The sequence below is a fragment of the Microtus oregoni genome, unplaced genomic scaffold (assembly GCF_018167655.1).
Source record: "Microtus oregoni isolate MIOR12 unplaced genomic scaffold, Mior012 000025F_ref0000491, whole genome shotgun sequence".
In the NCBI taxonomy this organism is placed as follows: domain Eukaryota; kingdom Metazoa; phylum Chordata; class Mammalia; order Rodentia; family Cricetidae; genus Microtus; species Microtus oregoni.
Genome location: NW_024543084.1, coordinates 8,958,449 through 9,021,923, shown reverse-complemented (window position 1 = coordinate 9,021,923; position 63,475 = coordinate 8,958,449). Strand labels below are relative to the sequence as shown.

The following is a 63,475-nucleotide window of genomic DNA, read 5'->3' as shown; positions in this document are numbered from 1 at the left end:
ACAAAATATTGTATACATAATAAATAAAATCTTTAAAAAAAAAATAGAGATGCATACAGGGTCCAAAGCAGTGGGCCCAGAATCTAAGCACTCCAGCTCCAAACACACCCCTGAAAGAGGTTGTTAGCACAATGTGCACCTTCCCCAGTCCACAGCAGCTGTGTGGCCCCACCCTCATCTAAGCCTTTCTCAGCCCCAGGAGACAAACAGAGCAGGCAATGGCCCAAAGCCATCCGTGGAGATGGTTGTAAAATCTGTGGCCTTGATAGAGAGCAAATAGCACACAGAGCTAGCCCACTGCTCGGGAGGGTGGCGCCAGGCTTGTGGGGTGCAAGTGTGCAAAATCCCGCTGATGGTAGACCTTCCCCATCCCCTGGGCAGGGGTGTATGGCCCCATGCCCACTTCCTTCCTATTGAGCCAAGCACATTCTGGAACAGGGCTGGGCCATGGCAGAAACAGACCTGAAGCCTTTCCTGATAATACCTATAAGACCCCCCTTCTAGTCTCAGGGAATACCACATGTAGAGCCTGGGGGTACTATTCAGCATTCAGTTGTGCATCTGATCTCCCAGATCAAACTCTACAAGGGAGACAAGGTCTCTTTTATCCAAAATTGTGTCCCAGATATATCCAAGATGGCACGCTTCACGGGGAACATGACAGACATCTGTCCTACTGTGTGACTGGTCAGCCAGTAACTGCAGGATGGTAGATGGGTAAATGAATGGGTTGGTAGGTGGATAGGTGCATGAATGGATAGCCAGGATCTCAGACGATCACTCAGGAAGGAGAGAGTGAGCTGAGCACCGTCATCCACCACCCCAGGCCATCCTACTGGGGATATAGTGCGATCAGCTGCCTCAGGTTCCTGCTGCGGTTCTTCCTCACTGTAATGGATGTGCTCCCTGAGCCGGGAGCTGAGGTAACCATCTCCTCAGTTAAGCTGCTTCATGTCCACTCTGTCGTCGAAATGAGAAAGGCACACCAAACGCTAGAGCAGGCTTAGCCCCCATTTCTATCAACCAAGCTCTCCTCGTAGGGAAGGGAGTCTGACCATCATGTGACATCAGGGACAGGTGTCAGAAGTGCCACCCATGTGTCCATGCTGGGTTCCAACCCACTAGAGCCTGACCTCGCTGGGATGCAGTGGCAGAGGGTGCTGAGTCCAGACGTAAGAGCAGCGTGGGTGCTTATGTTCTCATCCTAGAACCGAGTCCACGGGATACATGGCCACAGAGCTCCAAGACGGCTCTGGCTCCTGACACGGAGAATTCCCCTTTGTGGCTGCACATCCTTGAAGCTGCGGTGAGGCTGCTCTTTCCGTATTAGGAACTGAGGCTGCAGGATCTTCTCCAACACATGCACTAGCAAAAGGTCTGACCCTCCAAAGACCTGACTCTATTGCAATACCATTTGCATCCATGGTTTTCACACTTCCTTTTGTAGGAATCATGTGGAGAAAATGCCTTAAAAAGAGATAGATTCCACCATGATTTGTTAGGAAAACAGCTGCTTACAACAATATGCTACTTACCTCAGAAGTATTAAAAACAGACAAACAAAACCAAACTTTAAAGTCCTCACGCAGGCTCCGCTAGGCAGCTCTCATCTCCTGGTGGCAGCAGCCCAGTCCAGGATGTCTCCTTAAAAATATCCTTTAGCCGGGTGGTGGTGGCGCACGCCTTTAATCCCAGCACTCGGGAGGCAGAGGTAGGCGGATCTCTGTGAGTTCGAGACCAGCCTGGTCTACAAGAGCTAGTTCCAGGACAGGCTCCAAAACCACATAGAAACCCTGCCTCGAAAAAAACCGAAAAAAAAAAATATCCTTTTGTGTAAACTAAAGAATGAGGGTCTCCCGTAGCAGGTGGACTAGCCTAGCCTTTGGCCATGGATTGGACAAAGAACAGAGGAAGAAGCCCCTGAGAAGCCGAAGGAGGAGGTGACAGAACTTAGACGTAATGAGGATGGGAATCTGGAGAAGTAGGGAGGTGAAGAAAGATGGAGGAAGGAGAGAAGAAGGGTGGTCACAACAACAGCATATCTGTCACGAAGGGCCACAGCCTGGTACCACCGCCACAGACAGAACCCTGAGCAGTGTGTGTGTGTGTGTGTTGCATGGCTCTCTAACCACCTCCCTCTGAGGCACACATTTGAACAGTCACAGACCTTTAACTGCAGAGAGAGGCAGTGATCCCTCATGCAGTTGGGGGTTCATGCATTGGCCTGTATCCCCAACTTATTCCACATCAGGAGACAATACGTAAGGCCGGGCACAACGGATGGCACGCGGAAGCCACAGGAACTGCTCGGCCTCGTCTTTGTAACCTGCATATTACATTATTTTCCTCTCAAACTCAGCTACACTCAGCATTTTGGGGAGAAGGGAGGCTGCAGGCCAGCCTCTAAGTTAGTTCACAAGTCCCCTGGCCCAGCTGGAGCCCAGCTGCCCTGCTTTGTGCTGAGGCTGGAGCCAGGGCCTCAGGGCCTCACACGTGCTGTGCTAGGCATGTGCTCAGTACCGAGTTACTCCTTAACCCCTTGTAAGGTCCTCACTTCCAGAAGACCTCACCTTCGCTGACCTTAAATTTGGGTTGCTGGTGTCCCATAACCTTCACTAGTAGGTATGGAAGTACAAAAGGTGCCCTGGGGACCCCCAGTTACCAGGGTGCACCCTCTCCTATTCTGAAGCAGAAACTCAACTTCCTCTCGGAGGTGAGAGATGACTCCCTCTAGCCAAGACAGTAACCCCTCTTTCTGCTGCTCCACTCAGCGGTATGAAGACCCCAAACAGTCATATGGGGTCTTCACACCCCTGTGTACTCAGGGAAAGCTGGCTGACCAGACAGGAAACAAACTCTCATGAGTAGGTGATTGGGTGTGGGGGGGTCTTCCCACACCAGTTGGCTCCCCAACTCCTGGAATCCAGCAGTGGGGAGACAACATTTAACCATCCCCCCGCTCTATCACTGCTGTCAGGGAACCGCCCCATGTATCTCCAGGACAGCCTCTGGTAAGATGGAGGTGTCATGGCCAGAGCCCCCTGCACTTGTCTGTGCAGTCTTGGAAGATTGGAGCAATGTTGTGCAGAGTGCACGTTGTCTTGATGCCTCAGCCTGCTTGCTCCTACCCACTCCCATCCCAGTATGGAGGGCCCATGTTTGTGAGATGCAAGAGGGAAACCCTCTCCCCTTCTGTTTCTCTCAGGCTTCCAGGGGTCAGTACAGGTGAGTGTGCAGGGGCTAGGATGCAGCCAAAGTCATGCGGGGGGTCAGTGTGCAAGAGGCAGGGTGTACCAGACGGCAAGTAGTGGTCAGAGGGCAGGGGGTACTGCAAGACCGGCATGGAGGTAGGAGGTTAACACACATGGGTCAGTGTGGGTGTTGGAACATTTTTGTTTCATCTGAAATCCTCGGCTAGATGTGGGGCTTGTGCGCTGCTCCCCAGATAAGGGTGGGCTCCTTCTAGGCTTCACCTCTAGACCCTGCGACACATACAGCTGCCTAGCTCTTCCTGGGAAAACACACCCGAGTAAGCCCTGCCGAGTGGCCAGATAAGTCTCTTTACTTTGGCCTCTAAGCAGCGCCTCCCACCACCACCTGGGCCTGCTGGGCCTGGACCAGCCTGCTGGGCTTCAGGGCTGAGCCTGCGGTTTGCTGGAAGGGAAATGGGGTCAGCTGGACGAGTACCAGGCCTGTGAGTGGCCCCTCCCATTGCCACCTGGACCTGCTGGGCTCCAGGGCTGAGTCTGCAGGTTCCTGGAGGTGGAAGTGAGCAGCAAGTCAGGAGACCCGGCATGTGAGAGACCTGACCCGGCACTACAGAGCGGCCCTCCCTGAGGACGCTTCTACATTATCCCTCCCTGCTGGGTCCTAAGACCCACAGGCCCTCGGCTCTTACAGCTACCCCTTCCGGGGGATACTGCTTTTCCCAGAACTACCCTTGCCCTGCCCCCACCGCGTTCCTCTTAGAATTATCACATGTGTCCCACCCTGTGAAGCTTCCTGGGGACACCCACAGGATCAGGACACACGTACTGCTGGCACGATCTAAGGGTCCCTCTGCCCTTCTTGGTCTGTAGGGAAGGATAAAGAGTTGTAAGCCATCTCGCACCCAGGCCTCTGTGTATACGAGACGTATCTCTACCATGCTTAAAATGGGTGGCTTGGTGATCTAATCCTAGCCCTTTGGGCTGTTCATTTATGGGGTGGGAGCCAGTGGAGGAAGTAGGGAAGTAGGTCCCTAACTTAACCAATGGCAGGGACAGCCCTTCCTCCCCCTAGACTGGGCAGAGGTCCTTCATCCTTCAGCAGGTATCAGATAGGAAATGCTGGGAAGCTGAAAGTTTGGGTAGAGAAGCAGAGGAGGGGGCTCAGGCTTGGAAGAACACGGGCCCAGGCAGGCTGAAGCAGGCCAGAGAGGAAGGCTGGGAGGATGGGAGACAGGACCTGCTCATAGGATGGGCTCCCCTTCTGAGGGGGAATAGGGCAGGCAACATCAGCAGCCCCTCCTGGGAAGACAATCTAGTCCCTAGCTGAGGGTTTCTCCTTGGCCCCTTGGGTCTGTCTTCAGCTCTTGGGTTGGGGCCAGAGCCAACCCTGCCATTATCCGAGTGGGTAGGTGCAGAGTGTTAAGTCCTGGTCCCCCGGCATGCACAGTCACTGGGGACTCTCAGGATCAGACAATGTGTTCCGTCAGCTTGGCTAAGGGCTTGTCTGTGATCAGAGGGCTGGTCAGGGAGGATCTCTCTGATGCATTTCAACCCCTGCCGCCGGGTCGCCGCTGCTATGGTCTGGAGGAACTTCACATCAGATGGCTCAAAACTAAGACTGATCCTGGGCTACCAGATGAGAGGACTTCTGAGTTAGGGCCTGGCCTGGGCAAACTTGGTGCTCAGCTGGAGCCAAGTCTGGTGACCAGGGAGGATGGCCTCATGGAGGGCACTGACCTTGAGGTCCCCCAGGCTGATAGCCCCAGGGCTGCCTACCTGTGGTTTGTCACCACCGTGACTCAAACTGCTACTCAAACAACTCCTCAGGGGAACTGCCCCACTGTCTGCTACTTGTCACCCGCAGGAGAGACAACTGGGTTAAGAGACTGGGCAGGGGGTGAGGAGAGGTTGGCTTCTGGGGTCAGAGAGATGGTGCAGCCACAATCAGGGCCTAGGAAATAGGAGTGAGGAGGGGGTTGGCTTCTGGGCTCAAACAGAGGATGCAGAAAGAGCAGCAGCATCAGGGTCTAGGTGTGTGTTTCTTTCAGCGTCCATAGGAGCCTCTAGGTGAGTAAGAGGATGACCAGGTGGGGGCGCCAGAGGTGTGCGGGCTGTCGTGGGAGCTGAGATTTCAGTTGCATAATCCCATGCTAGGTCTTGGGGCTCCTCTGGAGAAGCCTGATCCGGACCCAGATCCTCCCACCTCCTGGGGCAGACCCATCAAGTGCCACTGAGACCTGGAACCTGAGCTGGGAGATGGAGCACTGGGCTATTCAGGGAGATAGTGAGGATGATCTAGAAGTGGTTGCCCTCGGGGGAGAGAGCAAAAAGAGGTACTTGGGTGCCACAAAGTCAGGTCACGGTGGGAAATTCCAGCTGCCTCAACTCTGGTTTGATGACAGCCCCTGGTTGTCATCTCAACTAGCTGTGGCCACCTGGACAGTGAGATGGGCATGAGGTTCACACCCCTTGAGGGTGGCTCGGAGGGGTGGGCCCTTCTTATGATGTGGGCCTTAAGCATGGGCCTGGGTCAGCATCAGATGGGAGATCCCCAAGCTGTGACAACTTCACCTAAGTCTTTACCACAGGAAAATGATCTGAGTCTCTTGTGGTCTCCGGTGGACCAGGAACCCACTTGTGCCTCTCCGTTTCTCCACTGGGTTTTCCAAAGACTGAAGTAAACATGTGGCCCTTCAAAGACGTGGGCTTCGACGTTCCTGACAGCTTGGTATGGATGGCCCCAAACCGCAACTAATACCCATGACAGTTGGTTGATGAGGGGCGATTGGCTGCGGAAGGCGGCACAAGGTAACACCCTGGGGCCAGATGCCATGAACTGCTGGCACTTTAGTTCACGGAGCTGAGTGTAAGCAGCAAGCTAATCGGAACATGTAGTGTGGTTTCTCTCATGGAGAGCGCCAGCGTGTCTGTAGGGACCAAACACTTTTGTGGTGGGGGGGGCAGCGGAAGGAAGTGGGAGGGAGGAATCCGCAAGACAGCCTAAGGAATCTTTAAAAAATTGTTATGCAGGGAGCTGGAGAGATGGCTCAGAGGTTAAGAGCATTGCCTGCTCTTCCAAAGGTCCTGAGTTCAATTCTCGGCAACCACATGGTGGCTCACAACTATCTGTAATGAGGTCTGGTGCCCTCTTCTGGCCTGCAGACATACACACAGACAGAATTATTGTGTACATAATAAATAAATAAATAAATAATAACTTAAAAAAATTGTTATGCATATAGATGTTTGGCTTGCATGTATATCTGTGCACTACTTGCTTGCCTGGTGTCTTCAGAGGCCAGAAAAGGGATTGGATTCCGAAACTGGAGTTGTAGTGAATCATGAGCTGCTCTGTGGGTGCTGGTGATTAGACAGAGGTCCTCCAGATGAGCAACCCGTGCTCGTCACTGCTTAGTCATCTCTCCAACCCCAAGGAATCTTTTAAAATACTATTTATTTTTTATCTTTTATTTAAGTGTCCGCAGAGGCCCTGTTAGATCTCCTGGATCTACAGCTACAGGCAGTCATGTGCCGCCTGATACGGTGCGGGGGATCAAATTCAGGTCCCCTGGAAGAGCCACAAATTCTATTAACCACTGAGTCATCTCAACCGTCCCAGCTCAAGAATTTGTTTGTTTGTTTGTTTGTTTGTTTCGAGACAGGGTTTCTCTGTAGCTTTGGAGCCTGTCCTGTAACCCACTCTGTAGACAAGGCTGGCCTCGAACTCACAGAGATCCGCCTGACTCTGCCTCCTGATAAGGAATCTTCATGAAATGGTAATCACACTCACTGTCTTAGTTGTTGCTGTGAACAGATACCATGACCACAGTAGCTCTTGTAAATGAAAACATTTAATTGGGGCTGACTTACAGGTTCAGAGGTTTGGTCCATTGTTATCATGGTGACACACAGGTAGACATGGTGCTGGAGAAGTAGCTGAGAGTTCTACATCCAGATCAGCAGGCAGCAGGAGGAGAGAGAGTGTGACACTGGGTCTGGCTTGAGCTTCTGAAACCTCAAAGTCCACCCCCTGTGACACACCTCCTCCAACAAGGCCACATCTGCTTCAACAGGCCACACCTCCAATATTGGCACTCCTTGTGAATCTACGGGGGTCATTTTCATTCAAACCACTAAGCTCACTCTCTCACTATTGTGGTGATGGTTTCCTGGATGCACACATGTATTATAACTTATCAAAAATTTAAAGAATCCTACAAAGCCCAATCCCACGAAGATGGAGTCAGGTCACAGGGACTGTGACACTGCCAGAGCAGAGGCAGTCTGAATCTCCCTGTGCTTTCGGCCACTTGCACGCCTTGTCTTTCTGCTTTCTTCCCCAATGGTGGTCATTAAGGCATTCCCTCTGGCCAATATTGAAACAATTTAAGCAACACAATGAATAAGGACGGGCAAAGTTACAGCCCAAAGAACAAATACTGACCTTGAGTCCACCCTGATATAGATAAGTTAGCATGTGGAAAAAGCAACACTGTGAAGATGCTGGCATCCAGTAAGGCTGTGCCAACCTCATTTGAAACGCAGGCTGCCCGCACCGAAGGCCTTCCAGAGGACAATGAGAAACGAGAGTGACCTTACATGGGAGGACCCAGCGTGCGTTCCTTGACTAGGTGCGACACTGCTGTAATTGTTCTGAGAAGCCACTTCACCTGTTGCTGAAAGAATTCTCACCAGGAATCGGAGTAGGGGGAGACTAAGAAGCAGCTGCCCCCTAAGGTCCCATCATTCCTGGTTCCCTCACCCCACCCCACCCCCGGGAAACCAATGAGTTTATTGGGCTTTCTGGCGGAGCCGGAGTGAGGGTTACTGACAGGAGTGTGAATCCAAAGAAGCCAAACTGGAAAGTCTGCACCCAGCATAAGAAATAGTTTCTCCTAGCTGCTCAGATGTGTTTCCCTTCCCCCAGTCTTGCCCTGCTCAGAGACCTGGGAACCATGGACAGTGAGGGAAGAATTGTATACAGCTGGTTAGGAGGAGTGGCTTGACACTTAAGTAAGGGTCTGATGACCCTCTCCATCCCCTCTTCACTGATGAAAAGCCAACTATCAACAAGGCCAGCTTTGACAATCTTCTGTGAGCCGAAGAGCTGCCAGTAGGCCCGGAGGACAGTCCTGGACAACAAGCTCGAAGGCCTACCTACTAAAGCACCACCCAGCCACGAGGAAAGCATCAACAATCCCCAGTAGAGGGACTTCTGCAAAACCCCTTACCAGCACTGCCCAGTACCATCGAGGTGAGAAAGAAGAAATAATTGGAAGAGTTGCCCCAGCTCAGAGGAGCCCAAGGATCAAGAAGCCAAACATACTGCGGGGCCTGGATCAGACATTTAAACGGGCTAGGAAATTTTGCTTTTGGTTTTTGTTTTGGATGGACTCCAGGGCCACATGCCAGCCAAGCACTCCACCAAGTGAGGTAGAATTTTGATGAAGACACGAACTTTACGTGACTCAGCATCTTGATAGTCGGCGTTGCTTGGCGCATCCTCCCTAATTGAGCCAGCGCTGCCCTGGCACTGCGCGCTATTTAACAGGCGCGAACCTAAAACTGTTTAAAATCAGAATATGTCTACGCGTTTGTATCCAGTGTCTGCATTGTGTGCGCAGACACACACGCGGTCCAAGGGCAGCCTCAGGAGCTATCCACCCGTGGTTGTGTCTGTGGGTTTGTCGTTGTTGTTTCTGTCCTGGAACTTGATAAGAAGGCTGAAGTACCCGTCTCCACCTTCCTGGCACTAGAACCGGAAGCAAATACCACTATTCCCAAGCCGGAACCTTTACTGCCTCAACTATCTTCCCAGCCCTGATATATTTATTCTTAAGTGTGTGTGTGTGTGTGTGTGTGTGTGTGTGTGTGTGTGTGTATACACTGTGTAGCCTACGCTGGCCTTGGGCTTAAGATCCTCCTGCCTCAGCCTTCTGAGGGCTGGGATTACAAGTCTGTATCAGGACTCCCAACTTGATCATTCCCCTTTAAAGACCGTCTCCAGCCAGCACATGGGTTATTGGGTGTCCATTTTCGCTTCACCAAGTCTCAGGGCTTCCTGGTCTCTGAGCATCCCACAGCAGAGTCTTCTCGCTTCGTATTCCTTTTCGTTTGACTGGCTACAGAACTTTGTATAGTTCATGTTGTCGATCTGCGTTGGGCCTTGTTTTGCCCTTTCATGATGTGCCCAGGGTTGAGTTGCCAAGGTTCCTCTCGATGCCTGTGACAGCAGGGAGGCAGACACCTCCCTGAAGCCAACTTCCAGGGCCCATTCTGGCCTTGAAACAAGGGACACCTGAGGGACCTTTTTTCCAGGTTACCCTGTGCGTGGCCACCTCTTTCCCTGGGTTTCCAGTGTAGCTTCCTGGATTACATATGGAGGTCTATGCTGAACCTGAGCCACATAAGAAAGAGATTTGTGGAATATATTGGAAGGAAGGAGAGCCAGCCCTCTCATGCCCCATCCAGCTACGTTGCTTGCTGGGTACCAGACCCCTACCGGGGGGGACAGAGCAGAAGCCTCCAGCTCGAGCCTGTGACCCAGGCTTCCTGAAACGATCCCAAGTCCCTTGAGAAAAGGTTCTGGGAAGTGAGGGGACTGGGGCATCCAGAGGCAAGGAAGAGGCCTGTACTCCAGAAAGTCAATCATGGTAGAGACAGGAAAAGGAACAGAAGTGGCCTAGGTCCTGATGAGGAGAGCAGCACCTAGGTCCCCCAGTGTGTGTCCTGTCTCTACTGTGAGCATCACTAGAAAGGACTTTGGGCCTCCAGGATCTGTGCCACCAAATTTGCATGGTCCCTAGGAAGCATCTAAGCTGGTCAGCAAGGCCTCCCGTGGTACTGCCATCTCCAGGGTGATGTTGGATTTCTAGCAACCACCTTTCTCCCAGAAAATGGTGAAGTAGTCAAGAGGAGGCTACTGTGGTCCTCAGGTGCCACCACAGCCGGAGGCTGGTGGTATCAGGGCCAGCGGAGGGCTCCACCCAAGGATGAGGTCAGGAGTGGGCGAAAAGCTGCAGAGGAGGCAGCAGCCCCGTGAATGGCCATGGCCCAGAGCGGCCCTGTGGCCTGAGTAGGTGGCCCTGGGCCAGCTCTGGCACAGCACACTCTGTCCCTCTTTGCCTAGCCCAAAGAACAGCTCAATCTGCTCCCAGGCAGGGGGTGGGAGTCGATTCAGAGCTTGTGCCCAACAGAGCAAGACAAGTGTGGGTGGATTCTGGGGCGGCCACTTATGCCGGGCACACAGTGGATCCCGACAGGTATCTGCTGTCATCTTGCCTGGATTTGAGCTCTGCACTAGTTGTCATGTGCGGCGTGGGGCACTGAGAGCGTAGGAAGTGGGCAATGGGGCAGGAAGTGCTGGGGAGGTGTTTGTGGGCTAGAGCGCTGCCTTGGAGCGAGGAGGCTCGAACCCTGAGGAAGCCAAAGGGGCATATTCTTTCCCCTCTTGGATGTAGAGATGAGCTCGCTGCTTTGAGACAGGACCAGTGCGCGCTCAGTGATAGCCTAAACCCAACCCCTCCTGAACCGGCCAGGCCACTGCTACCCAGATCTCCACTGCCTAGGATCAGCCTCCACATGGAGATCCTGTGGATAGGTCTCATCTTGCTGGGGATGATGCAGACCCAGGCCCAAGGCCCAGGAAGGCATGGGGTGCTCCCTCAAGTCCCAGGCCCCCTCTTGCTTTTCCACAAGATCTGTCTCCTGCCCAGCCTGGGGAAGGACAGGGTGACTGGGAACCCAGGCCGGGCAGGCCCAGTTCGCATGGGCAGGAGCGAGGAACGGGGAGCTGAGCCCAATGCCAACCCTACACAGACTCCACATTCTCCCGTGGCCCTTGGGACCCTCCAGGTGGGGACAGCTCTCTTTGTGCATGTGGGGTGGCCGAGGCTTTGAGAGTCAAGCGGTCTCTGCTAGATCCAGCATCGCCGGTGCAGACATAGCTTGGGACCACATCTGATGGGAGAGGGCTGGCCCTGTCTGTCACTAGTCCCACAGTTCCAGGGAGAGTGGTCTACCTCTGCTTGGTGGGTCACCTTCAGGAGGGAAGATGGGGCCCCATTCCAGATATGGGTGACAACCTCTGAGCTCAGGGACAGACACTTTGTCCTTAGTCTCACCTGAGTGAGACTAAGATCCCTGCCACGTGAGGGAAGTGTTGTAGCTGGTGGTGACATCATAGACAGGCGAGTGGGGAAGACCCCCACAGTGATGGGGACTGGTCTGCCTTCAGTGAACTCCAAATACATGCACCTGCTTTGTCCTGTGACCTGTGGTTTAGAGACAGAGTCAGCAGGGGACCGAGGAGGTCTAGGGGACAGTGAAGGCTTGAATCCAGGAAGGTGCCCTAGCCTAAGATAGGGCAGAGGGCAGGATCAGATGGCACAGTGACTTCAACTGAGGTACCAATGGGAGCTCTGGGAAGTCCAGGCTGCCATGAGGGATGACCTGTCTTGGAAAGTGTACAGAGCAGGACCCTTCTAGAAAAACCTCAAAGCCCCCTCCTTCCAAACACATCCTACACCCCCCTCAAAGTCCAGCTCCACCAAAGGACCCCTCCTCTCTCTTTTTCCATTCTCCCCAGGATCCCACCCTATGAACCACTGTCTCTGAAGGTCAGCCAGGCCAGGGCCTTGTCAGAATCTGGGTCGGTGAGTACTTCCTATGCAGAGCCCCAGGCAAGGCCCCAGGCAAAGCCCCAAGCAACCCTGAGTCAACCAACTGTTCTGGTGTCATACCGAGAGGGACTGTCAGCACCCGTTCCCTGCCACCAGCAGAGTCCCCACCCCAAAATTAGGGTCAGAAAATTATAAGGTGGACCTGGTAGAGGGCCCCAAGAGTGTTGCCATGGTCCTCCATGTAAGGACCACGGGCCCAGGGGGAGATTCCAGGCCATGCTGCTGGTTAAGGACCTGGGTAGAAGATGGTTCAGCAGAGGAGTCCTACTAGGTGAGGCATCATCCCCTTAGTGGGAAGAAGGGTCCTTCTCAAGGCCCCTAGGGAGTTGATTGGAAACAGAGGGTCCCCCCCAATGCTCGTCTTTCATCCTGACACAGGGAGGAGGAAGGAGCTGGATTCTGATCGGGGAGGGGGGGCATTAAGCCTGCAGGGACAGTGGGAATCCTCCAGGACCATGCCAGCTTTGTAGTAACAAGAGCGGCGGGGCTGCGTCCCCAGCACCCCGGCTGCCTGGCTAGCTTATGCCCGAAATAACAACACACAAACTGTATTCATTTAATCACTGCTTGGCCCATTTCTATCTAGCCTCTTCTAGGCTAAGCCTGAAACCAAGCCTAGAATAATGGGATGGGCACTGGGTACACTGGGAGGTGACCTTGAGAGTAGAGGATCCTGGGGGCGAGGGTGGGGGAGGTCCACAGTGCTGTTGGAGAAAATGCTTGTCTCATTATGAAGCCAGAGAAAGCTCAGGGATGGATGGTCCAGGCCTTCACAGGTACAACACCTGGCAGGTGGAGCCTAAGGGGAGTCTTGGGGGATGTGCGAGGGGGGTATACTAGACAAACCCGCCTCCAAGCCTGACACTGGCAACTACTCAGTAGGCTACACGGTGTGTGTTGGAGAATTGAGAAGGAGACATGGAATTGGCTCCAGAAGGGACATTATAGTAAACGTGAAGTCAAAGTCTTGGCTTCACAGCTGTGCCAGAATCAGGGTGCATGAAAATATGGGGGGCCCATGCCAGATGCTGTTGCCTGAAATATGCCTCCTGTGAAATTTCCGGGTTCCCTGGTCTAGGTTGCCCTTCTTCCTCCATCTGAAGGTACTAAACCAAGCCCAGGCTGAGTAGGAAAGGGGATTTGGAGGTCAGAGGTCATGCAAATGAGTCCTTAAGACCCCGGGCTCCCTAACCAACATTGTTCCCATAGAGGAATATGACCCAGGGTCCTGAGGAAACCGTGAGCATGGCTGGTAGAGATGTAGAGGCCATGGAAGAGGGGGAGGCAGGTGTTGAGACCCCACCCTTTGCCCTCTTGCCCTTCCTGTGCCTCCAGCTTCTCTCCCTGAACCCTACTAGCTCCTCTTAGACCCGCCTTTCTGGGATCTGTCGCTGCCCAGGTCCCACTGGCTCCAGTTTCTCTCCCATTTCCCTGCTTCTCTTTCTTCCCTCTCTCCCTTAGGCCAGAAGACCACCGCCAGGACTGGCTGGCCATGGCAGACTCAGCCCTCACCGCATCCCAGCCGCGTCCCAGCTGGACTTGTGCATCTCCTCACAGGCATTCTCTCTCATCTGCTCCCAGCACAAATAAACACCTGTCACAAAGGAATGGGCCGGCTGTCCATGATTGCTGACAGGAGAAATGTGAGCCAGGCTGGCTGGGCTCTCAGCGCTACTACCTCTGTGTACCACGGTGTGGAAAAGCTGGAGTCTCTGATTTGGGGGCTGTGATGTCCCTGTTTGGTCTTCTTCATTGACCTGTCTCCCCTTTTTGGTCTCAGAGGGACAGACAGGCTTGTACTTACACAGCACCTGACTCCAGCCTGGGGAGCAAGGACATGGTGTGATCCTAGGGTCCTCCTGGGGTGCTGAAGCCCAGATTCCAGATGGGGCTGTGAACCAAGCACAATGCCTCAGAGATGTAATCAAACGCTCATTTCTAGGTACCACTATGGCCTTGTTCAGAGGCTGTGGACCAGTTTCCTGGGTCATCTTAGATCCCAGAGTGAAAGGCAGGACCCTGCCTCAGGGCTCCACTTCGGTTAAGATCCAGGTACTCCTTTAGTTCTAGTACTCTGGAGGTAGATATCTGTGACTTCAAGGCCAGTCTGATCTACAGAGAAAGTTTCAGATCAGCTGAGGATATACAGTGAGATCCTGTCTCAAAGGGAAAAAAAAAAAAATCCAGGTCCTACGGCTGTTGTGAACCCACAGATGGGAGCCAGGAGATGCAGGAGGCCCTGCCAGCCAGCCTGGCCCAGGAGACCCAGCCTGGCTCTAACAGCATTCTCCACTCTGCCTGGCCCTACAGGGACACAGCAAGCTCCTCCACGAACACCACTGACGATACTGTAGCCTTCCTAGACTTGCCTTGTTTAGCCCATCCTCCCTCTGATCTTCAATCTCTGACTGACGTCTGCCGGCTGCTTCTGGAAGCCAGAGCAGGCCTTGGCGGTCTGTAGCACCATCCTCTCCATTACCCCAACACTGATAGTTAGAGTGTATGGGCAAGTAGCTGCTGAGACCAGGCCAGGCCCTCTGGCGGCTCAACTGCTCCCTGGGCAGCCCCTTGCAAGAGTAGAGCCGGTAGAGGTGACCGCAACAGATTCTTTGGCGGCCAGCAGCTGCCTGCCCAGATCCAATTTTCTGAGCAGCAGTTGGCCTATGCATCCTGGGGACCTTTTGGGACCTGGCTGACATGCACAAGAGACTCAAATCCAGATGCTGATCTTATCCCAACCCTCCTGCCTGCTTCTCTTTGATCCTGCTTCCCCACCCTACGGAGCTGGGAAAGTGTAGCAACCCTAGAAGTGTGGGCAGGGAGATGCAGCCATGTCCAAAATCAACAGAGGAGAACCCAACAGCTACAGAAACCAGCCAGGAGAAGAGCAGGTGGTGGCCTTGGATGGAAATTCAGAGACAGCCCGGCAAGCTGCCTGCACAGCTCCGTTAATGGGCACGGCCCTTTACATGGAGTCCCTGAGCTGGACTGTAACCTCCACACGGGCTCTAGTTTGTCACATCACAAGGTACTACACCAAGGTTAACAGAGCCCAAAATATTCTACTCAGCAGCTTCTCGGAGGCCTAGGGCAATGGCTTTCTTTATTACAGTCCTTTGAGGGGCCTTTCTGGGAAGGCCTGAGAAGGTGGGGTCTAGAGTTCCCTCTCCCCATGCTTCCAACACAGAGCGGCTATGCTCAGGCAGCAGGTGGGAGTCATGTGGCTCTGGTGAGTCCCACGCTAAAGCTGGGGACTCAGGGAGTCCCTCCACCACGCTGTCACTCAGCCAAGTCACTCAGCCAGCTCAGGTCCGACCAGGCCTTGAGGATAAGCTATCTCTGGGGAAGTCAGGAAGCTGGCCTCCCACCCAGGGTTCTGACTGCCTGCAGAGAGGCTGGGGCTCTCCCTCCGGCCTTTCCCCTCCCCCGGGCTCAGAGCTAGGCCTCACCCCCTGACCCCCAGGCCAGCAGGCCCATCTACACTTCATGTTTTGATTCAGGGGCTCACTGGTGACTCGGGGTGGCCTGGAGAAGGGGGTGGCTAGAGACCAGGTGGGGAAGGGGCTTCCAGGCCAGTCCACTTGAATCCCTCCATAGCTCAGAGTCCTCCTGCAGCCCAGTTTCTATGACACTAGGTAAGGATGAGAGGAAAGTCTGGGTCAGAGCCAGGCTGTGGAGAGGCAGCGGGTCCAAGGCCCCACCTCAACCCAACAGAGGCTCTTACTTACGGCAAACAAGTTCCCATGATCTGGTAGGCCCACATTTAACAAACTTCCCAAGATCTCCTGCGAGGTAAGAATACCTCCACTCCTTTTGCACAGATGGGGAAACTGAGGCACACTGACCTGGGAGACCGTGTCTTTGTCAGACCCAGGAAGGCCTCTGTGTCCTGTTCATTCATCTACTCCTGGCTCTGAGCCATCCAAGGAGACAGCATGTTCAGAAGGAGGGGATGCTGGGTGATCCTAAGCTCTACACTCAGTTGCCCTCAGTTCATGGGAAGTAGGATTCCCTCAATCTGATAAGAACTTAGAAGAAGGGGGCTGGAGAGCTGGCTCAGTGGTTAAGAGCACTGGCTGCTTTTCCAGAGGACTCAGGTTCAATTCCCAGCAGCTTACAGCCATCTGTAACTCCAGTTCCAGGGAATCTGATACCTTCACACCAACGCACATAGAATAAAGTTAAATAAATTATTCTTAAAATAGAACTTAGAAGAAAAGACCTCAGTGACAGGGCTGGCACCTAGTAGCATGTTGAGGCTAAAGCTGGGGGACTCGGGGACTCCTCCACGGTGCTGGCTGAGTTCTGGAACGCTGGGCATTCGTGTGCTAGGACACTAATGAAAATGAACACTATGGTCCTCAAAATTGGATGGTGAGAGCAGGGAGGACGGACCCCCAGTACATTCAAAACCCCACTAAGGTTCGTGGAAGGCTTCCTGGAGGTATGGTCAGGCTTTTCCTGAGAAGGTAGTACAGGGGGCAGGCGGTGATGTGGGCACACCCTGGGAGATGAGACCAGGAATTCACAGGTAGGAGACAGGGCCTGAAGAGGACTTGAAAGGGCCATAGGTATCCCACTCCTTGTGACTCTGGACAGACTGGGACAAGGCACTTCAGGGACTTCTTGTCCCCTTCAGAGGCGGCCCGGAAACATACCTGGTGCGACCCGGGCACAGAGCCTGGTACTGTCCCTCCTCACACACTTCCAATCCTGTTCCCCTGGGATCAGCACTGTGCCCCGGTTTCCAGAGGATCAGTCCAGCCGAGCAGTGCTGTGGATGGCTGCAGAGCAAGGGGGTCCTGGGCTGGCCCAGGAAGAGGTCTTCCCGGAAGCGGCACACAGGAGTGCTTGGTCAAAGAGAGGCCTTTACTGGCTTGGAAGTGGGGCACCTCCTACCTCACCAGGCAGGGCTGACTTTGTAGGTAGAACCGTCCCTGTGTCAACCGGAGAGCCATGGTGTCCTTCCAAGAGGCCTGTGTTATAGTTACTTTGTTATCACTAAAACCACAGTGTCTGGGCAGGAACAAGGTTTATTTTGAAGCATGGCACCAGGAATGACAGAGAGAAGAAACAGCAGGAGCAGGGACCTTCAAAGGCCCTTCTCTTGTGACCCACTTCCACCAGCTCAATCACACCTCCTGAGGGCCTACAGATCCCCAAATAGCGCCTGCCACCAGCGGAGGAATAAACCTAAAAAACATGAGCCTGATAGGGGCATTTCAGATTCAAACTATAAGAAGGTCCTACCCTTGGAAATACTTCAAGATTACTCTCCTTTGGGGGGCCTTCGTTCCATCTGCAGGACTGCCCCCCACCACCACGTACACCCAGGCATTCTACCCGAGTTCTTCATGTCCCCATCCTCAGCCCCTCTGGAGAGAACTCCCAGATCTGCTGTTGGGCCAGGCTAGGGCCTAGGGACTGTATGGTGCGGATCCTCTCTCCTTAGGCCCAGGGCAGGGACAGACCTAAGTGGGTGATATATGGTCTATCCTGGGCAAGCGCTGATGGGAGGCTGAGTGGAAAGGTGGACTCTTGGGCTCTCTGGGTGGTTCTGGGATCCACCCCACTTCTTCACCTGGGCTCTGTTGGGTCACTTCCTGGACCCTCAATGTTAGTGGGAGAGCAAGAGTCCCTCCTAGCAGAGGCCACTCGGGTAATTTTGTTTGGTTTAGTTGTTGTTTGTTTTTTTGGTTTTTTTAAGTCAGGGTTTCTCTGTGTAGCTTTGGAGCCTGTCCTGGAACTCGTTATGTAGACCAGGCTGGCCTTGAATTTACAGAGATCTGCCTGCCTCTGCCTCCGGAGTGCTGGGATTAAAGACATGGACCACCACCACCCAGCTGCCCACTCAGATGTGAATGCTAAATAATCCTGTACCTCAGAACCAAAAACTCCTGGGCCACAGGGAAGGGGATGAGGGCAGTACATGCCAGCCTTCTCTTCCACGGCCATTGGCTTCCCATCCAGAGATAAGGCCATGGAAGCCAGGAAGAAGCTAGACTGCAACCACCCTGTTCTCTCAGCAGCTTGAAGCCCACCACTCTACCCGGTCCCAACTGTTCCCTCGCCCTAAAGGAAAGGATCATCAGGAGAACCCCAACAGGCTGGCCATGGTGGAGGCTGTCCTCATGGCTGCTTCTTAAATTTGCTGCAGGGTAGATTGAGTTTCTTTACTTGGTGAGGGTTTCTCATGGCCACCTGGGCTCCTGGCCTTTCAGGACCAAAAGTTCAAGGCACAAACGGTGCTTTGTGTTCCCTGCTGAGGTCATGGGACTTGGAGGAGATGACAGGTAGGGCTTGTGAGGGGCAGGTCCCAGCCCCAGGTGGGAAGTGACTAGGTTCCCAGCAGCAGGGCAGCACCAAGGTAACCTCCAGGGCCATCCGCTGCTGAGGTATGTGGGCCTTGACAGGAGTGGGGCCAGGTCTGGGCCAGTTCTGTCTCTGGGACTAGGGTGGGGAGTAGGGGCATGCAGAGAGTCCTCTCCCGGTCGTGACCTGCCCTTTCTCCACTGAGGTGCGGGGCTCAGCTGGAACCTCTTACATAACCAGCCCTGTTGCTGATGAGGCTGCAGCCGGGGCAGCCTCCCTCCCTCACGCCAGCATCACGAGCCTCCAGTGGGCTGGCCTTGGGCCTTGGGTGGAGGCCAAGCCTGGCTCATAAATAGGGGTCTCCACAGTGCCCTCTGCTCCTTCTGCCCACGGTCTTCCTTGCTCTGCCCACGTTGCTGGCCTCGGGCCCAGACACCTGCTCCACTCCAGGCAAATGGCTGTTCTTCACATGCTGTGGATGGGGCTGGTCCTGCTGGGGCTCTTGGGATTCCCACAGACTCGAGCTGAGGGTGAGAGCCATGGCTCGGTGCAGCCCAACTTTCAAGAAGACAAGGTGAGGTTCCCCTACCCCACCCCAAGACAGCAGAACCCTCAGGTCAATGAACACTTTCCGTGACAGGCTTTGTCCCACAAAAGAATGTGATTGTTCCTCCATGCTCTCAGACGCGCTGAGGCCTGAGCCAGCTGAGGGAGAGGGGGGGCTGGCCGGTTACCTAGGCCTGAAAAGAAACCCTCCTAAGCCACATCATCCCATCCAATCTCTCCTCCGAGGACATTGGCACACGTGAGCCACATGGTGTTCGTGGTTTCCAAACACAATCCCCCTATAAGCCCAAGACACCTGGGACATGCCCAAGCACAGGTCAACACATCCGAGTCCCAGAACGACTGCGCACTGGCTAGCACTGACTGTCCAGTGAGCCCCTGGACATGCTGGGCACTGCTAGCTATGTATGCTCATGCACTGGCGCTGGCTGGGACCCTGCTGGCACTCTGCCTGGTTAGTCCATCTGACTCCTCCAGGAATATGGCCTGCTCCGATACCCACTCCACCCCCTAGGGGCTGGGATGAGGACATCAACCTCCTGGGGAAGAGGGGAGGGTCTTTGCTACCCACCTCCTCAATGGGACAATGGACCAGGCCTGTTAGAGAGGGAGCGGTGTGGATGAGCATAGTCCAGGGTAGGTATGCTACCAGGACCAGTGTAGGGGGCGAGTCGGAGGAGGAAGAACCAGAAGCCCACAGGGTCTGTTCATGAAGGGCACGGAGCGTTGCCAACCTAGGCATCCACTGGTTGCAGTTCCTGGGGCGCTGGTACAGTGCAGGGATGGCCTCCAATTCAAGCTGGTTCCGGGAGAAGAAACCGGTACTGTTTATGTGCAAGACGGTGGTAGCTCCCTCCACAGACGGCGGCCTCAACCTCACCTCTACCTTCCTCAGGTGAGAGAATGGGGTGTGGCAAGTTTCTGGGACCCCAAAGCCCCCACATCATTGTCTAGGGACATCCTGGGGCTTGTTTCCTTCCTTCAATGGTGATCTGCCCACAGGAAGAACCAGTGTGAAACCAAGATCATGGTGCTGCAGGCTTCAGCAGTTCCTGGGCAATACAACTACAACAGCCCCCGTGAGTGAGCCGCTTCCTGATCTTGGTCAATTCTGAGGTCCTTGCTGGCAGGTTGGACAACCCCCTATCTGAAAACTGTGGAGATAATGGTCACTCCACCAGGGTCAGTCATCCAAGGACAGACCTGGTTGTGAATCTGCCTTAGGCACACAGGGCGGGCGTAGGTGTTGGGGACACACAGACCTCTCTCTGGGGACCATGTCCTCCCTGAAGCCTACCCATGGTTCTCCCAGGCCCCTTTCCTGCCCAAATGGAATTTTCCAGTTCTCTGCTGCCCAAGTGGCAGCAAATCCTACCCACGCTTCAACAGTCCCTACCCATGGACCTCTCTCCAGCCCTCACCTGAGCTATGGCTCCCAGCAAGAACCCTATTTCCTTCTCCTTCTGGCTGTATTGAAACCCAGATTTTCTGAGCCTAAGTGTTTTCTGCCTTGTCCCCAAGGCTTGTAGTTTGGGGACAGTGTTCCTGGACTGTGCAGGCACGAAGCCAGAAACTGGCAGGTGGCCACCTAGGGAGGGACAAGGGAGGCAGTCAAAGAGACCGTGGGAGGACATGTCCTAGGAGCCACAGGCCTGAGACCCTTCCTACAGTGAAGCCTTCAGAGGTCACCCCTTCCATAGAGGAGGACAGAATTGTGGGAGACAAGTATCCCAACCGGAGTCTTCTCTTGGGTTCCCAGACTGGGGCAGCATCCACTCCGTCTCCGTGGTGGAAACCAACTATGATGAGTACGCGCTGCTGTTCAGCAGGGGCACCAAGGGCCCAGGCCAGGACTTCCGCATGGCCACCCTCTACAGTAGGTATCATACCCCACCAGGCCCCCACACAGGGGAGACCCCTTAGAGGCTTGGCATGAGGCCGGAGGAAGACCAAGACCTGATCCTTGGGGGAGCATACCAAACAGGTGGTCCCCATGACACAGCTGAGGGGGCAGAATGGAGGCTTTTCTGTCTCCTGAGGCTGGCCCCTTCTTTATCTACCAGGCCGAACCCAGACTGTAAAGGACAAGGTGAAGGAGAAATTCACCGCCTTTAGCAAGGCCCTGGGCCTCACAGAGGAGGACATTGTTTTCCTACCCCCACCGGGTGAGTGAGGCCAAGATGCGGGGGAGGGAATTATAGTTGGATTAGTGCTTTGATTGCCACAGGGTGAGGGGAGACAGCGCAGAGCGTGGCCTTACCCTACCACCTACTAGCCCAGGGGACTGTAAGGAAATAAACGGGTGTCAGTCTGTCCCAACATCATCACCTCTGTCTGCAGCCCCCTTTACTGGGAACCCCTTTCCTGGTGGGTACCTAGTACCTCTGTCTGCCAGTCCCCCAGATAGAGGTTTAGGGGTGTCACTGGAAAGAGCCGATGGCTAGAGACCATCCCTTGTGTTTTGAAGAACAGACTGTAGAGCCGGGATGGGATAGAGTCTGAAGTTTGGGGCCTCAGCAAAAACGAACTCTCCATAACCTTGGGGGAGGCTTCTTCGAGTCAGGGGAGAAACACAAAGCCCTGGTGACGATGGGTCTAAGCCTGACCCTGACTGCTTCCCTGGGCTTCTTTCTTGGCAGATAAATGCATTCAAGAGTAAAAACGGGTGAGAGAAGCCAGTCACTGCGCAGGCTCCACTCGGTAAGTGCTGTTCTTGTTCATTTACCGTCACAACACATAACCACAGAGCGGTGGGGACGCAGCTCTCCAAGCAGAACAAGGTCCAGGTGAGACAGAAGAAATGACAGTTCCAATACCAATGGCTAGGGTAGGGTTGATGGCCAAGGGCTCATGGGGAAAGGGTAAGGGTGTGGGAGCCTAGTTCCAAACAGAATGAGGAGGAGCTTCCTCTCTGAAGCTCATCCTACAGAAGGGGCCTCTAAGGAACCGGAATGGGCAAGATCAGGAAAGGGAATGGCCAGGGTTGAAAATACCAAGTCAGAGGGTTCTTCACTTGTGTCAAAACTGAGGTTTTGGGACCATAGACTCTGGAGGAATCCTCCAGAAGGAGGCCCTTGCCAGAAGTACAGTTTGGGCCCCATGAGGACAAGGACATGCCTGTGTCCCTGATGGATTCTGTTCTTCTGTCCAGGTGATCTGGCCCTCAGGACTCCTTTGCTCTGTCACCCTTAAGATCCCAGCCCTGGCTCCCCAAAGTGCCTTTACACCCTCCAGCCTTGTCTTGACTGAGGAATAAAGTCCAAAGCAAATCAGATCTTGTCTCTCGTCTATGTGTCCTCCAGGTCCCTGGGCTGCTCCTGGCCCCTCTTATAAATATCTTAATGTGATAACCAGCGGGGTGTCTGTTCCTGTTGCAGCTCTGATTAGGGATATTCTGGACTCAGCCCCTGCCCTGCTCAACCTCACCACCTCACCACATACCCCAACCCTTCTGGCCACAGCCCCTTTGAGCTGCCAGCCACAGGCAGGCCTGGGCTGGGGGAGGTCAGTCACTTAATAGCTAATCCCTTAGACATGTGTCCACACCTGCCCTGACAGTAGCCTTTCAAACAGGAAAAGCCTCCAGGGAGCCTCAGATCCCATGAACTCTCAAGGTGTAAGCTTAGATCCTTTGGATTGGGCAATAAAGCTGGAGGGACAAAAGGGAGCCATTTGTTTGCTAGGGACTAGATGAGCATCCGGGCTTCCCATGGATAGAGCTGGCTGAGGAGAGGCTGCCTGACCCTCTGCCTACTCTGACTCCCTGGGGTAGGGAGTGTAGAGTCAGGAGCAAGTCAATCAGTGGCCTATCCCAGTGTCCTAGGACAGGACAGCCACCTCAGGGCATCTTGGGGACACAAAAGCCACTCAGAGGAAGCCACCCTAGCTCTTCTGCCCCGAGGATCCTCCACAGTGCTGTAGGCTCTGCTGGTTAGCTTGTTCGTTGACCTCCTTGGAGTGTCCCTAGGCTGGGCTAGGTCACCTGTGGAGGTTAAAATTAATAAAAAGGAATTGTGGAGACCGAAAAATGCAGGCCTGTTTCCACCTTGTCTGACAATCTAAGAGTTTGGAGATTTGACAAGCATAGTTGCACGTCCTAGCTCAAGAGGTGATTGTTTGGTTCTTTTGAAGTTAAGATCCTAATAGGTGGTCAGGACGTGCAGATGTGGTAGTCAGGATGTGCAGATGTGGTAGTCGGGATGTGCAGATGTGATGGTCAGAATGTGCAGATGTGGTAGTCAGGACGTGCAGATGTGGTAGTCAGGATGTGCAGATGTAATGGTCGGGATGTACAGATGTGATGGTCGGGATGTGCAGATGTGGTGGTAATGATGTGCAGATGTGGTGGTAAGGATATGCAGATGTGGTGGTGGGATATGCAGATGTGGTGGTCAGGATGTGCAGATGTGGTGGTCGGGATGTGCAGATGTGGTGGTTGGGATGTGCAGATGTGGTGGTCAGGATGTGCAGATGTAGTAGTCAGGATGTGCAGATGTAGTAGTCAGGATGTGTGGATGTGATGGTCGGGATATGCAGATGTGATGGTCAGGATGTGCAGATGTGATGGTCAGGATACACAGATTTGGTAGTCAGGATGTGTGGATGTGATGGTCAGGATGTGCAGATGTGATGGTTAGGATACGCAGATGTGGTGGTCAGGATATGCAGATGTGCTCTGCTCTTTCTTTGTAACAATGCAGTTACCTAGGGAAGGGTGGTCTTCAGCGTACATGACCTAGAGTACGCGACTTGGGGCACCTCGCTACCTAGACAACAACCCTACCCATCTTTGTTCCCGCCCATCTACGCTCAAGACCTTCCTTGCCTACCCTCAGTCCGTACCCTACAGATGTTTCCTGAAGGTGTACAAAAGATGCATCAGCTGGCAGCCCAAGGAGGCCTGCACCCATGTCAGGTGAACGCTGCCTCCAACTCCGCTCAGGGCTGCAGGAGCCAGGACACTGAAGACCCAGACTGGTCACATAAGCCAGAGTTACCCTACAGATGACAATCCAGGACAGACGTGCCAGAGGCCACCCTTTGTCTGTCCAGGCCAGGGGAGGGGAGACACACAGGAGACTATTAGTAGCTGAGATGGAGAAGGGGACCTTCTCAACAGATCAGTGCGCCGGTACACTGACATAGGTGAGCCTGGAGTTTCCTCCCCAAACCCCACCCCAACCTAGGACCGCACTGGGGGTGGTCTCTGGTATGGAGCAGACAGGAAGGCATGGTCACCATAGCTCCAGGCAGTTCACCCAGCCCACGACACCCTCACCCTCACCGTCAGTCATGCTTGGGGAATAACTACACCTGCTGCTGCTTCTGCAGCCAGAGATTCAGACACCCGGGAGGCCCATTGCTGTGCTGCCTAGGGGCTGGGTCTTTCCCCAAAGAGCTCCTGGTCTCTCTCTATAGTCCCCAAGCACAGTAAATGTCTGATGAAGCTGGCGGAAGCGGCGTTTCCCAGGGGAAGGCAGAGAGTGGGTGATGAGAGACAAGGACTGACCTGAGGCTCCCAACCACATGAGCTGACTTCCTCAGGGCAGTACCTGCAGGGTTGGGTGCAGGGAAAGGGTGGAACCCTGGTTCTGTAGGAGGAAGACCCAAGCAGGCCTGAGGGTCCTTCTTGGATCCTGTAGTCTCCAGCACACAACCTAAGGGCAGTACTGTTGGCTTAGCTGCCCAGAAGCTCCTGGCCTGGGACTGCAATTACCTGTGGCAAGCCATACCCACCCTGCCGCATATGTGCCCTGGGAGCCACTGCAGACAGATTCAACCTTCAAGTATCTCAAATACAAGGCTGCTGAGATATCTCAGATGGTAACAGTATTTTCTGACTTGTCCCACGACCTGACTTTGATTCCTGGGACCCAAGGATGGAAGAAGAGAACCAACTCCCGCAAGTTGCCTCTGCCCTCCACATGCACACCATGGCACACATGCACCCACACACGATAAAATAGATAAACATGTAAAACAATGATAATAAGGACGATGATTGAGGAAGGCATCCAGTATTGACCTCTGGTCTCTGTTTACATGTGCATACATGATGTTCCATGTGTGTTCACTTGGATACATACAACACACACACAAAGGCAAGAGTACTACTGCTGTGCTTATACAGGACAATGTAGTCCTGTTTATTTAATCTTTCATGCATGTGTGAGGGCCCTGTTGTCTATCTGAGCTGAGCCTGAGGTCCTCTGGCTTCAGTCTTTCTCACTAGGTTTACTAGTGTGTACCACTGTGCCCTACAGCGCCGCTGTTCTGAAAAGACACAATTGTCCTGGAAAATTTGAGGGCTGTCTGTAATGTACATGTTCTTCAACATTTAATAAAATTAAAATTTTAAAAACAATGATTGTAAGTTTGTCAAAATGTTGATAATTCTCCCATCTGGGGATCATTACGCTACTATTTCTGCTTTTTCGTTGGTTTGAAATTTTTCAGTCCAAAAAAGAAATTCCTCTCTTTCCAGACTGTTTTTCTTTACTGGGGCTGGGGCTGACTGTGATGAGAGGTCACAGAGAAAATAAGTGTGCACACGCACACACGCACACACATGCGCGCGCACACACACTCTCACACACGCGTGCACACACATGCATACACACACACATACCCATACACACACATTCACACACTTTTGTGTGTGCACTCCAGTGGTCAGTCAACCCCTTTAACGCCCCAGTACCTTCTGGTCTCCAGGTCTTGTTCAGTGGTGAGCCCTGTCACTAATATGAAGGCTTGGGGTCTGGACAGTGGGGAAGGGCCTACTAAATTGGAAAGCCTGCTCCCATGTACACCCATGCCCACAGCGCCTGCAAGGCTTGGGCAAGGTACAGTCAGCCCACCAAAACTCCGAGTTCCCAACCTCAGAGGTGTTTACTGAGAAATGTCACCTGAGCTGGGGATGTCACTTGATTAGTGTCCTGTCTGTGGTCATTCAGCCTTGCCATAGGCCAAGAGGAGAGACAGAGGATCTCATAGGCCATGTAGCAACAGGGACAAGTCATGTCTTCCTCCAGCCAGTTTGGCTTCACGTCCATGGACTCCCAAAAGGGTCTACAGTGGGGAAAAGCAAGGTGCCCTCTGTAGCCTCTAGGACACCATACCCTTCCTCTGGGGTTAGGAGCCCTGGGTCCTGGGAGTCCAGTAGATCATTCCCTGCTGTCAGCAGTTAGTTCACTTGTCGTATACTGCACCACCCTAGTATGGCCACAAGGGGCAACCCTCAGCCGGTTCTTCAACCAGAAACAAAGTATGTCAAATTACATATAACAGTATTACAAGTTATGTAAAATTTTGCCCTTAATGTTTAAAATCCCTGGATGCCAATGGGGTCCCACCCTAACCAGAGTGTTCTTGACATGTTGGGTCTTGATATGCTGCTACTGGAGTTGGTCTCAAATTTCTTGGTTCGTAGCCGGGTGGTTGTGGCGCTCGCCTTTAATCCCAGCACTTGGGAGGCAGAGGCAGGCGGATCTCTGGGAGTTCAAAGTCAGGCTGGTCTACAGAGCTAGTTCCAGGAAAGGCTCCAAAGCTACAGAGAAACCCTGTCTTGAAAAACAAACAAAATCAAAACAAAACAAAACAAAATTCCTTGGTTCAGTGGGATAGAGAGATAGTTCAATACTTAAGAGTGGTCGTTGCTCTTCCAAAGGACCGGGGTTCAGTTCCCAGCACCCATATGATAACTCACAACTGCCTGTAATTTCAGCTTCAGTGAATCTGACATCCTCTTTTGGATTCTATCACATGTACACAGGCACACACACACACACACACACACACACACACACATATAATTTAAAAATTAAAGTACATAAAATATTCCTTGGTTCAAACAGTGACCCTGCCTCCACCCCCAGCATAGCCAGGGCCATTGCCATGCACTGTTGGCCTAGTTCACTGCCTAAGCACTGAAGACACAAAATTGGTAAACAAACAAACAAACAAAACCCACAACCACCACCACAAAACGCCAGCGGCTTCAGAGGAGACTGAGGATCAAATCACTGCCGAATTTAGCAGTTTAGGACAATAAGCTGTCTTATCTCTGGGTCTGATGCAGGCCCTCTAGTGGAAGGGGATGCAGTGTGCTGTCTCCCAGACCTGTGGCTGAACAGGGCTCTGCATGGCTCTGCCTTCTAGCTCCCTCGCTAGCACTGGCCGGCCTCATCCTTTGCTAGTCAAAGGCGTCACCAGCTGCCTTGTGTTGTGGTGAGCAATACAATACAGTTGGGAGAAATGACAGCCATCACTTCTGCCATATTCCTGTGAGCAGAAGCAAGACTTTAGGTGCAGCTTCTGGGAGGGGTCAGTTGAGGGAGGAAATGCAAGCAGACATCAGGGCTGTCCTAGAGAATCCTAAAACCACAGGAACAAGCAGGGAAGATAAGTAATGATGTGGGAGAGACGGAGAGAGACTTGGGCAGAGCTGAAATGTTCTAAGAAGAGCCTCAGGAGCACTCTTTCAAAAGATGCTATTTTAGCAAAGAGCTAAGGGTAGTTAGTATACAGTTCTGGGGACATAAACAGCCCATACAAAGGCTCTGAGACAGGAGTCTCGGCAGACTGAGCAGACTAGAAAACAGTGGGAACTGGGGTGTGTTTGGCTGACTGAACTCTTCAAATATGCTAGCACAGTTCGCAAAGTCACTAGCCGCTCTCATGGGGCTCTTGTACGGTCATGACAGCCCTCTTACACAGCTTTGGGAAGGCTTCTGTTCCCATTCCGCCATTCAGGCCTCCATCCTCTGCCCATAGCAGCTCAAACAACATCAGCTCATATCCTACAGCCCCTGGTTGTGGATTCTGACCAGCACTCTGAGGCAACCCGAGTGTTGCCCTGTTGATTATCCATCTCTTCCAACAGATCTTGTGTTGATCAAAGCATCCTCAAGGTTAAGGCGGCAGGTAGCACGGGAGAGGGGATGGGGTGGGCAGTTCAGATGATGGGAGGGTATCGCATGGAGTAGGGAGGCTTCACTGTTTGCACTGTCTACCAAACGTACTGCACTCACTCTTGCATTTTGGTTTGTTACAATTCAGCATGGAAAGAGGTGTGTTTGAGGCTGGAGAGATGGCTCAGAGGTTAAGAGCATTGCCTGGTCTTCCAAAGGTCCTGAGTTCAATTCCCAGCAACCACATGGTGGCTCACAACCATCTGTAATGGGGTCTGGCACCCTCTTCTGGCCTGCAGGCATACACACAGACAGAATATTGTATACATAATAAATAAATATTTTTTTTTAAAAAAAAGAGGCCGGGCGGTGGTGGCGCACGCCTTTAATCCCAGCACTCGGGAGGCAGAGGCAGGCGGATCTCTGTGAGTTCGAGACCAGCCTGGTCTACAAGAGCTAGTTCCAGGACAGGCTCCAAAACCACAGAGAAACCCTGTCTCGAAAAACCAAAAAAAAAAAAAAAAAGAGGTGTGTTTGTATCTAAAGTGACATGAAGGGACAAGTGGCTACCAGACCGGAGGCCTCCGGGATCAGTCCACGGGGAATGTTTAGGAAAGAGGACCAGGATTGAAGAGTGGCAGATGTGAACAGGGTCGCAAGGAGGCACAAGAAGTGAGGCCCTACCGGTCGGTGGTGTCCCACATCTTTAATACTGGCATTCGGGAGGCAGAGGCAGGCAGATCTCTGTGAGTTCAAGACCAGCCTGGTCTACAGAACGAGTTCCAGGACAGGCTCCAAAGCTACACAGAAAAACTCTGTCTCGAAAAACAAACAAACCAAACCAAAGCCCCCCAAAAAAAAGGAGCCTACTAAAGTTCTAAGTCCCGCCCTCTAGTCCGGCCCCGCTCTAAGCCCCGCCCTCCAGGTGCCTCCAGCCCGCCCCACGCTCTAAGCCCCGCCCTTTAGCTCGGGCCTGCGCGCCGGGCCTGATCTCCAGCAACACTGGCAGCCCTAGGTACCGCCCCGCCCCGCTGCCTCGTCCTTCCGTCTCCTCCCACACCAGAAGTTCCGCCCCGAGCGGACTCCGGAGCTTGCGAATCGCCGAGTCCGTATTTCTGCGCAGGCGCCCTCAGTCCACAGCTGGCTAGGTTCCTGCAGCGAAACCGCTTTGCGGCCATGGCCCCTCCGCCGCTGTCGCCGCCGCTGTGCGTTCTGCCGCCAGGCTCGGGCCCTCCCCGCTTCGTGTGCTATTGTGAGTCGGAGAACAGCGGAGACGGGGACGGCGGCGGCTTCAACCTCTAGTGAGTGGGGTCTAGGGATATGGGGTGCGGGAGCGCAGCGGGCGCCGTGTCTGACAGCCCCTCCCTCCCAGTGTGACGGACGCCGCGGAGCTCTGGAGCACTTGCTTCTCGCCTGACAGCCTGGCGACGCTCGTGCGTATCCGTGCTGGGGATGGGAGACATCTGGGAGCCTAGCACCCCTTACGCCCCACCCCTTTGCCTGTGGTCCTAATAGTATTCCAGGGTTGGGCAGTTTGGAGCGTCTTGTGGGTCCAGGGTCCCCGGCAGGTAGTGACAGTTCCGTGTTCCCAGTAGAAAACCCGATTTGGCCTAAGTGGGACTGAGGACATCCCTTCCCGGTTCAGGTGAGTCCCAATTAGAGAGGCCATGTGGGTGAGGAACTTGGGGTAGGGTTAACACACGTCCTGTCCATAACACCATTGTCTCTCTACTTAGGGCAGCTTGCCAGCAACAAGCAGTGACTGTAAGCCTGCAAGAGGATAGGGCCTCGATGACCCTTTCTGGGGACACCTCCGCACTAGCCTTTGACCTCTCCAAGGTGCCCAGCCCAGAGGCAGCACCTAAGCTCCAAGCTTTGACTCTCAGCCTGGCAGAGCGTGTGTACAACCTAGAGAAGAGGCTGGCAGGTAGGATGTACGTGGGCACCTGAACCCTCACTCGGAGACTTGCTTTCGCATACCCTCGTGGCATTGAGTCGGGTGCCCCATGCTTTCTCCCGGCTGCAGAAGAGACTAGTCCCAGGAAGAACACCCATCCAGCGAGCCCTCAGTTCTTCTTACCAGGTAAGAGGCTGGCCTGGCAGGTAGGTTGACTGGGCTTTCTCTGGAACTGCCTCCCCCAGTGCCCCATGTTCTAGAGAGAATCTTTCAGAGTGGACAGAGTTCTGCTCAGGGTTCTTTGGGGTTCAAGATTTCCCTGATCTGATTTTCTGGCAGAACCTGATCACCAGAGAGGCAGCTCTGGACTTGGGGTCAGGAGACGGTGTCCAGGGGAGTCTCTCATCAACCCTGGCTTCAAAAGGTACCTGCCCTCGTGTCTTTCCTACCCTGGTCCCCTCCCTTTCCTCTGTGCGTTACCTACATTGTCTTCTAGTAAGAAGCCAGCTGGTGGTGTAGACTTCGATGAGACCTGAAGATACAGCAGAACCTGTGTCCTTGCCAGAAGCCTGTCTACAGGGAAAGGGGTAGATCCAAGACCCCCACCAACCAGAGAAAGCCACTGCTTAACTTCCACCGACTGGTCTTGCTGTTGGGCAGGAGTGCCTCTCATCCCTTCCTGGTTAAATAAACTGCTCTCTTGGGAAGAAATGCTAGGCCAGACTCGACTGGTGAGGAACCGCCTTGGGGAGGAAGCCAGAGAAGGGCCTTTTGATGTGGGGCCCCAGGGTGCAAACAGGTGCATCAGGCTGTGTGCACCCAGGAGGCGCTCCTGGCTGGGTCTAGGGTAGAGCTTTCTTAGACTGTCTATGTTGTTTCTGCATGGCCAGCCCAGAAGCTGAAAAGGTCCCTGCCTGGTAGGGCTAGACCTCCCTACAGCTTGGAGTGCCGCCCCACACTTCTAAGCTCCACCCACACAGGGCAGGTCACACCTGTCAGCATACAGAGATGCACAGAGGGCTTGTCTTGGGGAAGATGCATGTTTGGAAGACACCCACAGAGCATCAGATGGTGGGAGCCCCTCAGAGGAGGAGATGGGGCTGACCCACAGTCTGTGGTGGGGCTAAGGAATGTAGGCCTGCCCCCACCCACCTGGCCGGGATCCCAGAGGTTGAGCTCCATGGAGCTAGCTCTTCTCCCCACCCTTCTTGGCCATCCAGGGCACCCCGCCCAGCTCTGGCCTGACTGGTTTGGGAGACTAATCCAGTCCCCTAGATCTCTGCCGGCCCCAGGCCTTTGAGCCAGCACCAGGGAGGAGGAGGAGGAGGAGCTGCGCCTTGCCTGCCGGACTCTCCTGCCCCGTCATTTTAGGCTGTCATCTTGAACTGTGTTTCTCACCGTGGGGTTGGGCTGGCGTAATTGTGGGCCTCTGGCCACTTGGATGTTCAGGACACGCTTACTTGGGGCACAGATGCCTTTATAGGCCGCAGAGGAGTGTATGGAGTTGGGGGGCTAACGGGGGTGCACAGCGGGCCGGTAAGCTGCCAAGATTTCTGCACTGTGGGGACACGTGTACTTGAACTCCTTCTCCTGCAGCGCGCTGTCCAGGTAACGGCGGACAGCACCCAGGTCCTCGGGGATGGGCATCTGGCGGAAGTGTGCACACACAGTCTGTGGGTACGACAAAGTGTGATGAGGGAGGGCCTCACGCGACAGCCCTTCTCCCCACACCTACCAGCTGGCGCCCCACTCACATCCACAATGTGCAGCTTGGGCAGCAGGCTGCAGTCAGCCAGTGTGAATTGGTCACCATCCAGGAATCGGCGCCGGGACTCACGAAGCTGTGGCTCCTGTGCCAGTTCATGGTCTAGTGGGGTGCGCAGGTAGGCGTCCAGCTTGGTCAGGGCCCGGAGCAGCTGCTGACACAGGGCTTGGGAGCAATGGCACAGTAAGGACTTAAGCTTGGCCTTGGGTAACCCTCCTGCCTGTCAGGGCTGGGCTGGGTCTCACCATTGTCCTGTGTAGGCACTGGGTTCTTGATGAAGGCAGAAAACTTGTGGAAGATGTCATTTCCTGCCGTGTTGGACTCCCGGTACCTAGGTGCCAGGCTAGGGAAGCTGTAAGTGGCAGTGGTTTGAGAACTCCAGTCAGATCCTCACACCACGTCTCAACACACCCTTCCTAAGCATTCTCCCAAGCGTCCCCCAGGGAGTCCCATCCTTGCTTTGCCGCCCCGTCAGGTGCTCACTCAGGTGGCCTCAGCGTCGCCTCCAGAAACTCCTCAATCTGCAGCGTGTCTGTCTTGACATCCCCATCATAGAGCAAGATGGGTAGCTGCGAGCCTGGCGCGAAGTCCTTCAGCACATCCAGTGCCCTGTGGACACCAGGCAGAAGGGAGGTGGCTGGCCCGAGGTGGGCAGAAGCCAGGGAGGGGTCCAGGGCCGTGTCTCACCTTCGTGTGTCCACTGTGGTGAGGGTGAAGGGCACACCCTTGAGGAGTAGGACCATGAAGAGCCGCTGACAAGAAGGGCAGTGTCCCACACTCTCGCCGTCTTCGCTGGCCTGGGTGGGTGGAGCAGGGGTGTTGGGCTGGGAGCAGACCCAGGAATCCTGACACCTGGCTGGGTGGGAACCTGTCTCCCACTGCCATTGGCTCTGGAGGCATGCTAGGACTCTGGCCTGGTTGGGCCTGGCATCTACAAGAGTGTAGAGAGGGCCCTTGACCTGAGCCCTGGTATGGGGAAAGCAGGGGAAGCCGGGAACTTGGAGGCAGGTAGGGACAGGGCCTGAACTTAGCGTCCTGCCACAACCTTTTCTTCCAGCATCAGAGAGTTCTAGACACAGAGACTGGCTACAGGGTGGGGTAAACCAGAGAGCCTTCTAGGTGATTAACCCACACAACTAGGTATTGAGGCTAACAACTCAGCTCAGGGAAGTGGCCAAAGAGGAGCTCAGGACCTGCCCACACTCAGATCTGAGCTCTGGCCTGAGAGCCAATGAAGCTATCCGGCAATACCCCCTCCTGGCACATGAACTTGAATCTCTAGATAAATGTCTGGTGCAAGCTACCGGATTGACAGCTCCCCACCATGGGGCTTTCTCCCAGGGCTGGGCCAGGTCTAGGAGCCAAGGTTTAGAGACCCAGGCTATCTGATCCCCCTCCCATATGGAAACTCCTCCCCAGGCTGCCTGACTCTGTTCAGCCCTGTGTGGGGCAGCTTCAGCCCAACACGGGGGGGGGGCACCCCTAGGAAGACCCACCCCTTAGCCTACACAAGAACACAGAACACCCCCTCCAGCCCGGCCTGCCCAGAACCTTCACAAACAGCTGGAGCTTGGTGGTTTCGGCCATGGTAGGAGTTGAGGCATCCGGCAGCAGCTCAGGGCACACACAGGGTGTGCCTTGGGAGCTCTTTAAGTCTCCCTGGATGCTCCACCCTCCACAGTCAATGGGCCCGCCCCACAGAGCCACCTAGGCAGCAGATAGGTTGTCAGGGCAGAGCCAGTTGTCCGTATAAGAGCAGGGTGTCCGTGCTTAACAGTGACCACAGGGAGCCCGAGTCTCAGGACCGGCGGTGAGTATAGGAAGCTGACTGGTGAATACAGACGGGAGAGGAGAGACAGGGGCATTGGGGACTACTAGCCTGGGAAGGACGGCTCTGAACTGGAGCTGCCCTACACTGATCTCAGTCCTCTGAAGTACATCTCCATTGTCCAGTCCTTATCCCAGGAAGCCAGGGAGTAGGGATGAGTGGGAAATGCCTCAGTTTCCCCATCTGTGTAATAAGCCGTCCAGGAAGAGATGCCCCCTCCCTCCAACAAAGCCCAGTTAGGTAGGGTCCTCTGCCCTCAGGGCGGGCCCACATTCCTGACATGTTCCTGGCTGGCCGGCTCATAAACCTGGTTTTGGTGTTTAACCCAGCTGGGCAGAGGACTCCATGCCACCATCCCGTCCACACAGGCTCAGAGTGGGTTTCCTGCTCTTAACCTTCAGATGGCACCAGCAAGGGTTAGCTACCTGTTGGCAGAGGAGCTGGGGATCCTCGGTGGGAAGGAAAAGGCCAGGGTGATCTGACCCCCACCAGGCACACACCTGCCGCTCCCTCAGGCTTTCCGAGCCCACTGGGGTCCACAGGGCGCTTTGCCTTGCATTCCTTGTGTCTCTGCCTGCGTTTGCTATCAGGCAGCCAGCCCTCCAGACTTGGTCTTCAGAACGTGTTCTCAGAGGACTGGCTCTGCCCACGGCTAAGACCAGGACCTGGTGATTGCTTCCCCCTCCTCTGGTAGGTTGGTGCCATCCAGGCTGGGTAGTGTAGCCAAGGTGGCTCCTGCCCACTCACCTGCTGTCATGCCTGCCTCTGGCCAATGCCTCAGCTGTCCCAGGTGCCCCCCTTCCTTAGCCCTGTCTGGTCACTTCCCAGGCCTCAGTGGAGCTCCCAGACAGGTAGAATGTAGCTCTGACATCCGTGGGACTTGACTCTGTGCCAATTTCTCCTCCGACTCTTGCCTTAACTCCTAGAGCTGTATTTTGGCTTCTCACTGACATGGCCGGCTTTTTGCTTTGTGGTTTTCTCTCCTTTGTAGACAGTACAGTAGCCCCTGAAACCTTTACCAACTGCCAGTGGTCACCGGACGTGCCCTGAGTTTACCTATTTCTGCAAAGCTGCCCTTTATAAATGCACGAGAAAAGGTGAAGTGGACAGACAACATGGGCGGTGATGTGGAGAAAAAGAAGCAAACATATCTCAAGAAACAGGGCAGAGTGATGCAGGCTCTACCGTGACGAGCAGAGCTGTGGACATGTCCTGTGTCAGCCGTGGGTGGGAGGAGTCATCACTGCTCTGCTCTCATGCTCACAGACACGGGGGTCGTCGCTACACCACTTGTGTCCCTCACAAGGAATGGGATGGGAGATGGCCCACATATGCATGCCAACAGAGCCTGGTAGTACAGGGTTGTCGTGTTCCCCCCAAAGCTTCATGTGTTGGAATCTTAATCCCCAGGACCTATAATGTCCTTAATGAGACAATCAAATTGAAAATGAGACCGTTCAGTAGGCTCTAATCCAATGTGACTATGTCCTTTCAAAGGAGAAATATTGTAGCTCAGGTATTTCCCAGTGGTAGAGAGCCTGCCTGGGGTTTGATTTTTCAGTATCGTAAAGGGGGCAGGGGAGGTTTGAACACAAAGAGACAGGCAGGCTCACAGAACATCCTGTGAACACGATGGCAGAGGAGGGCAGGATGACACACCTGTGCTCCGAGGATGATGGAAGACCGCCCAGCAAAGTTCAGGAGTCATGGAAGGCCTGAAACACATCTTTCCTCCGGCTTTTAGTGGAGCCAGCCTGCCCTAACCCCAGTCTCTCGTCTCGTTGTACGGCAACCACAGCAAACCAACAGGAAAACACAGAGAACCGACAAAGAGCATCGTTAGCACGTGAGCTTATGAGCCGCTGCTGGCCCACACTGAGCTGGAGACATCTGTTGGCAACTTCCGACAGGAACACGCCAACTTTGGCTCTGTCCAGACACCATGTGCACTTGTGCGGCTTGTAAATAGTTTGTTGATTTATTTTGTTTTAAGATATCTGTTTATTTGGTTTTTTTGAGATAGGGTTTCTCTGTGTACCTCTGGCTGTCCTGGAACTCTCTTTGTAGACCAGGCTGGTCTCGAACCCAGGTAGATCCAATTCACCTGCCTCTGCCTCCTGAGTGATGGGAATAAAGGTGTGAGCCACCGTGCCCAACAGTTGTAAACATTTTAAAGGAATGAGAAGAGCAGCCAGGCCTGGTGATGCTGAGGCAGGAGGATGATAAATCCTGCCAGAGGGATTGCGTGAGGCTTTGCCTCAAACAGAGAAACACAGTAAAAGGGTTGGGTACAGCTAGCTCAGAGGTAGAACAATTCCTCAACGTGTGGGGCCCTTCAATCCCAACTCCACCAGTACCTACCTTCCAAAAGATGTAATGCTACCCACCTTAACTGACCCCATGACTAACCAGACCATAGGACCTTGCCCAGAAATCTCTACTACATACAGAACACCTTCTAGGTGCTGCTAGACCCAAGACTGGCTCATGTCTCTCTGCTGTACCTGACGCCCTGATGCAATCAAGATTGTCTCTTATACAAATCCTGTTGTTGTACAAAGTTTCAACCTTTTTTTTTTTTAAAGATATGGTCTCATATAACCCAGGCTGGCCTTGAACTCCTGATCCTCCTATCTTCACTTTTCAAGTGCTGAGATTATAGGTGTCACCATACCTGGCCCCCAACAGCTCTATATTGAAGGAGACACAAACTTGCTAGGGGTTAGGGTGCAGGGGCTAGGGCACATTTGAGTATCGGTAAGGATGTGCTCAGATACTTTTGAGTTCTTCCTGTAGAAAATACCTAGGTATGGTACCAAGATCCTTGATCTCCCCAAAGGGCTCTACCGTCTCCCCAGAATTCATGTGCTAAAACCCTCATCGCCATGGTAAAGGGTTAGGAGGTGGGGCTTATCAGAGCCGATCTGAGAATAAGGGTGAAGCCTTCATGAGGAGGATCTGTAATCTTACCAAGAGACTGGCCAGGATCCCACATAGAGAATTCTGGTCTTAGACTCCTGGTCTCCAGACCTATGAAGAATTCCATGGGCCCCCAGCCCTCTGAGCTGCTAGAGAAGCCCAGAGGGGAAGAGAGGAAGGGCTGATCTGTATGTATATGGTCCAGAAAGCAGAGGCAGCTCAGAGCAGAACAAAGGGACACAGGCTAGGCCAAGCCAGGCACAGTGGTATCTGCCTATAATCCCAGAATTTAGGAAACAGGCAGCCTGGGCTACCCATAAAGATCCTGTCTCAAAAACAAACAACAACAAAAGGTAATGGCCACCAAGAGATGAACTAGTGGCCAAAAGCACTTGCATTCAAACACAACCCTAACAACCCTCCTTTGACCCCTGGAGCTGAACTGCGAAATCATGGCATGTGCAGGCCCAGACACACACACACACACACTCATATTCTCCCTCTCTCTCAACTCCAAAATCATGCCACGTACAGGCCTAAACATACACACATTCATTTCTCTCCTCTCTCTCTCTCTCTCTCTCTCTCTCTCACACACACACACACACACACACACACACACACACCCTCTCTCTCAACTCCAAAATCATGCCACGTACAGGCCTAAACATACACACATTCATTTCTCTCCTCTCTCTCTCTCTCTCTCACACACACACACACACACACACACACTCACACACACACACAATTGTTAGTGCATAGGTCCACAGTGACACAATTTTTAAAGCAGAGGGGACTCTGAGAATGCCAATTAACACACAGAAAATGAAATGGTCACCAGCCCTGGGCAACCTCATTGTCTCTGCTGAAAGAGAAAGGTTCCTTGGCCAGGCAGTGGTGAAGCACACCTTTAATCCCAGAATTTGGGAGGCAGAGGCAGGTGGATCTCTGTGAGTTTGAGGCCAGCCTGGTCTACAAAGAGAGTTTCGGGACAGACAGGACTATACAGAGAAACCCTATCTCAAAAAAAAAAAAAAAAAAAGATAGAACTTTTGGGGCTGGAGAGATGGCTCAATTGTTAAGAGCACTGACTGCTCTTCCAAAGGACCTGGGGTTCAATTCCTAGGACCCACATGGCAGCTCACAACTATGATTACAGTTCCAGGGGACCCAATACCCATGGCAAAACACCTATACACATGAAAATAAAAAGTAAAAATTAAGAACAGAGAGAGAGAGGAAGGGAGGGAGGGAGAGAGGGAGGGAGGGAGAGAGAGAGAGAGAGAGAGAGAGAGAGAGAGAGAGAAAGGTCCCTCCCCCAGTGGGATGCTCCAGAATAGGCCGTCATCTGCCACCATAACCAGGACTCCTGGCTGTGGGCGAGTCACAGCCCACACTATTCCTCCCAGAGACGTCCAGCTGCAGCTGACCCAGGAAATGATCAGATCCACCCAGATCTCAGCACTGACCAAACCTGTCCTGGCTGAGGGGCAGGAAGAAAAAGGTGAGAGACTGTGTCAGAGATGCCTGTAGCATAAGAAACTACAGCTCGGCCGGGTGGTGGTGGCGCATGCCTTTAATCCCAGCACTTGGGAGGCAAAGGTAGGCGGATCTCTGTGAGTTCGAGACCAGCCTGGTCCACAAGAGCTAGTTCCAGGACAGGCTCCAAAACCACAGAGAAACCCTGTCTTGAAAAACCAAAAAAAAAAAAAAAAAAAAAGAAAGAAACTACAGCTCTAGCTGAGCAGTGGTGGTGCACCTTTAATCCCAGGAGGATCTCTGTGAGTTCGAGGCCAGCCTGGTCTACAGAGCAAGCTCCAGGACAGGCTCCAAAGCTACAGAGAAACCCTGTCTCGAAAACCAAGGAAAACCAAGAAAAAGGAAAAGGAAAGAAAACACGACTCTAACTGGTCCTAGAGGCAGGAGATTTTCTTTTCTTTCTTTCTTTCCTGTTTTTGATTTTGGACAGGGTCTTCTGCAGCCCACAGCCTCCTTGAACCCCCATCCTCCTCCGAGTGCTGGGGCTACAGGTATCACCACCGAACCTAATATGCTGGTTAGTGACAAAAGCCAGGGTCATCTAGGAAGAGGGAGCCTCAATTCAGAAAACACCTCCATTAGACTGGCCTATAGGCAAATTTGTGGGACATTTTCTTGATTCCTGGTTGATATAAGAGGGGGTGCCCAGCCCACTGTGGGTGGTGCTATCCCTGGGCAGGTCCTAGAGCATATAAAAAAGCAGGCTGAGCAAACCATGGAAAGCAAGCCAGGAAGCTGTGTTTCTCGATGGCCTCCGCTTCAGTTCCTGCCTGCAGGTTTCTACCTTGAACTCCCAAAATGACAAACAGATGAAATAAACCTTTTTGTCCCTAAGTTCTCTTTGGTTGCGGTGCTTACCACAGACAGCCACAGGAAGCAAACTGGGCCACCTCGCTGCTCTTTTCTGTTTGACACTGTGTCCTACGAAGCTCATTTCTTCACCTTGGTATTTCGCTAATATCAGATGGAAAATGGCAGAAAGCGAGTCCCTCAGTATCCTGACTGCAGGCCAGGCCACCTCCAGTGACCACGGAGTTGGCGGGCGCTGGGTCACTGTTCGGCTGGTTGATGGGTGATCTGGGAAAAAGTAAGGGTCAGGGTAATAGTGATGGCCCTGCAGCCCTGCAGGCTGCACACATGGCTGCCCAGACTGGCCTCCAGCCTGTGGCCGTGGCTGCTCTTACAGAAGAAGCTTCCAGTCACTGGCCACCCCGACACTTCTGTTCCTTCTAGGCCTGCTCAGCTCCTCAGCCTACTGGGCTTGAAGTAGGGAAGGTGGTAGCCTCACAGCTTCCTGTGTCCTGGAGTGTTTTTTAATAGCTACATAGGACATGCCTCAGACTGGGGTGTCAGCACTGTCCTTGTCCCCAGAGAGAAGTCCTCGCACTCGGGGGAGAGGGGCAGCTGCGAGTTTCTGGGCTGCTACTTACTTTCTGATGGGTTAGCACAAGAATGGTGTTTACAGATTGTGCCAACAACCATAGGTTAGGCATGGTGGCGCACGCATGCCTTTAATCCCAGCACTCAGGAAGCAGAGGCAGGTGGAGCTCTGTGAGTTCAAGGCCAGCCAGGCCTACAGATCAAGTCCCAGGAAAGCCAAGCTACACAGGGAAACCCTGTCTTGAAAAAACAACAACAAAAGAGTGTTCCAAATCATGAGCTTGTGCAGAGGACCCAGAGTGCACACTGTTCTTTTCTAGCAACTGTTCTGGAAGCTTCAAAAATAAGATGGTAGGGTACACCTTAGGGTTGTCACAAATTCAGAAGCTTAAAGCAGTCCATCCAAATTTGTGCCCTGTCTTCAGGACAGGAATTAGTGCACTTCACTGGCTCCTGGGAACCAGGCTCTGGATTTTCTTTTGGAATTCAGGATCTGTGTGTGTGTGTGTGTAGTCATCCTCAGGTGCCTGCCACACTTCCTGTTGTGTTGATGGTATTGCAGATTGAACCTCAGGATCTGTGTGTGTGTGTGTGTGTGTGTGTGTGTGTGTGTGTGTGTGTGATATGTACATGTGTCTGAGGAGGCCAGAAGAGAACACAGGATCCTCTAGAGCTATAGGTGGTTGTGGCCCACCTGACATGAGGGATGGACACTAAACTCTGGTCTTATGGAAGGAAGATCAGGAAGTGCTAACCGCTGAGTCATCTCTCCAAAGTCCTGGAATCAATTTTTAATTATGTGTATGTACATATGTCTATGTGTACATACGACGTGTGTAGGTATCTGGAAGTCAGAAGAAGGAGTCAGATCCCTGGAACTGTAATGACAGACGGTTAGGAACAACCCACACGGGTGCTGGACACTGAATTCTGCTTCCCCGTAAGACTATCAAGCATTCGCTTCTGGCCCTTAACATGCTCACCCTCCTGCTCCTGCCTGGCCTCTGTGGCCAGGGAAACCTCCACACACTAGGTACCAGCTCTGGGCCCAGTCTCTGGGAACTGCAGTGGGCTTGCAGTTTTTGTAGCCCACGGGACACAGCACCTTGGCCCCCTGGCCACTCCCACCCTTCCTCCTTCACTCCTTTCCACCCCCTCATGGTGCCAGTCAGCCCTCTATCCCTAACCCATGGGCACCTGAAGAGTCTGAGGTGGGACCCTGAACAAGACAGAAGTGCGAGTCTGAGAACCCTTCACCCTGGTGCCCTCACTCCCGCCTGGCATACACAGAGCCTCGTCACCAGTTAGCCTCAGAGTTCCAGGGCCCCGTTTCTCCTGTGTTCTGTTCCCCCAGATCTTGTTTTCCTAAGCTCTGTGTCCTAGGGCCTTTCTGTACACTGACCAACTTCACCACGTGGCAGGGCCAAGGTGAGGTATGGACCACCTTACCAGACACCCACTAGCACAGGTCCACCACCTTGGGGAAATTCTTCTTATGTACCCAGACTCCTGGAGATCTTTTGGAAACCCCCTCCACTTTTCAGAAGTGGAGCTAGCCCAGAACAGGCTCACTGTGGGCACTAGACCTTTGTGGGAAGCTAAGGCGGCAGTGCTAGTGCTGGGTGAACAGGCCTGCCTCCAGAAGCCCACTGAGGACCCACCCACCCAGCAGGTGGCTAGGCTATGCGCAGAGCTGGGGAATAAAGGTGGATCTCCCTGTTTGTAGCAGCCCCTCCCTTCACACCTAGTACAGTCAGACTAGGTGGCTATACCCTGGCCCCAGGGGCCTGCCTTCCCCCCAGCTCCCACATGCACAGGCGGCCACAGGCTTTTTTCGCTTATTTATTGAAAACAAACATCTGTGCGCTATATACAAGGTCCCGCTCCCAGGTGGGTGGCGGGAAGGGCCAAGCTGGATGAGAGAGCAAAGGCAGCTTGGGGGGACAGGGAGGGAGCAGTGGCCCCTCGCCTGGCCAGCAAGCCCAGCTTCTCCATTCCTGCTCTTCCACCAGGCCTGAGACAACCACACGCATGGCTTCCCGTGGGTGGCCTACCTTCTTCACAACAGCAGAGCGAGGGAGGCTCTTAAAGCAAAGTAGGCAAGCTGCCCAGCCCCCTCCTGCAGTCAGGGATGTCCATGAAAAGACATCTGTGCAAGATGCTGGCCTGGGTAGACTCGGGGCCGCTGCAGAGAAGGGTCACAGGATGCCTGGGGCAGCCCATGTCACCCGGGGAAGGTGGATGGTGCCGGGTGGGGTAAGGGGCTGGGCCAAGACCCAAGGCTTTAAGGCAAAGCAGGGTGAGGGTATGTGCAGCCCAGGGCCAGGCCAGCCTTTGGCACAATTCGGGGAGGGCGGCCAGAGTGACCGCAGGACGAGGCAAGGATGGTGGTAGCTGGGAGGAGGGCGGGAGCCCTTTGGTCCTGAACCTGCCTTTCCAGGGCCTGGCGTGTGTGACGACAGCCACCGCCTGACTTCTGCCCCCCACAGGTGCATCCCTGACTTGGTTCTTGATCGTCAGCAGAGTGTGTCCGTGTTGAAGGAGAGCTGGGCCTGGTGAAGAGCAGACAGTGGGGGCTGAGGATGTTCAAACTGGACCTTACCACTGGCTGGTATAGGCACTCCCGAGTACTCTCTCCCCACTAAGCACACTTCAGCGTCTGGCCCTCTTGCCCAGTGTGGTAGCCACAGTCTAGATTGCTCCCTAGTCTCTGGTTTCTTTAATCCCCACCTCTGATCTGGGGTCTTCAAAGCTGCCAGTGTGTTCTGGGTTCTACCCACCCTGGTTTCCCTGTGTCCACTCAAGCCCTCGGCACACATGAGTCCCCCTCTGTTCCGACTCTAAACTGCAGCCAGTTCCCTCGCTTAGGTCCTTCAGCCTCAGTCTCTGGGCAGTGTGAGCAGGTGTGCAGCTGGGAGGATGCTGACCACTCACCCGCTCTTCCTCAAAGCTGATGAGGCCCTCATCCTCTGTGTCCAGGTCCTCAGGCTCATCAGCCACCAGTGCCCGGAGCTCCGTGGGTGTAGAGCGGGGCCTCAGCAGGCTGAGGAGTCCAAGGGGGGACGGCAAGGTCGAGGGTTCAGCCTCTTGCTGCTCCACGTTGTCACTCTGCTTCTTGGCAAAGTTCACAAACACCTGTGGACAGGTGGTGGTGGGCTACGTGGTACGGGCCAATCCAGGAAGACACACCCCACCCCACGCGGCGCACTCACATTGTCCAGGGTGGTCTGGCTGACAGAGTAGTCCTCAATGCCCAGCACACCCACTACCTGCTCCATCTTGCTGAACACCTGAGCCAGGGAGATGTGCTCTGACTTGAGTTGGTACTGCACCTTCGTGTGATGCCGTTCCTGGGAGATCAGAGGACCAAGGAGGTCAGCGGCTGCCAGAATGGGGCTCGCCCTCACCCTCCCCTCACCCGACCACACCCACCTTGAGCATGGCCTCTGGGAAGTTCCGGTTGAAGAACCGTACCACGTCCTTCACATTCTGGCTGCTTTTGGTCCTCACAGTGATCATGTAGCCATCCCCAAACCTGGTGGGACACAGGAGTGACCAGGGGCCCTGTGCATCCAGCAGAGCTCGCCCTGTCTCCTGCAGCCCTAGAGCCCTGCGCACCCAGCAGAGCTCGCCCTGTCTCCTCCAGCCCTGGAGCCCTGTGCACCCGGCAGAGCTCGCCCTGTCTCCTCCAGCCCTGGAGCCCTGTGCACCCGGCACAGCTTGCCCTGTCTCCTCCAGCCCTGGAGCCCTGTGCACCCGGCACAGCTCACCCTGTCTCCTCCAGCCCTGGAGCCCTGTGCATCCGGCAGAGCTCGCCCTGTCTCCTCCAGCCCTGGAGCCCTGTGCACCCGGCACAGCTTGCCCTGTCTCCTCCAGCCCTGGAGCCCTGTGCACCCGGCACAGCTTGCCCTGTCTCCTCCAGCCCTGGAGCCCTGTGCACCCGGCAGAGCTCGCCCTGTCTCCTGCAGCCCTGGAGCCCTGTGCACCCAGCAGAGCTCGCCCTGTCTCCTCCAGCCCTGGAGCCCTGTGCACCCAGCAGAGCTCGCCCTGTCTCCTGCAGCCCTGGAGCCCTGTGCACCCAGCAGAGCTCGCCCTGTCTCCTCCAGCCCTGGAGCCCTGTGCACCCGGCACAGCTTGCCCTGTCTCCTCCAGCCCTGGAGCCCTGTGCACCCGGCACAGCTTGCCCTGTCTCCTCCAGCCCTGGAGCCCTGTGCACCCGGCAGAGCTCGCCCTGTCTCCTGCAGCCCTGGAGCCCTGTGCACCCAGCAGAGCTCGCCCTGTCTCCTCCAGCCCTGGAGCCCTGTGCACCCAGCAGAGCTCGCCCTGTCTCCTGCAGCCCTGGAGCCCTGTGCACCCAGCAGAGCTCGCCCTGTCTCCTCCAGCCCTGGAGCCCTGCGCACCCAGCAGAGCTTGCCCTGTCTCCTGCAGCCCTGGAGCCCTGTGCACCCAGCAGAGCTCGCCCTGTCTCCTCCAGCCCTGGAGCCCTGCGCACCCAGCAGAGCTAGCCCTGTCTCCTGCAGCCCTGGAGCCCTGCGCACCCAGCAGAGCTCGCCCTGTCTCCTGCAGCCCAGGCTGACTCACCTATTCTTGAGGTGCTGGATGCTGCCCAGGCAGCGCAGTCGTCCGTTCACCATGATGGCCAGCCGCGTGCACAGAGCCTCACACTCCTCCATGCTGTGGGCAGACAGCACAGGCTGGCACCAGAGGGACTGCCAGAGGACCGCGGAGGGGTCGGGGAGAGGCACACCTGTGTGACGTCAGCACCACTGAGCGTCCTGTCTTGATGAGGTCCAGAATGAGGTTCCACAGGAAGCGCCTGGCCTTAGGGTCCATGCCAGTAGTGGGCTCATCCTAGGGCAGGGGTCAGTTCATCCAGAGATGCAGCCCACCTAGACTGGTTCTACCCGCCTCTGCCTGGCTCACCAGGAAGCGGAGGAAGGTGGGGCACCTTCCCCTCAAACTCACGGAAAGACCAAACGGAGTAGCTGTCTCCCAAACGCCCCCAGACTTACCAGGAAGATGAAGGCAGGGTACCCGATGAGCGCAATGGCTGTGGATAGCTTCCGCTTGTTGCCACCACTGTAGGTGCCAGCTGGCTTGTCTGCATACTTTGTCAGTTCCAGCTTCTCCAGGGCCCACTTCACCACCTAGCGGGACGAATATGAGATATGGGCTTCACCTTACCCACCAGCATAGGCCCACCAGCTACACATACCCACCATGGACATGCCATTGCACCCACCAACTACACATATCCACCACGGACACGCCACGGCACCCACCACCCACACATACCCACCACGGCACCCACCACCCACACGTACCCACCACGGACACGCCACGGCACCCACCAACTACACATATCCACCACGGACACGCCAAGGCACCCACCACCCACACATACCCACCACAGCACCCACCACCCACACATACCCACCACGGACACGCCATGGCACCCACCACCCACACATACCCACCACGGACACGCCATGGCACCCACCACCCACACATACCCACCACAGCCATGCCACGGCACCCACCACCCACACATACCCACCACGGCACCCACCACCCACACATACCCACCACGGACACGCCATGGCACCCACCACCCACACATACCCATCACGGCACCCACCACCCACACATACCCACCACGGCACCCACCACCCACACATACCCACCACGGACACGCCACGGCACCCACCACCCACACATACCCATCACGGCACCCACCACCCACACATACCCACCACGAACACGCCATGGCACCCACCACCCACACATACCCACCACAGCCATGCCACAGCACCCACCACCCACACATACCCACCACGGACACGCCATGGCACCCACCACCCACACATACCCACCACAGCCATGCCACGGCACCCACCACCCACACATACCCACCACGGACACGCCACTGCACTCGCCAGCGACTTTCCTCCCATCCTACCTTAGCTTCATCCTTCCAGGGGATGCCACGCAGCCGTGTGTACAGCTGTAGGTGTTCCCGAGCTGTGAGCTCGTCAAACAGGGCATCGAACTGCGGGCAGTAGCCGAGGCTCTGCTGCACCTGAAGCAGGTCCTTGAGCACACTAGGGACAGAGGGCGATGAATACCCAGGAGGGACATATCCACCCCACACCTGCCCTCCCCTACCCTGGAGACATGGTCATCCCACTCCTACACACACACACACACACACACGCACGCCTTTGCACCCGAGGGGCAGGGTCACCCATGCAACCCCCTGGCTGTGCGCCTATGGGTGGCCACTCAACCCCTAACCTTGCAGCTGTGTACCTGGAAGCAGTTACACAGACACACACACACACACACACATATCCATGCCTCCCGACAGTGTGTCTGAGGGGCACAGCGACCCCACCTGTGTCCATTGACAAAGGCCTCGCCCCCTGTCGTGCTCTCGTCACCGGTCAGCATCTTGAAGGTGCTGGTCTTCCCTGCTCCATTGACACCGAGGAGCCCAAAGCATTCTCCGGGGCGCACACCCAGGCACAGGCGGTCTACTGCCAGGATACGGCCAATCTTCCGAGACTTGTACACCTGCCCAAAGAGCCTTACCCCTCAGCAAAGGACGGGGCTCTGGCCTGGCATGGCCCCGCCCCATTCCCCATCTACTTTCCCACAGCCCGGAGCCTACCTTGGTCAGGTTCTCAATCTTGACCATGTCGTTGTCAGCATCCCCACGGAGCACTCTCTGCCGCTCACTGGCCACATCCACGTCATCCTCCACAGGTTTAGTAGACACAGGCAGGCGTCTAGGGGCAGTACAGTGGGCAGGGCCTGGCCAATCCGCCCACCCCTACCAAGGATCCCGCCATTGCCCAACGCTCCCCACTCACTGTGGCTGCCGCAGGAAGTTATACTGGCACATGATTGTGAGGAAGAATCCCACGAAGCCCTCAACTGTCATGGCCACCAGTCCACGTGTGACAATGTCCCACTCAAATGGGGACTTCATCTTGTCAAACTGGCCTGTGGAACAGCTGGTTCAGGGCCTGAGAGCCTCAGGAAGAGCCCAGTCATCCCCAGCATTGGAAGTCGCCGGGTCTAGGACTAGGCATGCCACCCTGTGGCCCCCTGAAGGCCTCCACTGTTCCCAGTGCTGGACTCACCGATCTTGGCATAGTATTCGTTGATGTACTCGTTGTAGGCCATCTCCATGAGTCCGTGGCCCAGGTTGTAGTTGGGGAAGATGAGGAAGCAACTTTTCAGGTAGCTGTTGACAACCTTCAGATCCTGGGGGCCAGACACAGCTCAGTATCGCCACCCCAGGCCACGCCCTGCGGCTCAGCCACCCCACATTTACCTTGTCATGCTCAAAGAGCTGCAGAAGGAAGGTGGCCACAGTGGCTGTGATGCCGATGAAAAGGTTGATGACGATGAGGAACACGTAGGCTGAGCTGGGGACCTCAAACCAGAAGGAGGCTGGGTACATGATGGGTGTGATGGACCACCTGTGGGCAAACAGCAGTAGTCACAGGGTGCCCCCGCCACACCCATGCCTGCTCCACACCCTTCCCCAGCCTACCCATAGAGCAGGAACAGAGAGAGCACCGCTGGGAAGTTGGTGGGCGATGTGTAAGCCGGGAGGTCAAACACAAAGAGGATGATGACACAGCAGGTGGCCGGGACCAGGTAATTGAGCTGCAACGGCAAAGGCAGATGGTGAGACCTGCGTAAGGGGACAGGAGACAGGGGCGGGAAGGGACCATGCGGGGGCACACCATGTCCCACACGTAGTTGGCTAGCCAGTAGATGACAGGGTTGCACCCGCTGACGAACTGCAAGTGCTTGGCCTTGGTGGATTTTTCCGCCACCAGGAAGACCACGAAACTGGCTGGCACGAAGGACATGGCCACGATGATAAAGATGGCGATGACCACATCTGTGCCCTGCAGCCTGGAAGAGGAATGGCAATTCTAGGGGGTTGTCAGGACCCCAGTGGGCCCTGCCCCTCCCCCAGCTCCGTCTGCCTCACTTACAGGTAATCCAGGGAGAGGCTAGCACTGGTCTTGTTCATGGGGTGGTTGGTGACGGTGATGCCTGCACACAGGAAGGGAGGGCAGCATTAGCCCAGGCACCGTTCTGGCTTAGCCGCACCCCCTCCCCATCCCCTCAACCCTGACTCTCCTCACCGTAGGCTGCTGGGTTACCCTTGTTCTTGGGCAAGTTTGCACGCAAGATGGCATTGTTGAGGCTGTTGAGGTAGGTGGGCATGCTGTGGTAGCCCTTGTTATTGTAGAGCACCTGGAGAATGGCAAGGGACTCAGAGAAGTTCACAAGCCTGAGAGTCCCTGTGCATAGGGCCAGGTGCCATGGAACCCAGGGCAGCAATTTACCTGGGCCACCCTTCGCACTGCGATCTTCCGCACCATAGGGGGGGCCCGGGCACCAAAGGAGGCTGGGATGGACTTCTGGACATTGCCAAAGGTAATGGCTCCATATCTGCACAAGACAAGATGGAGGGACAATGAGACCAGGCAGCCATCCGCCAGCCACCCCCTCGATCGTAGCCACACCAGGCCAACTCACCGGTGTAGCCGGAAACGGTCAGATGTGAAGAGCAGGTACTCAGAGACATTGTGGCCGGTGATGTCGGTCAGGATGTCGCCTGTGACTACTCTCATCTGGGGCGGATGCCCACCCACACTGCTGGGGCAAGAGAAGCCTGTGCCCTGTGTAGAGCAGGTACAGCGGACAGGCTCACGCACGAGGCGTGGCAGAGAAGGGGCCGACGTCCATGTCTCTGTGGGCACAACGCAGCACAGTGAGATGGGCTCCTCATGGCCACGACCCCAGCAGCCTTCCACGAGATACTACCTGGTCCGCTGGTAGGCGGCAGGGAGGTGTTCCAGGCCTGGAGTGAGTCCTCATCCAGGGACACTGGTGAGTCGGAAGGGGCGGGGGAGGGTGGGGGTGGCACAAAGTTGGAGAGTGGCAGTCCCTGTGTGAAGGACTCCAGGCACATGCTGTCGAAGAACCGTGCGGCCAGCAGGCGGGACTCTCCACTGCTAAGGTTCAGCATGGGCCCCAGGGAGCCGTTGGCAGGAGACTTGAGCACACAAGTGGCACCCACACCAGAGGGTAGCCGAAACGTGCTCACCAACTGCTGGGGGCTAGCATCAGGTGACAGCCGTAATCTAAGGGCACAGAGGTGTGTTAGAGGCTCTGTGTCTCAACTCTTGTTCTCCCCTGTGCTACAGCCCCAGCCCATGGCCTCACCGGTACTCCCTGCGTTCCTCATTAGCATAGGGGATGAAGTTGCCACGGGGCTGGGTGTAGTTGTGGTACTGAGAAGGTGACAGGACCAGTGGAGGCAGGTCGCCTGGTGGGTGACATGAGACCTGAGCAGGCTCCGACTACCTGATGGAGCTCCCAGATCTCCCTTCCCCCTTCCCAACACAGAGAGGGCCAAGCTTCGCGGGTATGACTCTCCCATGAGCCCCTGAATAAGGTTGAGTATGGGGAGAGGGATGGAGAAGGGTTCTCTAGGAGGCTGGGAAGAAAATGAAGCCAAGAACCCAAGGGCCAGATGGTAGCCTTGCCCCACCCCACGAAGTCAGGCAGCCTTACCGATCTCAGGGACAGACAATGCTACGGTCATGGCCACACAGACAAAGAAGGCAGGCAGCAGAATCTGAGAGCAGAGAGCTTTTGAGTTTCGGCGAGCACAGTGGAAGCGTTTTACCAGGAGCCCGTGGAACTGCCGCATCTTCAGCCACCAGCCCTCCAGCTTGCGGCTGCCCTGGCCTACCCGAGCCAGGGCCTCCATTTCGGCCTCTGTGCGGAGAGGCGGGGGTGAGCAGCCAGTACCACATCACCCTTCTGGACCCTCCCCAATCTCCCCAGCAGCTTCCACCTTGTAAGCTGACATTGTCTGGGTCCTGCAAGTTGTCAAAGAGGGGACGGTAGTCACCGTAGCCATCGGCGTAGCCAGTGCCCTCCTCACCGCGGGTAGAGCCCACAGAGGATGCAGACAGCAGCGATGCCTGTGACTGGGCTAGCTCTGAGCACCGAGCCAGGTTGCCAGCTTGACCCTCCACAGTTGTCAGGCCCTCTGCCCCAGGCAGCACATCCTTCCGGGATTCCTTCACATCTGCAAAGAACAGAGGCAGGGAGGGAGCGCTTGGAGCCATGGTACCCCAGGACAGCTTAGTACCTCAGTCCCTAGTGCCCACCCAGAACCCCAGGCCCCAACTTGATCCCAGCTTCCAGTTAATATAGCTATTCAAGACCTGTGGCTACCACATCCACCATGAGCCTATATCAGGCTGATTGTTAGCCTTGGGCATTCTTACCAGCCTCACTGTTCTCCAGGGACTGGTCCTCCTCAGACACCTTGAGGAACACCTCCTCCAGGGTTGTATCCATCAGCCCAAAACTGCTCAGATGCAATGCATCCAGGCTGTGCTCCAGTTGCTGTAAAGAAGCTGGGTGAGGCTGGCGCCATGGAATGCAGGCCGGGGTGTGCTCATCTTTTCTATGGGCACTTCCTGTCCCCAACTGCCATGCTTAGCCCTGGAACGCAGGCCGGGGTGTGCTCATCTTTTCTATGGGCACTTCCTGTCCCCAACTGCCATGCTTAGCCCTGGAATGCAGACAGGGGTGTACTCATCTTTTCTATGGGAACACCCTGTCCCCACAACCATGTTTAGCCCTCTCACCTGGAAGAGGCGCTCGAAGGCCCCCTTCTTGACAGCCTCACTGGGCAGGATGTAGGAGAGTTCTGTGCTCGTGTCTGAGACCAGCAGGGAAGAGGCCACATGCTTGCGGATGAACTGGGACACCTGGGGCTCTGAGCAGCTGCTCAGCTGAGCACGACCTGGGGGGCTGGAGACCAGCCCTGGCTCTGGGAAAGGAGGAGGAATAGAAGGGGATTCACTGGGGGCGTGGCTGTGGGAGGAGGAACGTCAGTGGGAACCTAGCAGGCAAGCCAAGATGGGGCTTAGAGGTATTCAAATCCACCAGGTCCTGATGGAGGGATGGTAAGGAGGCACCTCTCCTAGGCTGGGAGTCGTGGGGCAGGGAGGACCACAGGCTAGCTCAAGTCGTCTCGGTACAGACCTTGGGAGGTGCCAGGCTCTGCAGGCCGCTTGACCAACGTGAGGCGGTACCCATCACCGTAGGCACCCTTGAGAAAGAGCGGAGAGCCGCAGCACTTGAGCTTGCCGTGGGAGATGATGGCAATTCGGTCCCCCAGCAGGTCGGCTTCATCCATGTGGTGGGTGGACAGGAGGATGGTGCGGCCTGGGGTAGCCAGATCCAAGGTAAGGGGAGCATACGAGGACAGGTAAAGACACCCACGCAGGCAACGGCAAGCCTGGCATCCCGCTCACCTGGCTTGTACTTCAGGATGAGGTCCCAGATGGCACGGCGAGCATAGGGGTCCACGCCGGCGGTGGGCTCATCCAAGATAATGGCCCTGGAGCCACCCACAAAGGCAATGGCCACCGAGAGCTTGCGCTTCATGCCTCCAGACAGCGTCTGCACCAGGGAGTGCCGTTTATTGGAGAGCTCCAAGTCCTCAATCATCCTATGGGTCCAAAAGGAGGACAATGGACAGATAGGAGGGTGACAGGTGGGCAGAAGGGTGATGGGCGGACAGAAGAACGAGGCACACGAACAGGATGGCCAGCAGAGAGGAGGGCAGTGGTGGAAGGATGATATCAACGGGTTGTACACAGGAACGTGAAAAGCTCCCACCTCACCTCATCCCCACCCCTCCCACTGACTTCCACAGCCGAGTGTCCACAGCCCCTGCCTTTGCTCACATCCCACATCCCAATCACACTGTGCCCTGTCTGTCCCCGCCCTGGCACGCTGCACCCACTTGTCCATCTCTTTGCGGATCTCCTCTTGCGCCATGCTCTTGAGGCGTGAGTAGAACCAGAGGTGTTCCTCCACAGTGAGTCGGTCGAAGAGTACATTGTGCTGCGGGCACATGCCCAGGTTCTTGCGGATCTCATCCATCTCTGTGCGGATGTCGTGCCCATAGATAGTGGCTGAGCCCGACGTGGGTGGGAACAGTCCAGTCAGGATAGACCTGGAGCAGGGGCAAGCGGGGTCACAACCCACCAGACCCTGAGGGAACCATACCCTCCTGTGAGCTAAGCTCCCCAGTCCCTAGATACTCACATGGTAGTGGTCTTGCCAGCCCCGTTATGGCCTAGGAAAGAGACCACCTGGTTCTCATAGAGATTGAGGCTCAGTTTGTTTAAGGCCAGCTTCTTGTCGTTCTTGTAGACCTTGGTGAGCTTGTCCACACAGACGACCAAGGGCAGGTGGGTGGGCTCCTCCTCCATACCGCGCGTCTCCTCTGTACCAGGGCTGGGTCAGCAGGACGGGGGGCAGCACTAAGGCCACCCCAGGCCCCCAAACCCAGTGCCCACCCCATTCAACATTCTGACCCTGGCCTCACCAAAGTGCCGGCTCTCCATGGCACAGGCTTGGTCTTCCTCCATAACGCTGAGGCGTGGTGTGTGCGCCCATGGCCAGTTCCACTCCCAGGCCTCTGTCCGCCCACTGCCCAGCCAATAGGACTTCTGCAGTGGGAAGTACCAGGGCCGGGGCAGCCCATACATGCCTGGAGGTCCAGGATGGGAGAGGCTGACTGAGGGCCTGGAGGTGACTATCTACCGCAAAGGCCAAATGCCACCAAGAGGAAGGCAGAAGCCCAGTGACCTTCTCCCACCCACCCCTGGTCCCTCCATTGATGGGCGTGTACCTGGGTGCACAGCCTCAATGTACCAAGTGAGGACGCCGTAGACCACCGTATCCACCATAAGCATGGTGACAGCAAGGAGCAGGTTGAAGTCGTCCCCTTCCACTGGGGACTGGCTGAATGTATGCCACTGGATACCCACGCCTGCCACCTCATACAGAGCAAAGTACTTGGAGCCCAGGCCAAAGGCTGTTGTGGACATCAGGGACTGAAGAAAGAGGAGTGTTAGTAGCCGGGCAGGGGATGGACACCCCACCCTGGCCCTGCCTGGCCCCATTCCTCACCGCAATGCACTTCTCGAAGGCCGTGATTTTATCATGGGCCACTTCCTCACGGATCGCCACATACATGTAGGGAACATAGCTCAGGAAGTAGATGATGCCGCCACAGGCTGACGCCAACTTAGCCTTGGAGTACAGCACAGACACCAGGAAGCTGCAGGGGGAACCCACACGGCTGTCAGTCCCCAGACGGATGGCTCTGGGCCTGCAGCCCCGCTGGGCTGCCCCTAGTGGGGCCCAGAGAAGCCCCAAGAGATAGCACTCACCAGAACATGATCGTGGCCACAGCATAGACTGCGAGGAAGAGCCAGATGATGAGCACGTGGCTGTGCATGAGCACCTGACCGTACTTGAGGATGGCCGTCAAAGCCGTCACGGAGATGGACAGCTGCACAAACCCCGTGATGAACCAGGCCACCCAGTGCACGGCGTTGTTCAGGCCCATCGTCTTCATCACCTGTGGTGGACAGCAGATGAGGGCCCCTGGGGCAGGTGCGGAGGAGAAAGGATGGCACTGCCCCCCACTCCCCCCTCCCCCGCCACCGCACATACACAGTCTGCTGGAAGGGAGTGCCTACAGCCACCTAGACCCACCTCCTTGAGCCGATGTTCCTTCTCTGCCACGATATGCTGGATGGTCATGGCCACGGAGTAGACCCAAGAGATCACCATGCAGAGTGGCATCATGTGCTCGATGACAAACAGGAAGCTGAGGGGAATCAGGGGTTAGGGGGCACCTGGGCCTGAGAACCCTCCCCCAAACCTCTGTAGGCTGGCACTCACTCATCACGCGTGTAGCAGGGGTACGGGAACATCTGCACGTAGTTGCCAGGCTCCACCACATCGTGCCCCACAAAAGTGTTGATGATGGCACGCTCCATCATGTCTGTGGGTAGAAGTCGTATCGGGGCAAGGCCAGGCTCCCCCCCTCATATCCCACCTGGGCTCAGTCCCTCACCCTGGATCCAGACAAAGCCATAGAGGAAGTAGAAGCGGCCACCAGTGTTGGGCCCCGGGCGCCAATAAGCACGTCGGATCTCATTGGTTTTCTCGGTGAAGCTTGAGTTCTGGCGAATCTTGTAATGCACGTGTGGAGGGAGGGAGCCATCCTTCCGGGTCTGGAAGATCACGCCTGGGAACAGGAGGCTGGAGGAGTGTGTGGCCAGAGGGCATGGAAGGGATGGGACAGACTGCGAAGTGAGTGTTCCAGGAGAGATAATGGGACAGATGAGGTGTCTCAGAAAGAGGGGGAGCAGGGCTGAAGAGGAACAGGGGGATGAGGCAGAGCCAGCATGCGGAGTGTGGGACCCAAGTGAGCCAGGCTAGGGAGAAAGGGAAGACATGGAGGTGGTGAAGAGGTCGGGGCCAAGGAGCAGGAAGGTAACGGAGCATATAGTAGGGATAGGGTGAGACCGAACTGGTGAGGAAGTAGGTCTATAGGAGACACAGGACCTTTGTGGGAGGGGGAGGAACTCACTGGCAAACACTGTGACGTTATCCTGGTAAGCCTGGTTGAGCGTGTAATTGACAATACTCTCCTCATCAGGAAAACCCTTGAAGATGTCCACACTCACCTGGAAAGGGGCCATCGTTGGAGCAAGCCCTGAAAATGCACAGGGGGAAGGGGCGGTCACAGTGCTCACCCACCGCACCTTGGACATGAACTGGATCCAGCCACAGGCTGCGTTGTCAATTGTGTCTAGCTGCTGCAGGAGAGCTGTGCCATTGGGCAGTGAGAAGTTGTCCTGGCGCAGGGCAGGTGGCAGCTCCTCCAGGGACAGGTTCATCGCTTCAGGGTGCAGGCGCAGATCGGCCACATACTGAAGTAGACAGTTGAGTTTAGGGTGTGGCTCGTACCCTTCAGCTCTGGGCAGAAGAGCCCACCGCAGGTGCCCACCCACCTTGTACCCTCAGCACCTGCTGCAGCCAATGTAGATGCTGCTGCAGCCTGCCTTGCTCCAGGAAGCTTCGGATCTCCGCGGAGATATTAAGCCAGACCTCGGCATAGTGCGTCACGTTGCCCACAAAGGCAAAGGTCTCATTGGCCTGAAGAAAATGCAAGCTTGAGGCATGGGGCTCCAGAGGAACCCAAGCCAGTTTAGGAGTCCTCTGTTCTCTCACATGTTCAAGGGACCGGCCTAGCTAGTACCCCTACTCAGCCAGACTTCTACCTCACCTTCCTACCGTAGCCACATGGCTTCTCTGAATCCCACCTTAGCATCCATGCATGCTTTTCTCGCTCCTTCCTTCCTTCCTCCTCCTCCTTCCTTCCTTCCTCCTCCTCCTTCCTTCCTCCTCCTCCCTCCTTCCTTCCTTCCTCCTCCTCCTTCCTTCCTCCTCCTCCCTTCCTCCTCCTCCTTCCTTCCTTCCTCCTCCTCCTTCCTTCCTTCCTTCCACATGCCCCTTGAGCACTTAAGTCTGACCCTCATTTCTCCTCCCACCCCACCCCCCCAAAAAACTTCTCCAAGGTCAAGCTCTTGTCACGTCCACTTCCACTCCTGGCTTACACTGTTCCAACAAACTATCTTCCCAGGCTTCAATGTTCCTTGCACCGTGCTCATTTGATGCTACCAGTGTTGTGTGTGGGGGCGCCTCTGAACATACCACCCTGGCAGCATGGGGGGGGGGCACTCTAGCCAGAGCAGCCAGCCTTTCCAGTGTATCTCATCTCTGCAGGAACTCTGCGGAGTTCTCAACAGAAAGGCTGCCAAGTGCCACTACCCCTCCAGCTCCGAAACTGGCCGTGCTAGGCACACCACTACCCAGCTCTCATCAGTCCTACATAGAGTCCCGGGACTCAGGCTCTTGCGGGGCTCATGCTCCTACCGGGGAGATGGGCACAACTCGTGACCCAATTGTGCCAGACCCACACACCTTGAGGATAACACGGTCAGCTTCAGAGCCCGCTGGTGCATACAGGATTTTGGGGTTGCTGGTCATGAGGTGCACAAGAAGGCCCAGGTTTCGCTGCTCTTTGCTTGTGAACCCCAAGGAGCTCATGTTACCCCTCCGAAGCGCTTCAGGCTCAATGGTGCTGGCAGAGACAAAGCAGCAGGAACAGGGCAGAGATGTCAGGACCAATGGGATGGGGCACTTGGGATGGCTCAACAAAAGCCAAGGGACAGGGCTTAGGAACAGAACGTCAGGCTAAGGTGGGATATCAGGTTAGGCACGGGGTGGTCTTAAACGTATGAGCACACAGAAAACGGGGCTTCCAGAATGGAGCCCATGCACAAGGGCCAGGCAATGGGTCAACTCCCCACCACCCCACGACTCTCCCCGTCCCTCCATCCCTTTGTTGTTGACCTACCGGTTGTTGCCACACAAGATGGGCTGCAAGCCAGCCCAGAGCTGCACAAAAGCAGAGCACTGGCCTTGTAGAGTGTCGGGGGAGGCTGGAGTTACAGGTGACTGGGTGCCCTCCTCAGCAGTGCTGTTGGGACCTGTGCTTGCCCCCGTCACAGTGCTGTTGGCCACTCCGGTCAGGCCGCTAGCTTGGGGTGCAGGGGCCCGACCAGCACAGGCACCCTGGGGCAGCAGCAGGGCAAGGGCTGACAGGACATCCACATCCTGCAGAACTTTCTGGGCATCCAGCAGGTCCCCTAAGAGTGCTTGCAGGCTTCGTGGGGATGGTGCCTGCTGCTGGGGGTCTGAGCCATTCGGGACATCCAAGCCCAGCTGAGGGGGGAGACCAAGGGGAAAACGCAGGCTAGGAGACAGGGTAAATTCGGTTGGAGGTGACTCAGGGAGGTGACTAAGTTCAGGATGGAACAGGAAGGATATCAACAGGGGACAGTGCTTGGGGAAGACGAGGGAGGGTCTACGCCTTAGGAAGTCCTGGACAGGGCTAGAACTATATAGCAGAGGGTATTGAATACTCAATTATAAGCCACACCATGGCCTGGGAGCAGGAGCCCCCCACCCTCAGGCTCCAAGTAGCCCCAGAACTCCTCCAGGCCAGCTGGCAGGCAGGACCTCACCTGCTGAGCAATCTTGGCCATGTCCAGCTGGTTCCGGAGTTCAGTGGCCAGATCACTGAAGCGCTGGGCACGAGCCATAGCCGGCCCACTGCAAACGGCATCCCGGTAGCCCTGCAGGTCTACCTGATGACCCTCAGGCATGGTAAGAATCCGACCCAGCTCCCCAGAGCCTGGTGCACACGTGAGCTGCTCCAGGAGGGCAGGAGTCAGCAGCAGTTCCTGGTGGCAAGGCAGAGGGGACTGGTAACGCCTGCACTCCAGCCGAGACACAATCAAGGGCCTACTGAAGGTAGCACAAAATTTTGCCTGCCCGTCCACTGTGCTGGCTCTGTACCAGGGTCCCACGGTGCTGTGGGAGCTCTCAAATCACCATCCTGCCTCCACTTACCCATGAACACCACAAATCCCCAGAAGTGATGCATAACTAAGGGAGAAAACCCTTCCCCATGAACACCACAGATCCCCAGAAGTGATGCATAACTAAGGGAGAAAACCCTTCACCATGAACACCACAGATCCCCAGAAGTTACCGGTAACTAAGGGAGAAAACCCTTCACCATGAACACCACAGATCCCCAGAAGTTACCGGTAACTAAGGGAGAACCTCTCCTTCCACCCCTCTCCCCGGGACAGGCCCCTCACCTCCATTTGGTACAGAGGATTGCTACCCAGGCGGCTCCACGGCTCATGCTTCCTGAGGAAACCCAACTTCCCATCCAGGGCAGGCAAAGGACCAAAAAGCAAGTGATAGACCTGCATTGTGAGGAGTCTGGCTCAGTAGGGGCTCCAGAGTGCTGAGAGGAGCTGAGATACACTCGCAGCGCCTCCCCCTCCCTCGCTGCGGTAACCAGGGGCAGTGGGGAGGCCAGAGGGACATGGCCACCATGGATACATGCCCCACCTCACCTCGGAAGGATCCACACGGGCAGCCAGGAGGGCCTGGGCTGTACTGTTGGGCAGTGACAGGTTCTGCGTCAGGAAACGCCAAAGCTCGCTCTGGTCCCTGGCCACCGAGTCCAGAGGGAAGGACGAAACTGGACAGGCAGGAGGATGGGACTGAGGAGCCGGCTCTAGCTGGGGCTACGGAGTCCCAGATAGGCTCTGAGCAGAGTTACCAGCACTTCACTGGGCCTGCCTCAAGCACACAGGTCAGGGACAATGGGGTGCAGACACAGGGACCCAGGGTCAGAGGCAGGCAGGCTCCCAATGACAGTGTGCTCAGGCCCTCCCCCAAGTCCCAAAGCCATCCCCACACAGGGCACACCTGCAGGGCTGGCCAAGCGGCTCTCCCAGGTGCTAGGGCCAGAGCTGAGGGCCTCCAGATGTTGGCGCAGGGCCTCAAGCTCTGAGCCTAGACTGGGTCGCACTGGGTCAAACAAGTTGCCCTCTTCCACGACACGGTTGAGGCGTTCTAGGAGCTGGGTGACCCTGCAACACCGTGAGACATCAGCCATTTGCTATGGTGTCCGGGTAGGAGTAGCCAGCTCCCAAGCCATGGGGCGGGTGCACTTACGTGGAGTTGGCATATTGCAGGAAGCCAAACTCATCACGTTGGCCATCCGGGCAAAGCGACTGCATGACGGGCAGGATGCCGGCAGATGTCAGGGGTGCTGCGGTGTAGAAAGCTGGTAGGATCAAGAATGGGGGAGATGGAGGCCAAGAGAGATATGTGAAGACAGTCGGGAAGGAGACGCAGCTTCAGGCAGACTAGGACTGGGGCACAGTGCACCTGACCCCCAGCTGTGCTAAGGCAAAGACTCTGTAGGTCAGAGGTCAGAGGGCCACCTGCCATCCCTTCCCCTGTAACTCTCAGCATATCACACTTTAGCCTGGCATTGCCCACATGCCCCCAACGATCCCCTTTCCCACAGACACCAGGGTAACACATGAGGCACCCCTTGGCAGTGACCTCTGACCTCGCAGGCCAACTGGTTAGCAGAGTGAGCGCAACAGCCCAAAGGAGTTTGAAGGGAGAGTTGCAGGCCACCCCAGCCTCATCTCAGGCTAGCCCAGGCTCAACCCAGGAACCCTGCCCTTAGAAAGCACTGCCAGGCGGACTCAGACACCCTGCCAAGAAGATACTCCAATGGCTTGACCAGGGTACCAGTTATGGCCCAGGTGGCCTGGCCCTTCACTACCCCCCACCCCCCAACATCACAGCCCACCACCCTGACTGATAAGCCAGCCTTTCCTGATCACAGGCAGGGGCTTCTACAGGACCCAGCTGCTAGGAGGCTGTTAATGCAAGCAGAAGGGGTGCTTAAGCCGCACCAGGAGGACCCGCCAGGCCATCCATGGCTGCCACCTGAGCCAGCAAGAAGGAATGGCTGCTCACTTACAGACTGCATGCAGGCCGGGCCGAGGAGGACAAGAGACCATGCAGGGTAGGGGGGCAGGTCAAAACAGAACAGAGGAGACTAATGAATGCCGGAACCCTCCAGAAACAGGCACCGTTGTCACTCGTGGCCACAATGGCCAGCCCTGACTGCCACAGCCTAGCCAAGACACGTGGCCAGGACCACACGGGGAGCAGGGAGTCTTGGGAATGGGGCCACACTTGGGCTGACACGTGCACCCAGGACTCTCGTCCCTCCCTGCCCACCCACGTGCCCAGACTATGCCTGCACCTCACCTTCCTTCACGGAGATGGTGGGCTTCTTCTGCCGCAACCCCAGCAGGATGAAGAAGAGGACCAGCGGGATGAAGATCTCAAAAGCCAGGACCCACTGGAAAGGGTGAACCACATGAAGCTAACCGCAGTCTGTCCACTCCCTGCCCAGGGCTAGACATGATGGACAGGTGCTAGCCTAGGCTCTTGTGACCTCCTTGAAGGACCAGCCCAGCCCTGTGTACCCAGTGGCCACGAAGGTCAACACAGGTTTCTCAGGTCCAGCCAGGGTTCTAGTCTCTTCCAGTATACCATGATGTTGAACGCCGTGTGGTGCCACCAAACTGGGTCTCTCGTCCTGCAGCCTACACTGTGCCTGACAAACCATGGACCACCCACCCTCTGAAGAGGCCCAAGGCCAGCAGGGACAACTTAGTCAGTTTGTGGTCAACTCTGACCCAATCATTTACCCAACTCCTCTTCTCCCTGCCAACCTGCTGAGCCCCCAGGGTGGGATCCTGAAGGGCATCTGGGCCAAGTGTGGTCTCTGACTTGAGTGACATGCACCTCCCCTGTCCTCTCCTGTAGCACCCTTATAACTTTGTGTTGGACCCAGAGAGAAGAGGCCTAGTGTGACCAGGGCCCTGAGCCTCTAGCAAACACAGTCCCTGAGGCAAAAGCTTCTTTTCCTGGCCTAACCTCTAGGGGCCAGGCTGCAAGGTAGGTCAGAAGTGCCAAAACCTTGGGGCTCAGACTCTCACCTCCCAGTGTCTCTCGGTAAACAAAGAGCTTCCTCAATTCCTGCCCCCACCTCAACTCAGAGATGAAGGCCAGGTGATAAATCAGGAAGCTCCTGCCTCTGAGACCACACGAAAGAGAGGCCCACCCACCACCACCAGAGGTCATCCTTCTCCAGGGCCCTGCAATATCAGAGATCTCCTTCACCCTCATCACCATCTGAAGCGGACTTTGAAGCGCCACCCAGCCCCACCCCCGCCCAGGAGCGGTGTGGGGCCATGCCCAGCCTGTCCCTGGCTATGCCTACTGTGCTCTGACAATAGCGCTCTGTGATCCAGAACACCCTGCTGTGTGTCCACACCCCACACCCGCCTCAGCCGGTGCCAGCCTCCACCTCCTCTCCCCAGGGCCAGCTGAGGAGGTGATGTGCGCACCCAGGGCCACAGGACAAATGTGCTTCACACATACAGAGTGGCTGGTAACAGGGGCCACAGTTCAAGAGACAGCCCTACCCACACCAGGCCCTACCCTGGGCACCTCCTAGTAACTGCAGCACAGGCCAGGCCGTCTCCCCTATCACTATAGCAACGGCTGCGCATGAGCTGCTAGGAGGAAGAGTCCTAGCTGGCAGGTGGCGGGCACCACAGGGGAATCTGGTTACAGGCGGCACAGGTTCAGCAATACCTAGGTGTTCTACCTGGGTGACAGCAAGTGACCTAGGGACCCTGTCCCTCAAGACAAGCCCCGTCCTTCCACACCGCCCCAGTGTCTCCATGCCAATCCTGGGTCTGAGCTGCCCTCCCTGAAACCTAGTGCTTGCTGTGGTGGGGGAGTGGAGAGAGCAGGGGACACCCAACTGTGATGTTGGGGCCTGCCACCACAACTACTCAACACTGGTGTGCCTCCTACGGATGCCAGGGTAGACCCGTGTCCCATGTGCAGCCAGCTCAACAACAGGGCAATTGAGGCACGGTACTTGGGAGAAGGAAGCAGGAAGGGCAGAGGTCCTGGAGTCCCTTCCAGATCATTAGCTTTGCATGGGTGTGTCTCTGGCCCCAGCAAAGACTGTCTTCCTGGAGAAAGACAGTCACTGTTGGTACCTCACTGTAAGCCCATAGGCTAAGGATCCCCCGCTGTGGTCTAACTGGTCCAATGGGAACCTGGGAAGGTCCACAGATCAACCCAGCCTAGCGGGCAGGGGGGTCAGTCCTAGGAAAAGGCTATGAGCACGTCCAGCTGTCTGTCAAATCACTGTACTCTTCTTCAAGCCTGGTGTGAGGCTCCCATCAGATGCAGGAACTGTTTTAGCCTCTGCTCCTGGGACCTGAAGGGGCCTTCCTGACAAGCAACTTGGGGTTAGCACTGAGGCAGGCCTACATCCTCTCTCTATGTCTTCCCCCTGGGGACTTAAAAGCTAGAGTAACAACAAGCCAACTCCTTCAGACCCCACAACAGGCAGCCCCAGACAACCAGGACAGGGGATGTACCCAGTCCTTGCTTCAGCCAGGGCCAGGTACCCACAGGAATCCTGCCAGGCCATGGTGATGACTGCTACCCACCCTGCCTATAGCCCAGAGTTTCTTATTATGCACCTGAATACCCAAAGTGGAACCCAGGAGGAGTGTGGCTACCCAAGGAGTCCCTGGGAATGGGCTGGTCCCTTTTTTAGGCACCCATTCTCTCTGGTCTCCACCCTGCAAAAGCCCTCAGATACTCTTGCTGGCCCAGGACACTCTGGGTGCCCTTGCTCTTCCAGGGACTGGAATAAAAACCAACAAGGCCCATGCCATCCAGGCCCCCCAACCTGCTCCTCATTCAATTACTCTTCTGTCCTGGCTGCCCTAGACAGGTACTGAGAAGCCTGGTGTTGAGCTCTGCCCAGCAGGCCCCAGACCCCAGAGAGGCCCGAGGCAGGAGAAATCAGAGGAGCTGCCTCGGGGAAAACTGGCCCTAAAGGACAAACGGGTGCTGGGGTTTGACGGCTTGAGCTGGCACAACAAGGACATGCCCAGGGATGAGAAAGCAGGAGTGAGGGCTGTGGACATGCCAGGATGGGCTAGGAAAGGAGGGGAGGAGGAGAAGATGAAGAAGGGAGGAGAAGGGGGAGGAGGAGACGGTGGCGGAGGAGGAGGAAGAGGGCGGCGGCAGGGCTACTTGGTACCATCTTCAGCCTAAGGTGCCTGCCCAAGGGCAGAGAAGCGGTAAAGAGAACGAAGAGACGGGTCGCTATGGGGGTTCCAGAGGCAGTGGGCCCAGGGTTTGGAGCCCTTACGCTGAATGGTGCGCCCCAGCCAGCACTCTGTCCCAGGAACCTGGGCCTCGCCAGAGCTGAAGTCCAGGGACCACCCGCCCCCACCCCAGCCTGCCAGAGAGAGCAGCGAAGGGCGCCGGCCAGTGACTCAGCCGAGCGTTGCGAGTGTCAGCGGACGAGGGCACAGCCGAAGCTGCTGCCCGGGGCCGGGAAGCCCGCGGAAGCAGCGGGCCCGGGACAGGGTCCCCGGTAGCGGCCTCCCAGGGTCTGCGCGCGCCCGGGCACTGCACGTGCACGCTGGGAGCGCACCGGCAAATCGGGCGCGCGGCCTGCGGGCCCCGGAGGATGGGGTGCGGGTCGCTCACCGGGCTCCGGCGCTTCAGCGTCACGTTCTTCCAGAGCAGCAGCTGCAGCTGGTGCAGGAAGCCCATGGCCGGGCCGCGCTCCGCCGCCTCAGCGCCGCGGCCCGCTCCTCTGCACGCCCCGCCGGGCCCCGCTGCCCGCCGCGCCGCTCGGCATCGCCCGCGCGGGGGCGGGGCGCTCGAGAGTCCGGGACCTGCTCATCGCAGGCTCCGCCCCGGCGGCCGCTGCTCCCGAGACTCGCTGCTCGCGCTCGCGCCCGCCGCCTCCGCTGAAAGGCAACTCGGCGCTCGGGTGTCCGCCAGGGGGCGCCCAGGTCCGCCGAGCCCGGGCCCCGCTGCACCTGCGCATAGCACCAGGCCTCCCGGTAATGCTGTATTTCCAGGTCCGTCACAGCCCGCGTCTGAACCAAGATCTAAGTTCACACCTTTTCGAGGCCTGGGGAGAACTTGGGCACCCTATACTTCTCCCAAGGGACCCCAGATATGTGCCCCCCAATTGATAGATTTGCGCAGGAGTCCCCAAGGTGTTCCACTGTCCCTCCTGGAACACTGAAGGAGGCTTGGTCTCCATCAGGTCACCACTAGGTTGGTCCTCCTCCCATGTAGAGATGGGAAGCAGGGTCAGTTATTCATTTAGAGGAAAGGCACTGCTCCATTAACTGAACTGTGTAGGGTGGGCAATGACCTCAAGGCTCCAAGATGCAACATGCAGCCCCACAGCATTAACTTGACTTAGATGCTTTTGTTTTGTTTTGTTTTTCGAAACTGGGTTTCTCTGTGGCTTTGGAGCCTGTCCTGGAACTAGCTCTTGTAGACTAGGCTGACCTCGAACTCACAGAGATCTGCCTGCCTCTGCCTCCCGAGTTCTGGGATTAAAGGCGTGCGCCACCACCACCTGGCCTTGGCTTAGATATTTTAAAGAGCAGCCTAGTGCTGGCTCAGGCCTTTAATACCAACACTCGGGAAGCAAAGGCAGGAGGAACTCTGTGAGTCTGAGGCCAGCCTGGCTTACAGAGAGAGTTCCAGGTCATCCAGAGCTACATAGAGAGAGACTTTGTTTCCATAAAATAAATAACATGTAATCCCTGTAATGCAAAAGGCAGAGGCAGGAGGATCAGGAAATCAAGGTCATCTTTGGTGATATAGTGAATTCAGGACCAGCCTGGGCTTCATGAGACCCTGCCTAAAACAGAAATGTTGGGTACCTTTAGTGGTTGGGTAAGACAAACGGTGGGGTCCCAGGGTGTCACCCAAACAGATTCCTCACAGACTTTCAGTTGCATTGAGAACGAGCAAGCTGAGGCTGCGTGGGCTCTGAGGGATGTTCATGGCAGCCTCTCTGTGCTTTCCATGCGGTTGAGATGCCCGCGCAGGAGTGCTTACCAGGCACAAATCGATGCCCCACGTGAAGGGCTGGAAACCGCTGAGGGTGAGAGCACCCTAATTCTGGCCCGAGAAAGTTAGGCTTCCAGTCACACTGGTGCTGAGA

General features: G+C 55.7%; 4 protein-coding genes and 1 long non-coding RNA gene across 8 annotated transcripts; 3 read left to right on the top strand and 2 right to left on the bottom strand.

Annotated features, from left to right (window-relative positions):
• The first annotated feature begins 10,799 nt into the window (after positions 1–10,799).
• On the top strand, positions 10,800–13,482 carry LOC121462576. Its single transcript, XR_005976341.1, has 3 exons — positions 10,800–11,063; positions 11,797–11,863; positions 13,352–13,482. It is a non-coding gene; the product is annotated as an uncharacterized LOC121462576 (long non-coding RNA).
• Positions 13,483–18,567: 5,085 nt separating this feature from the next.
• Ptgds (prostaglandin D2 synthase) lies at positions 18,568–22,041 on the top strand. Its single transcript, XM_041674915.1, has 7 exons — positions 18,568–18,776; positions 19,525–19,664; positions 19,772–19,848; positions 20,529–20,645; positions 20,833–20,934; positions 21,409–21,469; positions 21,921–22,041. The coding sequence occupies exons 1-6, from the start codon at positions 18,657–18,659 to the stop codon at positions 21,426–21,428; spliced, it is 576 nt and encodes a 191-aa protein (XP_041530849.1). The 5' UTR covers positions 18,568–18,656; the 3' UTR covers positions 21,429–21,469; positions 21,921–22,041.
• Positions 22,042–28,694: 6,653 nt separating this feature from the next.
• Positions 28,695–30,294, top strand: Paxx (PAXX non-homologous end joining factor). 2 transcript variants are annotated; one of them, XM_041674089.1, is made up of 7 exons: positions 28,695–28,982; positions 29,054–29,114; positions 29,277–29,326; positions 29,418–29,608; positions 29,708–29,764; positions 29,918–30,002; positions 30,079–30,294. In XM_041674089.1, exons 1-7 carry the CDS (start codon positions 28,858–28,860, stop codon positions 30,095–30,097), a joined length of 588 nt encoding a protein of 195 aa, XP_041530023.1. In that variant the 5' UTR covers positions 28,695–28,857; the 3' UTR covers positions 30,098–30,294. The 2 variants fall into 2 exon arrangements, with proteins under 2 accessions (XP_041530023.1, XP_041530022.1); XM_041674088.1 differs by having other exon boundaries at positions 28,701–28,982; positions 30,075–30,294.
• Clic3 (chloride intracellular channel 3) lies at positions 30,293–32,956 on the bottom strand. Its single transcript, XM_041674087.1, has 6 exons — positions 32,895–32,956; positions 32,031–32,140; positions 31,827–31,952; positions 31,589–31,695; positions 31,333–31,508; positions 30,293–31,249 (listed from the first exon to the last, which is right to left on the bottom strand). Exons 1-6 carry the CDS (start codon positions 32,928–32,930, stop codon positions 31,091–31,093), a joined length of 714 nt encoding a protein of 237 aa, XP_041530021.1. The 5' UTR covers positions 32,931–32,956; the 3' UTR covers positions 30,293–31,090.
• A 7,888-nt stretch (positions 32,957–40,844) lies between these two features.
• Positions 40,845–62,207, bottom strand: Abca2 (ATP binding cassette subfamily A member 2). 3 transcript variants are annotated; one of them, XM_041674459.1, is made up of 49 exons: positions 61,990–62,207; positions 58,660–58,753; positions 58,367–58,369; positions 57,541–57,652; positions 57,292–57,455; positions 56,934–57,061; positions 56,670–56,780; positions 56,028–56,246; positions 55,358–55,725; positions 54,922–55,081; positions 53,965–54,093; positions 53,700–53,867; positions 53,525–53,621; positions 53,006–53,179; positions 52,831–52,933; positions 52,642–52,756; positions 52,314–52,504; positions 52,051–52,201; positions 51,770–51,974; positions 51,464–51,628; positions 51,181–51,361; positions 50,876–51,088; positions 50,382–50,578; positions 50,110–50,292; positions 49,710–49,894; positions 49,344–49,464; positions 48,905–49,141; positions 48,619–48,825; positions 48,268–48,370; positions 47,866–48,185; positions 47,578–47,791; positions 47,385–47,490; positions 47,181–47,292; positions 47,028–47,088; positions 46,770–46,944; positions 46,574–46,689; positions 46,352–46,499; positions 46,158–46,281; positions 45,885–46,017; positions 45,683–45,800; positions 45,407–45,585; positions 44,972–45,113; positions 44,025–44,159; positions 43,760–43,863; positions 43,594–43,686; positions 42,445–42,547; positions 42,225–42,362; positions 41,947–42,147; positions 40,845–41,564 (listed from the first exon to the last, which is right to left on the bottom strand). In XM_041674459.1, exons 1-49 carry the CDS (start codon positions 62,053–62,055, stop codon positions 41,529–41,531), a joined length of 7,308 nt encoding a protein of 2,435 aa, XP_041530393.1. In that variant the 5' UTR covers positions 62,056–62,207; the 3' UTR covers positions 40,845–41,528. The 3 variants fall into 3 exon arrangements, with proteins under 3 accessions (XP_041530393.1, XP_041530395.1, XP_041530394.1); XM_041674461.1 differs by having other exon boundaries at positions 48,962–49,141; XM_041674460.1 differs by lacking the exon at positions 58,367–58,369.
• Positions 62,208–63,475: the final 1,268 nt, after the last annotated feature.

Excerpts from the sequence above, each read along its gene's own strand:
- Abca2 (XM_041674459.1), bottom strand. The coding sequence starts at position 62,055 with ATGGGCTTCCTGCACCAGCTGCAGCTGCTGCTCTGGAAGAACGTGACG. Across the intron at positions 45,114-45,406 it reads GCCTTTGTCAATGGACACAG|TGTGCTCAAGGACCTGCTTC; the intron begins GTGGGGTCGCTG and ends CTCTGTCCCTAG. Across the intron at positions 42,548-43,593 it reads ATCCAGCACCTCAAGAATAG|GTTTGGGGATGGCTACATGA; the intron begins GTGAGTCAGCCT and ends GTGTCCCACCAG.
- Clic3 (XM_041674087.1), bottom strand. The coding sequence starts at position 32,930 with ATGGCCGAAACCACCAAGCTCCAGCTGTTTGTGAAG. Across the intron at positions 31,953-32,030 it reads ACCACAGTGGACACACGAAG|GGCACTGGATGTGCTGAAGG; the intron begins GTGAGACACGGC and ends TGGTGTCCACAG. Across the intron at positions 31,250-31,332 it reads CCAAGCTGCACATTGTGGAT|ACTGTGTGTGCACACTTCCG; the intron begins GTGAGTGGGGCG and ends TCGTACCCACAG.
- Paxx (XM_041674088.1), top strand. The coding sequence starts at position 28,858 with ATGGCCCCTCCGCCGCTGTCGCCGCCGCTGTGCGTTCTGCCGCCAGGC. Across the intron at positions 28,983-29,053 it reads GGCGGCGGCTTCAACCTCTA|TGTGACGGACGCCGCGGAGC; the intron begins GTGAGTGGGGTC and ends CCTCCCTCCCAG. Across the intron at positions 30,003-30,074 it reads ATCAACCCTGGCTTCAAAAG|TAAGAAGCCAGCTGGTGGTG; the intron begins GTACCTGCCCTC and ends ATTGTCTTCTAG.
- Ptgds (XM_041674915.1), top strand. The coding sequence starts at position 18,657 with ATGGCTGTTCTTCACATGCTGTGGATGGGGCTGGTCCTGCTGGGGCTC. Across the intron at positions 19,665-19,771 it reads CTCACCTCTACCTTCCTCAG|GAAGAACCAGTGTGAAACCA; the intron begins GTGAGAGAATGG and ends ATCTGCCCACAG. Across the intron at positions 19,849-20,528 it reads ATACAACTACAACAGCCCCC|ACTGGGGCAGCATCCACTCC; the intron begins GTGAGTGAGCCG and ends TTGGGTTCCCAG.